This window comes from Lissotriton vulgaris, chromosome 10, assembly GCF_964263255.1.
Source record: "Lissotriton vulgaris chromosome 10, aLisVul1.2, whole genome shotgun sequence".
NCBI classification, from domain to species: Eukaryota; Metazoa; Chordata; class Amphibia; order Caudata; family Salamandridae; genus Lissotriton; species Lissotriton vulgaris.
The window spans coordinates 347,640,754-347,712,842 of NC_141698.1; the positions used below are offsets into that span (position 1 = coordinate 347,640,754).

The following is a 72,089-nucleotide window of genomic DNA, read 5'->3' on the forward strand; positions in this document are numbered from 1 at the left end:
GGACAGTTAATAGTTTTCGTTCAGCTATTTCTGCTGGCCACGTCCAGATTGATGGTAAACCTGTTGGTGAACATCATTTACTTTCCAAACTGCTTAAAGGGATTCGTCTTGCGAAACCTCCCACTCCTAAATATGTTTCTTTATGGGATGTTTCTGTTGTCCTGAGGTTTTTGGAGGCTTGGCCTTCTAATCTTTTATTGTCTCGTAAACAGTTGTCTGCAAAATTGACCATGTTACTGTGTCTAGTATCTTGCAAACGCGTTTCTGATATCCGCGCTTTAGACCTTGCGGGTCGCAGTTTCACCCCTGAGGGAGTTATGTTCACTCTCTCTAGGAGGACTAAATCCAACACTTCCTCCATTACATATCCTTCTTTTCCTGATCACCCCAATCTTTGTGTTGTCCAGTGTTTGAAGGATTATGAGGTGAGTACCGCTTCTTTGCGTACGGACATGCAAGGTCAATTGTTGATTGCCTTGCAGAAGCCCTTTCACCCTGTTGCACCGGCTACTCTGGCTCGCTGGGTGCGCTGGCTCATGTCTGAGGCGGGCATTGATGTTTCTGTGTTTGGGGCACATTCTGCAAGAGGGGCAATGGCCTCTAAGGCTTTTTCCATGGGTGTCACTCTATTTGATATTATGAAAGCTGCAGATTGGTCTTCAGACTCTGTTTTCAAAAAGTTTTATTATAAACCTATTGTTAGTGTTGCTTCTGTTGTGGTGGATCAGCTTTAAACAAGCATAATCGGAGCCTCCTGTCCTGACATAGAATTCAAAATTTGCAAACATTCGTGACAAGAATTTTCAATTCTATTAAGGACTAGGAGGCGAGGATTATCCCACCCTTTATTTTGACTCTGTTGCATTGTTATGTACTGTATAATGATTGCATACTGTTGCAGGTCTATATCTCCTTGTTCTTTCCCCCCCCTGACTTGCTTTGATTTTGTCTCCATTATTTGGATGTTACGGCTCTGTATCTTTTTTCAGGTTCAGACCAGAAGTGATGTTTTTGATCTTCTTCGGTAGTCTCCGATGTTTCCTAGTTCTCGGACCCAGGATTCCTCCATCCTCTGCCATAAGATCCTTTGGATTTCGGCAGTGTGCTTGGAACTGTTTTTGTTACTTTACCTGGGATTGTTTTTCGATGTTGAACTGTTTCCACAAAGAAAGAGGAAGAAGGACTAATGTTTGGACCTTTTATAGCATAATCTCTATGGTCATTCCCTAGTGTTCATGGGAAATGTAGTTTTGTTTTTTATTGGCTGCTGAGCATTTCATTAAAGAAATGAGAAAGCATAATCCTCGCCTCCTAGTCCTTAATAGAATTGAAAATTCTTGTCACGAATGTTTGCAAATTTTGAATTCTCACCCACTAAGGGCTGTGAAGGGGTAATTACCTGTACTCGAACTAATGAAGATTACGGTAAGTAACTGATCCATCAAGCAGGACAATAGACAGATCTGTAAGCTGGCCGCCAGTATTTACATGCTTTGGGAAATTAGCCAAATTAAAGGGCAATAAGTCTCATTGTGTAAGTGAATAGGAGCTAAATAAGTCTCTTTTATTGACCTGTAACAATAAACCCAGCTTTCCTGAGGCTAGGTACCTCCAGTAACAGCTGCTCTTCAACATATTTCCCTTAGCCCAGGGGGCCCTGTTCATGAGTTCTTGCTTCTCTCTCCTTATCAGTAGTCTTTATATGAACTCTCTTGCCTGGGGATCACCAGAAAGACCTAAAGGCCTCATTTATCAAGCACTGAAGTTCCTTATAAGACTTGTGGCCCATCACAGTAATTGTCTTCTTCATGGTGATGTTGTCAGGGATTTTTCTATTGGAATATTAAGATTTAAATATCGACCTGACAACATATTGATTTTTATAATATTGTAATTATTGGGATATTATTATATAGGTAAATATTAATGTACTCTCTTTATCTCCACATGTATGTACATTGATGCTTTATGTATCTTCAGATTAGTAAATCTGCAGCAGCCACTCCGTGGTTATTATTTGGATTCCCAGAAATAGGAACTCCTTGGATTTTTGATCGCTAATAACTTTGCTGCCATATGATAAATTGCCACAAACCTTTGCAGACCTATCAATTTTTCTACATTGGCGGCTGATGCTAAATTTTGTGGCGATTCATTAAGGGGGTGCAAAGAAAAAAGGGGGGACCCAAAACGTACTTTTCCCCCAATGCATTTTGAAAGGACTTTTTTGGGACTTTTTTGACAGTGGTAGCACCAATACACCTGAACTTATTTTCATGAAATTAGGCAGGAATATATATTATGTTGTAGCAAGGATCCTTTTTGGTGCTTCATGAAAATACAATAAGCCCTTTTGGATTTAAAAAGGCTCTAAAACATAGTGCTATCTCAAGCAGCTGTATATAGCTGTAGTTTAGCGAAGTTCCACAATACTATTGTGGTACATGGCGGCGACAAGGTATTATGTGATTAGCTAAAGACTGACTTCACAGAAGTTAAAGGCAGCTATGTTGTTTTAAGGACACCTTGGCTGTGTTCTGGGTTAGGAACTTAGGGGCCTATTAGGATGGCGTGCGGACCTCGGACCGCCTGCCATCCCTGCGGGTTGGGATCGGCCTCCAGACATGCGCCAGTCCGGCACAGCGAATTAGAATGCGACGGCCACCCTGGCGGTCGCAATCCACATTTTAAAATTGCGGCGGATGCTGCTTACCACAGCACCCTCCGCGATGTTAGAAATCGCATGCCTGGCATGTCACTGCACCACATGCCGGGCACCACACGGTGCCTGCCACTTTGTGCAGCGACATGCAGAGGGGTACCATAGGTACCCTCCAAGTGCACCCCCCACCCCCACGGGGGCCCGAAACAGGCCCCTAAAGCCAATCCCAGCCAGCCTTTCCATGGCCTTTGACAATCTATATCCTATTATGGCTGTCAGTGCCTGCTAAGCACGGCCACCATATTGGAGCCCCTACTCTGCCCGGCTGGAGGCAGAAAAGGAGCAGACCGCGATACCCACCACCATCGTAATATGGCGTGGGGTATTGCACGTATGATGGCGTAACGGGCGATCGTTACGCCATCGTAATAAGCCCCTTAGGTCTACTTAAATAGAATATTTTATAATTTTTCCTACATATTACCATTTTATTACAGTGGTAATAGATGGGGAATAATAATTATATTTTTCTATTTATTTATTTTTTAAATTATGGAGTATTACAGTACTCCCTCGGAATTACCCCAGTACTTAAAAACATTAAACAAAATATGAAATTTTAAAAACAGTGTACTACACCACATTTTACAAATATAGCATACTACAGTTTATTATGGATTTTTAACCTTTTAGAATCTTTAAAAAAAATTAAAATAAAATTACGTTTGTTAAAAAAGTTACAAATATGTGGTGCTACACTATATTTCACTGTAGTGTTGGACAGTGTATTTTTTTTAGACTTTTTAGGTCGAGTTTACTCGAACCTAATGTTGTCAACCCAAAAAATTCCTTTCTAGAGGATTTTGGACAGTGCACGAGAGTCACGTGACTCCTTGTGGACGAGCATGCCCAGCCCTCCCACTGCCAGCAGCATTTCTCCACGGCCGCCAGGCCACATCAAAGGCTTCCCCAGCACTGCCCCGCCCATCAATCACCCTCCCACTGCCAGCAGCATTTCTCCACGGCCGCCAGGCCACATCAAAGGCTTCCCCAGCGTGCGCTCGGCCGGCCTCTGGTATTTCTCCTCCCCTAATTATTCACTTCACTTTGGCCGCCAGGCCGTGACTTACTCGCATTTCTCCTCCCACCAGCCCATCGCAGCCTGCCCAGCCGTCTCTCCCTACCACTTAACCCTGCCCCCACCACCTCTCGATATTGCTGCTTGAGCTTTTGCTATTTAAACTTGTTTGACATCTAATGATGGCGCAGAGTGTAACCTGACGTTACAAAGTGTCACCGGAAACAATAGCACTCGATAATTTGGCTTCAGAAAACTTGATATCTGACAGTATTACATTTGAAAATTATATTTACATTTACTGTCCCATCGGACGAGCTCATTGACATCTGATGAGTTAAACGACATCGGATCATCTGATAGTACCCAGGCCCGCAGACACACATCCAGTTCTGCGCATTCTTGTTGACAATATTCGTGTTCTTATGGATTTCAAGGGTGCTCAATTCGAAGATGGACGGACGGAACTCTGCGTCTGCCTGACACAGATTTTTAGTGGCATAAGGTGTGCGCGGGGTTGGAGTGATGCTTGCTGATGGGACATGTATTTTAATGTAAAACTCAGATAGTTAGTGCCTCCATCCGATATTCAAGTGCTGTAATTTTACAAGTCTGCCACCTAAGGAACGGTCTACATTTTACCCAGGGTGAAGGATAAACAGCAGACCGAGCAACGTTGGGATTCGATCGCGTGCAGTTCACGCGCACTTATCTCCGCCGCGTACACTGCAATTCTGCGACTGTTTTTAAAGCCAATGACGCAGAAAGTGTAGAGAAACAATATGCGTATTTATTAGGTGGGATTGGAGGAACTGGAGCCACGTGAATATCAATACATAAGCAGAGTTGAGGATACACCGTGCATAATGCACGTGCCCGTGAAGCAGCTAAGGAAGGTGTAGGCATTGTATTAGCAGGGTCTGAACCACAAACGTAGGAGCAGTAGCAGATATTTCACACTATAAGGCTACTTGTTATTCAAAAGCACCTCGTAAGAGCGCGGCTAAAATGCATGTCCTTAAAAGGGCATTTTCACCCGGGAGCAGGTCTCACTGCTCTCTGCCTCTTCCCCGTGCGCCGAAACCTTCGCTCTAAAGATGGCAATGACAGCCCACTATGGCCCCGCGAGTTTAGCGTGTGCACCTTGACAGCCCTCTACGAATTGTTCCAACTCGAAAGCATTTTGAGAAATCCTGCGCAATTTCACCATAGTCTGTAATTGCTCAGAATGTTATAGTTTTATAGATTGCAATCTGTATATTTAGTTATATATTGTGTTTTATACTGGTTTTTGTTTTGAGTCAAGTTCTGCGGTTTTATGTTTTGGCTTTGATGTTGTGTTTGTGTTTTAGGTTCTGCTGTCTTTCTTGTCCTTCATGCCACTACTCGCGCGTTGTGTAGGTATATCGTATGTGATATTTTGTGTACTGTGATTGTGACTTAAAAAGCTGCGTGGTTAATGTTTACAAAGCAGGGAATGTTATCAGTTATTTAAAGAAAACAATTCAATTATCGGGCACGCTACTGGGTTTAAATGGTCTTTATGTATATTCTTACTGCCTAATCTGTAATTCTCTGCTGAGGAGCGCTGACATCCCTGAAGTAAAATTGTAGTCCTCCTTCTATTTCCTTGAAATGTCCCGTTTTTTTTTGCTTTAAAATTCTGTCCACCCTATCTATGGGGACTCTCAGTGTGAATGATCACAGAGGTGGGAATGACCCCTGCATTGCAAGGTCCTATGGGGACTCTCGGTGTGTATGATCACAGAGGTGAGAGTGGCTCCTGCAGGGACTTCAGTGTTTAGGCTTACAGATGGCGAGGTCAATCTTGTATTGCTAGAACCTGCAGGTAATCCCAGCACGCAGAATTACAGAGAGGGGGGTCCAACCTCACACAGAAATGGCTCAAGGAGTCCCCTAGTACCCAGGACGTACCATGTTAACTAAGTTGCAAGACATTGTACTCCAGCGATGCTCTTGCACAGGGCACTCAGCTTGAAAACACTCGACTTGCTAGCTGCAATGCTACATCCACTATGCTTTGCCTCTAGACACTCACTCACCCTCACACCCTCACCTTCCCCCCTCACCCTCACAACCCTCTCACTCTCACTCACCCTCACCCCCTCACACACCCTCACCCTCACACCCCCTCAACCTCATCCCCTCACCCTCACACACCTCCCCAACCTCACACCCTCACCCTCACACTTCACCCTCAGAATGCTCTCACCCGTACCCCCTACACCTCTCACCCTCAAACCCCCTCACCCTCATACCCCCTCACCCTCATACCCCCCCACCCTCCCCCTCACCCTCACACACCCTCACCCTCACACACCCCTTCACCCTCACACACCCCCTCACACACACCCTCACCCTCACACACACCCTCATCCTCACACACAACCTTATCCTCACACACACCCTCATCCTCTCACCCCCTCTCACCCTCACACAACCTCTCACCCTCACACACACCCTCATCCTCACACACAACCTTATCCTCACACACACCCTCATCCTCTCACCCCTCTCACCCTCACACAACCTCTCACCCTCACAACCCCTCTCACCCTCACACAACCTCTCACCCCTCACACAACCTCTCACCCTCACACAACCTCTCACCCCTCACACACCCTCTCACCCTCACTTACCCTCTCACCCTCACGCACCCTCTCACCCTCATACACCCTCTTACCCTCTCACCCTCACTCACTCTCTCACCCTCGTACACTCACTCACCCTCACACCCCTCTCACCCACTCACCCTCACCCACCCTCTCACCCTCATTTACCATATCACCCTCACACACCCTCTTACCCTCACACACCCTCACACACCCTCTCACCCTCATAACCCCTCACCCTCACATCCCCTTACCCTTCCTCACACCCCCTCACCCACACCCCCACACTCCCCCACCCCCTCACACCCCCACACCCCTCACCCTCACACACCCCCTCACCCTCCCTCACACCGTCTCACATCCCCTCACACCCCTCACACCCCTCACCCTCACTCACCCTCACAACCCTCACTCACCCTCACCCCTCACACCCCACTCACCCTCACCCTCATCACTCAGTACCACCCCAGTATCACTCAGCACCACCCCAGTATCACTCAGCACCACCACATTATCACTAAGCACCACCACAGCACCACTCAGCACCACCACAGCACCACTCAGCACCACCACAGCACCACTCAGCACCACCACAACACCACTCAGCACCTCCACAGCATCACTCACAGCCTCCACAGCATCACTCAGGGCCACCACAGCATCCCTCAGGGGCACCACAACATCACTATGCGCTACCACAGCATCACTGAACACCACAGCATCACTCGTCGCCACCACAACATCACTCTGCACCATCACAGTATCAATCTGTGCAACAATTCAACAACAACTGGGTCAAATATGTTCTCTCAATGTTTCAAGCTTTATTACAAATGTCACAAAAGATGTTAATATTTCACTTCTGTTCTTGGATTTTCGTCACAATAAAATACACTAAACATAATCTTCACTAAAGTTATTTACAGAAGTTTAAGCTATTGCCATTATAAGTTACAATCACTTTAATTTAAGTATTAATTATTTAAAAAAATTAAAAGCTGTGGTTATTTGTAATATCAATACATCTAAGTCACGAAAATACAAAACATGGTGCATTACAAATGCTATAGGTGTCACATTTGCGAAGGTTATAACTATTGGCATTGTAAATGACAAAGCTATTAATTTAGCTTCTTTCAAAACCAACACATAATTAAAAAAATTGGCATTTACAAGACCAACAGCTCAAACTTTCATAATGCAAGACCCATTGCATTGCAAATGCTTTTTCTTTTTTTTCTGTAACTACAGCCATACTCTCTAGGTACTACAGCGTTATATAAATACATTTCCCTGCAAATTAACACTTTGGTCCTAACTACGATGCCGGTAGGACCATAACCGACGGCTTGTCGGTTGCAGTCCAACCTCTAACTGCTACTGCAGTCCGACTGATGCATAATCATGCATTTGGTCAGAGGAAGCAGTCAGAGGGAAGGACTGACGGTGTCCAACGGGCTCCATGCGCCTGTCGGAAAGCGCTGGTCATCCCTCATAATCCCTTATTCCCTTAAGGACTACGTTTCCGGCATTTGGATTATGATGTACATTTCCGACAGCCATTACATGTCGGCCTTTTCAACATGGAATGGCTGTCAGAAAGGAACATTGGGGGTCCCTAGCAGGGCCTCCGCATTTGGACCTGTACGGTGCCTGCAACACGATGAAAAATGTTTACAAACTTCCATTTTTCAATGGGAGCTTGTACTGCGGGCGGTTTACCCAACCGCACAAGCTCCCATTGTAAAATTGAAGTTTACGACCGCACCATGTGTGGTCACATCTAAATTCGGAGGTCGGAACTGCCAACCTATGGTCGAGCAGTTCCTTCTCCGATATGGTGTCGGTTTGAGGCAAATCAGATTGACATAATAATCAGGCCCTTTGTGATAATAGGTATGAGCAACAATAAAACCTACTACTTACCTATATCTAAGGCTGTAAACCAGAACACACATAACTATGGGAAAAACAACATGGCAGCCTTTTAGTTTTGTAAAGGCAGACACACCCCTGCCACTCCAACCTACTGAACAACCCACTACTCCACTGTACACCACTACAGTTTATGCCACTTTACTTTAAACTATTCCACTGTACACCACTCCACTCTACACCACTCCACTGTATGCCTCTTCTCTCTGCGCCATTCCACTCTACAGTATTCCATTGTACGCCACTCCAATCTATGCCCCACCACTCTACATGACTCCACTCTATACCACTCCACTCTACACCACTTTACTCCACGCCACTCCACTCTACGCTACTCCACTGTTCACAACTCCACTTTCTGCCACTCCAATCTATGCTATTCCGCTGTTTGCCGCTCCACTCTTACCATTCCACTGTATGCCAATCCACTGTACGCTATTCCACTGTATGCCACTCCACTGTATGCCACTCCACTCCATTACATGCCACTTCAATCCTTGCCACTCCATTTTACTCTACGCCATTGCACTCTACACAACTCCTCTGTACGCTATACCACTCTACGCCACACCACTCTATGCTGCTCCACTTTATGCACTCTACTCTACACCAGTAGATTATGCTTTTCCACTGTATGCAAGTCCACTGAACTCCACTCTATGTGACTCCAAGCCATTCCACTCTACGCCACTTCACTCTGCACCAGAGGCGTAATGAAACTTGAGGGGGGCCCTTGCAAGATACATTTGAGGGACCCCCCGAATCAAGAGCACTCAGGCCAGAGAACTGTGCTGAGCGGGCGCCCAACAGCTTGGGGCCCCCCCAATCGGCAGGGGCTGCCGGGGCCTGTGTTATGCCACTGTGGTAGAGGAGGAGACAGAATGTGGTATTAGGCCAGAGCTTCTGACTGGGGAACCAGGTTTGAGTCTCAGCATCGGCTCAACATCAACAGGGTTCCTGAGCAAATCACTTACTCTCTCATGAATGTGTCCTTGTGTAATGTAGCCAATGCTCTTGTAAAGCACTCCAATATCTTCAGGCCAAGTTTGTGCTGTATAAAACTGCAAAAATAATTGGTTTCAATCGCTCACTCAAGCCAGTTTGCATCTCAAACGCTGAAGGTGCTTCTGAACCTGCAAGGTGCACGACCCCACCTGTGCGGCAACGCCTCCCTCCCTGCCTGCCACAGACAAGCTGACCCTTTCCCAGTTCATAAAGGGCTGAAAGAAAGCTGATTGTCCATTGAAACAGCTGGGGTGCCAAAATGCAGGACAATTGGCATCATGCTGTGCCTTTGAGTGGGCAGTCTGGATAAGATTGCCAATTGCAGACCAAACTGCTAAATGTGTACTGGGCTTGAAGCTATGGTGTGGGGCTGCAAAGCCCAGGGAAGAAGGGGGCACCTTGTTCTACTCTTCCCAGCACTAACCATGCCTGCAAGGCCCAGGAGAGAGGCGCCCCTCCCCTGGAGGCCTCGTGGAAGAGGTGTGGCGCAGCGACCTGTTGCCTGACTCCTGACTACAGGGTTCACAGTTTGATCCCTGGCTCCTGCGGCAGGTTAGCCCAGCACCATGTGACTCTGGGCAATAGCTTGCTTAATCTTCCTGATGGCCCCCAGCTCCGGGACACCTCCGCTGGAGGTAGCTGTGCACTTTACAAATGCTGGCATAGAGCTGCAGCACAGGTGTGAGACCCCATGCTGGTGTGCTAAGCACGGGTCCCTGAGCAACGCCCACGCTGCTCATGCCTAGCCCGTCTTGCAATCCAGACCCTTGGCTCGGCACTCCCTGTTAATTTGTTGGCTCGCCCACCTCTACTGCGCCAATAGGGTGATCACTCTCATGGGCTCCTCCCATGCAGGGGGAGGAGCCACGCCATATTAAATAATCCATGGTAGAGGTTTTCTTATTTATTTATTTAATGCAGTTTTATATAGTGCAAACTTTTCCAAAAGGTGTCCGAGGGTTCTCGTCCTCAAACCAATCCGTGTTTCTAGTCTATGAGATGGTCTTTTTCTTTATCTTTTGAAGAAAAGAACAGGAGTGTTTCTTGCTTTCAATTTGTCTAAAACTGTTTTTAAATTGATGCATAAACTGTTTGAAATTCCGCTCCTCGTGATGCCTTTCTTCATGAATGCCGCTCACGACCCCCTCCTTTCTGCCCCCTCACTCCCCCTTTCACCCTTCTCCCTACAGTGTATAGGTTTCCGCTATGTTTCTTTTCAGTACCGAGCTGTGTGGCTGGGGTAAAATAGCACGTGCAGCAATACTTCAACATACCCTGACAAGTGTTTCGACCCTGCGTCATGCTGTTGCCTGGCAACTGTGTGGTGCACTTTGCGTGCTGTGGTAGGAAGCCGAGAAAGAGCCATCTACACAACAAGGATAGAACGGCTAGCGCAGTTCGAAGATGGAGAAAGGGGACGCCCGCTGCTGCCAGTGGAATACCACACCCAGAACCTAGTCACCCACCCTGAAGACCGCGCAGATGCAGAGTCAACTTTGCGCCACCTCACACCGTTTAATTATGAGGAGCCCGGGCATGCACACCAACCATTTAATTAATGAAGAGGCCAGCAGGGCGTGCGCATGGCACCATTTAATTAATAATGAAGAGGCCATGGCGTGCGTGCACCATTTAATTTATGGGGAGGCCCTGAGCACCATTTAATTCATGAAGACTTGAAGAGGCTTGCTTGCTGGCTCTGCTGAGTGAGGGGGACCCAGGAGCGCGGGGCCACCCGCACCGCAAGGGCTTTGGGGGCCTGTGTTACGCCCTTGATTGTATTGTAAGTAAGGTAGCCAGTTCACATAGGTTACAAAATATAGATTTATTGAAGAAGATGTCTCTTAGGTTACAGGATAAAAATAAATGCCCCATCAGGAGCAGCATCTTCACTGCTCAGCCCATCCTCTCCAACTGGATCTCTTTCAGGCACAGGCACTCATCAACATTCCATTACATTCACACATTGCCAGGCTGAGCAGCAGGAAACTGATAAACTATGTAGAGGATGCATTATAACATCCTCAGGTTACAACACAGCTCTACCCCTTAGAAAAATAAATGAAAATACAAAAGGACGTAAGATGGAAAGTAAAACAATCAATAACTTCTATGAATATCCAAACTCAGAAATGATGCAGGCCGGTAAATACAATGGTAAATACAATTATCATACCTCCCACTGCACACATTCACAGGTAATACAAATACCTTTATAACAAAACCTTCAAACCCACAAATATGTGACTACGGAGTATATGATAGCCACACATAAACTTAAATGGAAGGATTGATCCTCAACCCATGAAGGAGGAAACACAAATGGACCGTGATACAACATGGATGATTCCTCAACCACTGAAGGAGGAATCGAAGTTGGATTATAATACATCAGGGAATCTTGCATATCCTTAACCTCATCCGTGCTGCCCAGATTTACCGCCGGTGCTGGGGCCCAATGTTAATGGGTGTGGTCATGACGGAACGGTTCCGTCATGAGCACAGCTCGACTGATGCTCATGACGGAACCGTTCCGTCATAAGCATCGAAAGGGTTAACTACTAAGGAAGGACGTAGCAAGCTCAGGGTGCAACACAACAGAACCCCAACGATCTTTAACCACTGAGGAAGGACGTAGCAAGCTCAGTAGAGTACCAGCTCAGCTCTTATCAACGCTTTTCTCCGTGCTCATACCATACACGCACCTCCCCTTACAAAGCGCTTCAAATGCCAATGCTGATGAACCCAGATTTCCTCAATAATAGTACAGTCTTGTGCATCTGAATGCTGGTGCTCCCAGCTGTTTAGCATAGCTGCCAAGGTCTCAGATTGCTTATGTGTGAAATTTTCATAATTTCTGTGGAATTATGAGTGACATATAACGCTTATGAGTGACACTTTCTCACGAGTAAAATCGAGCAATAAAGACGTAACAATGGCTAGTGCTTTCAGTCGCTCATGGGACATTGGAGCAGTAGAATACACCACTGCGCCAACTATCCACCACTTGCACCTCTCAACCATACACTCTGTGTCAGACCTTTCAAGGCTTCAATTTTTACCTGCTTTAGACTTTTAATGTGCCTAATCTAGTGCTTTCAGTCGCGCATGGGACATTGGAGCAGTAGAATACACCACTGTGCCAACTATCCACCACTGTGTCAACTAGGGCAACATTTTGTGATTGTATTAATCAATCGAATATTTCATGAGATTATTGTAAAATAATTCTTTTCTTTTTTATTTTGCTTAATTTGCCAGGTCAGCTCTTCACCACTTGAGCTATGTGATCTTTTTCCAGGCTGGGACGGAGGGTCACGGGCCAAAGAAGATGTATGTACCTCCTGCTGCAACCAGTGTGACTCCGTGCTGGTGATGTCACTGGCTACAGCACTCTCACTCTGTCGGTTCCTGCTCGGAAATAATTATTCACCAGCACTCATAATTATTTTGCCCCACAACAAGGGTGGCGCGATTGTGCAGCAGGGACGATCAATAGTGTTGCGTGGCAGCCAAGCACCATGATTCCGGCGCCACCCACAAACCAATGGGGCAGCCGGTCAATACCTCCAAGTTCATAGCTACAAGTGAGTGTGTGGTGTGTGTTGTGGTCCTGAGGCGGAAGCCGGGACACTGCGTGATACTTTACTAAAAACTCGACCTAGAAAAGCTTTTGTTGTTTTAAATCTCGCACTTAGACAATTGATTTTAAAAATTGCATTTTGCTTAAAAAAAACGAAATTCGGTATTTTAACTTACCTGTCAGGTCGCCGCTGAGTTAGAGCGGACCCTGCTCCCCAGACCACTGAACAGTATAATAATATTTACATGCTCCCCCTGGCAGAAATTATTCGCCCTTTTGGCGTTCAAGTCGTGTCTTACGCCGACGACACGCAATTGATAGTTACCCTTACCCATCCCTCCTCCTATTCCAGTGATCTTAGAGGCTGTATGGAAGCAGTCTGTTCCTGTATGAGCCAGTCTTACCTAAAGCTCAACGGCGACAAAACTGAGCTAATGGTGCTGGGCAGCTCCCCTCAAAAATCTATTGACTCACTGTGGCCGCCAGCACTAGGCCCTGCTCCCGTAGCCAGTGATACCATCAAAAGCTTGGGCATTTGGCTAGATAACGCACTAACCTTCGGCCACCAGGCAATTAAATTAGCAGCCACCTGCATGAGTATAATTAGACTCATACGAAAGATCCTGCCACTCCTCCCTTTCAAGGCCAGACAAATCATGGTCCAGGGTCTAATCCTCTCCCGGCTGGACTTCGGAAACGCCCTATATTTAGGAGCCCCCGAATCCACCCTGAAAAAACTGCAGGTTATTCAAAACTGCGCTGCTCGGACTCTTCTGCGCATCCCCCGTCGGCAATCAGTGAAAACCGAACTCAGAACCCTGCACTGGCTACCTGTAAAAGACAGAGTCAGCTTCAAAAGCATGTGTATCACCCACCGTGCTTACTGGAGAAAGGGAGCAATCCTCAATCATACTCTTATCACCCCCTACCACCCCTACAGACAGTTAAGGTCGACTCTCGCCTTTCAAGTCACCACCCCCAGGTTTAAAAGAGAAAGAAGTGGAGGAAGAATGTTCTCAACAAATGCAGCAAGGCTCTGGATCGAATATATGATTATAGCACGCAAACAAGTTCAACGCATGCCAATACTACGTGAATTTTACAACGCAAGAGTTTTTAACACGCAGAAAATGAAAACGAAGTATTTTACCACGCATATAACGTAATGATGCTCCAAACGTTTTTTAAGCAGAAACGACGCAAAAATAAACATAATGAAAGTACTAGGTTACAAAAAAATATGTGGCGTAGTGACAGCGTTTGTCTTTTGTCACTTTCACTGACCCTTCAAAGACGTGTCCCCAACCAAGATGGATGAAAAATACAACGATGAAGGTCAATTGTTCAAAATAAATGTACATTTTAAAATACACTTTCAGTCACGATTGCAACCCGTTTTTTAATCTGATTTACACACATATTTTACTTTAAATTACAGTTATGAATCAATTTACCTATATATAGAGCTGTCCACCATTTTCTTATCAGTGGTTCGCCGTTAACTCGAGAGTAAACACTGTTAAGAGCAACTGGAGAAAGAAGGCTCAATTTAAGTCCGTTACTGCCATCTACTGAGCAAAGTAAGTACACGTTTTAACACACATTAAATATTATGATGGAATAGTTAATCCGGTTTAAGATTTTACAAAATGTATTTTAATTTTATTATAGGAAAACTTTTCTGAGGAGAGTGTTAATTGCTTCCAACTATAAAAAATATCGCAAAGGTAATGTAAATATATTTTGCCTTGTTTTTAATTTGATTTTGTTAAAATGTCACATAAACCATGTTTGAAAAAAAACAGTTTTAACAAACAAAATGTCTATGTAAGTTAATATATGATTAGAATTAACTGAAATTGAAGATTAAATAATAAATTATTATTAATATGAATATTTGAGACTAAATTTCATAAATAAAGTACCTAGTTAATATTTTGATATTATAATGCTTGTGTTTGTTAAATTTCTACTGAATATAAAAATGTATAGGTTAAGAAATTTAAAGTATATTATTATTTTAGTTTATACTGAAACGGATAGTGAAGCAATTTATTTTTAAAGTAAGGTTTGAACTACTTTTCTGTTGAAAAGATGTTTGGCCATTGTCTAATTGCAAAATATATCAGTATTAATATAGAAAATATGATGGTCATTATTTTGTAGACATATTTACTAATCTTATACCGCTGTGTACTTACCCCAGGGTATGTGCTGTAAAATTTTTGGGAGCCAGATTTAGAGACCCAATAGGAATGCCACCCATGAGTAGAAGGAAACCATTGCAAAGTTTGCGGAGTACCCTCTAGTGAAATTAGAATGTGTCCCCCATCCTAACGGACACATTCTCTATTTTTACCATTGCAGGGGATGCAGTTTTATGCTACACCCGCCACAATGGTAAAAATGCATACATTGCATTTGTATGCAGAAAGTGGCAAGCACTGTGCGGTGCCTACTAATTTCTGCATACAAATACAGGGGGGTACCATAGGTACCCCCCATGTGAACCTCCCACCCTGGAGTTCTGGACTTTTTGGTTCCGTCCAGAGGTGTCAGGGAACAACACCCAAAGACCCCGGAGTTCCACCTGCCTTGGTGCACAAATGAACAGAAACACGGGCTTCTCGATGGTGGCGTCAAAGACCAAAGGTTTATTACTGCAGGGACACAGAAGTCACAGAAACTACGCATGGGCAGCAACCAGGAGCCTGTTCGATTTGTACAAAGTGGGTTGCTCCTTATATACTAAATTTTGGCCTTCAGGCGAATTCTTTACATGCTAGTACATTCCCAAACCTTTGTGTCATAAACAATAAATATTTGGCATACACAGGAATCGTCGACAATATCTGATGTCAAAACATTACGAACGAGGGGTTCCCACTTTTCCATCATCATCTTATGTCAACTTTTCATTCAGGACCCGAACCGCCTCATCGTAAATTTCGTTACCTCCCCCTAATAAAGGCCCAGAAGGAAAGGAGCAGAGCCAGGTGTAGAAGATAGAAAAGCAGGATAAGGGATGTTTGTGGGTTGTAAATGGGCAAGGCTACCGGCTTCAGCCGCCTAATTGTGATCAGGACAATGGACACGAAGACCAGTTTGGCAGGACTGGCCTCGGGCAGAGGAGGCAGTCTTTGTCGAGTCATGCAGCTACAGCGTGATCTGGTTAAAGGTGCACGTGTCATGAAAGAGGTGAATCTCCGGCTAAGGCTACGTGTCCTTAATCGAAATGAAGTGATCAGAGGCTATTGCATATGTGAGGGCAAGAAACACAAAATGGCGGCCATGATCTAAGATGGATGCCGTGGGTAGATCAGAAATGTGTTTATAAAAGGAGTACTCTTGTTCGTAGCGTGGCGAAAACACCAGGATATGCTAAATGGATCATTTGCGGTTCGCTGATACCAATATTATGTATTTCCGACAATATTGAAAACACGGGTTCAAATCGTCACGGAACCTCAGACCCTCCTTTTGCCCTTACATAGGCAATTACTCAGTCTACGTCAGAATCTAGTTCTATGCTCATCAGGTCAGTGACATGCTGTTGTATCATCATCCTTTCTCGTGCCTTTTCTCCAAACGCAGGTGGTTTCCTAAAACAAGTTGCAGCACAAAGACTACACAGAGCAGGACCACACTGGATAATCAGGCACATGAGAATAGGAATACTAAGATGACACCAATGGCCATTAGAACCTTCCATCCCCACGCTGAGATCAGAGTCCAAAACAGCTCCATGAAGGACCAGTTTCCCTTGTCTATGTGAATAGAATCGGAAATCTTGTGTAGCTTAGAGATCGCCTCATAGACTGTTGGAGCATTATTAGGAATAAAGACACAGCAGCTCGATTGGATCATTCTACATACCCCACCTCGATCTGCAAGGATAACGTCTAGAACCATACGGTTTTGCAACGTCATGAGTCTATCCGCCTGAAGCTCAGCTGTCAGATTGCTAAGGGCACCAGCAGTTTCGGTAATAGTAGATTCAACTACCCGTGTTAGCTGACGTATGTTTCTACTATTGGCCATAGGCCCCCAGAACGGAAGGAAGCCTTTGAAGAAGTCACCAGCTTCCTGACCAGCAGTATCTTCCTTGCTGAAGACACCTCTCGCTACTCTGGTTCTATGATAATCAGATGAAGCAGTGTATGTCGGAGGCAACAATCGAGCAATATAGCATGATCCTGAAAAGTCGGCAGGCAACCATGTATAAGCTCTATCTCTACAGATGAAGTAGGTACCCCTAGCAGTAAGAAAAGCAGGGGAAGAGTTAGCCGGAAACACATAAGTCTCTACGCACTCACTCCTCCCTAGCTGAGCTCTCGGATTTCTCCCATTCCCTTGCAAACAGACCTGACCTCGGTGAGGTACGACCCAGATTGGAGTTGAGCTTTTACGCTTGCTTTCTCCTAGACTAAGGCGATACTCTGAAGTATTCCAACTTAAATATACTCGCAATTCGTCTCTAGGGTAAGATGGAGTATTATTGACGTCCTTGATCATATCAATAATTCCCTGGACTAAAGCTTTGTTGGCAGAGTTATATTTAGTGGAACGTGGTGGACGTGGAGGATAGGTTTCAAGGGCATAAGCAAAGATGGTTTGAAGGGCCTGAAATGATCCATTGTAGCTGAAAGGCAAAACCAGATAAGGAATACCTTTATCCATAGTGTGGGGTATCAAGCCACACACCCAGCAGTCTGTAGTGTTAACTACCAGTTGGTGTTGATGCAAGAGCTGTACAAAAGTGTTGTTAATGAACTCTGAGCGTCGGGCTTGCTCATGTTCAGGAAACGAATGAAAAGAGTGTATAGATGAAACAGTGGAAGTAACAGGATCAAGGGGAGGTACTGTAGTAACTGGCACAGAAATTAAATTTATGCTGAAGACGATTCCTCCCACCAACGTTATCAAAATAATCAAGAATGTAATGGCACATTGCATCAACAAGCATTTGCTATGAAGAAGTCTATAAAGTCTGTTTCTGCGAACATAAATCACATTTTCTCGTTGCAGCGCAGGAAGCTCCATCTTCTACAATCCGCTCGCGACCACTGATGATGTGTACGTAGATGAAAATGCCTCTATCAGCCCTGGGAGTTCCCAGAACCAACAGAAAGATCGACCTTGTGTCTGACCCCTGCAAATTCAACTAGGCACACAGCCACGACCCTACGGCTACCCAGACGGCAAGGCAATTTTGAATACAATAAAACAATAGCAAACTTCCTGGCTGAAGGCAAAAGTTCAAAATTTCAAAATATCACAATAGGCAGTTGCCTGCTTTATTTGTCCATTTTACGGTTTCGTAAGTTATATCTTTGCTTCGCAGGTACTGTCTGATCAGCAAATAGCGTTTCACTGGTAGCTGTTGCAGTGTTCAAGTTCGCAGATGACAGAGTTCTTTCCGATGCAGGGGACAAATGTTCAGTGTTCAAAGGAGTCTTTTCAGGAGGAGAGTCAGAGCTTGGAGTGTCAGTGATCAATTCGGCATCGCTGAAAGGGATGAATTTTGGCGTGCTTTCAAATTCGGAGGAAGCAATTCCCTTCTTCACCCAGTCGTCGTAAGGAAGTGGCAGAGGTACACGCTTTACATGGGACGCATGCACCCAGTGCTTGCGTCCAGCCACACGAACCGCTGTTCTCGTTGCAAGTAGGATTTGGAAGGGGCCGACGTATCTGGGCTGAAGGTTCTTCGTCCTCGCGAAGTTTCTGATAACCACAAATTCGCCTGGTTTCAGCTGATGCCCTGGACTCTCCGGAGGCTTTGGCAAAGCATCAAAAACCTGTTGGTGAATAAGACTCAATTTAGCAGTCAAGTCGTAAAGGTAGTCTATCAACATAGGATATTCTAGAGAACAAAACTTTTTAGGCCTCGGCACACCCCAAATATTTGCCGGGCGGCCAAAAACTATTTCGTAGGGGCTAAGCCCCACTCTAGAATGTACAGTTGCTCTCGTTGATAACAAAGCCAAAGGAAGTGCGTCTGGCCAGGCTAAACCTGTGGATGCTTGTATTTTAGCTAGTTTCAACTTGAGGGTGCCATTGTAACCCTCCACTAAACCAGCAGACTGGGGATGGTTCGCACTGTGGAATTTTTGTTTCAGACCTAGGCCGGCACACACACTCTGCATAACTTTCCCTATAAACTCACTTCCGTTATCTGACCATACAATCCGTGGCATTCCATACCTAGGGAAATATTCTTTGAGAAGAATCTTGGCAGTTGATAGGGCAGTATTGTCCTTTAGTGGATATGCTTCGATCCACCTGGAAAAAGCACAGACTACCACCAGGACATATTTTAAATTATTACAGCGATCCATGTGAATGAAGTCTAACTGAATCACTTCAAAGGGGCAGGAAGGAGGAGCGAAATGACCAGCTGGAGTTGGAGTTCCCTTGCCAGGATTATGCATCAGGCATACCATACAATTTTTCACCACTCTCTCTGCACACTTACTGATCCCATCATTCTTCTAGACCGGAGCCAACATCTTACAGATTCCTTTAGAACTTATATGCGCTACTCCATGCGCCATTGTCACCACTGCAAGCACATACGCATCAGGCAGCATCCAACGTTGCTGTTCTGTCAAATCAATCCAACATCCATTTGAATCCAACTTGCCCATACTTTCTCTCCATACACGTTTTTCTTCCTCAGTTGCTTCTTTCTGAATCTCTTTCACACTTTCCATTGTATCCTCACACATTCCAGAGTCAGCAATCCATCTTGCAGACGTAGCAACATACATTCTACTCATTGTGTCTCTAGCTGTCTGTTTAGCAATTTCATCAGCAAAAGCATTCCCACGACCAACATCATCCGTGATTGCTTTATGAGCACTGCACTTTACAATCGCAACTTCAGTCGGTAAGGTTAGAGATTCCAACAAGTCGTTAACTAGCTGACCATGTTGGATCTTAGTCCCATGGGACGTAATGAAACCTCTTTCTCTCCACAAACGGCCAAAACTATGGGCCACGCCAAATGCGTACTGACTATCTGTAAAGACATTCACTCTCTTTCCCTTAGCTAAAACACACGCTCTTGTTAGAGCTATTAGTTCTGCAGCTTGGGCAGAATTCGTGACTCACTCTTGCAGTCTCCACAATCGTCCTCAAAGTCGTTACCGCGTAAGCAGCAGTCACATCACCATTCTCCAACTTAAAACATGACCCGTCCACATACAGCGTGCCATCTGGATCGGATAACGGAGTATCCTTTAAGTCAATGCGTCCTTTTGTCTCTTCCTCCGTTTTAAAACAACAATCATGTGGCTCACAATCACTCGACTCTTGATCAGTCGGCAACAGCGTTGCTGGATTCAATACATTACATCTTTTGATCTGAATATGACTTGCTAGTAATGTCAGCTCGTAACCAGATAGTCTCGCACTGGTAAGGTGTTGTGTCTTCGTTCGATTCATGAGTGTATCCACCGCATGAGGAACCATGACCACTAGCATGTTGTTCATCACCAAACCAGCAGATTGTCGAATGGAAGCCGCAGCTGCCGCTGTAGCTCTCAAACAACTAGGCAACGCTCTAGCTACCGGATCTAATGTTGATGAAAAATACGCACAAGGGCGTTGTTTATCACCAAACTTCTGTGTCAGAACACTCAACGCGCAACCTTCTCTCTCGTGAACATAGAGTGTGAATGGTTTACTGTAATCAGGTGTACCCAATACAGGAGCTGAACACAATGCTTTTCGTAATTCAGTAAAACTCTCTTGACATTCATCAGACCATGGCACTGGACTCGGAACATTTTTCCCAGTCAAAGCTACCAATGGTTTTGCTAAAAGAGAAAAATTTGGGATCCACTGCCTACAGTAAGAGGTAATACCTAGAAAGGCACGCACTTCTCTCTGCGTGCGAGGAACACTCATCTGCATAATTGCTTTTATTCTTTCTGGGGTCAACTTCCTTCCCTCCTTTGACAAGAGATGACCTAGGTAGGTCACTTCTTGGCAGCAGTATTGCATTTTCGAAGGTGACACCTTGTGATTCAAATTAGACAAATGATGCAATAACGAAATCGTAGCTGCTTTGCAAGTTTCCTTGTCATCGGCAGCCACTAGAAGATCGTCTACATACTGTACTAGAGCAGAACCTGGAGGAAGGACAAAAGAATCTAACTGGCTTTTTAATGCTTGACTGTAAATAGATGGGCTCCCACAATAGCCTTGTGGAGCGCGTTTAAATCTGAAACTTCGACCTCCTAGACAGAAGCCAAAAATATCTCTGCTTTCCTCGGCTATTGGAATGCTGAAAAAGGCATTTTTCAAATCAATGACTGAGAACCAAGTGGCTGTAGCAGGAATCAGTGTTAACAAGGCAGTAATGTCTGGAACTACAGGGAACTGCGGAATTACAATCTTATTAACTTCTCTAAGGTCGATAACAAACCTATAAACTGGAGGCTTTGTAGGATCAGTTCGTTTCAAAATCGGTAGTACAGGACTGTTACAGACATTTCCTCTCGTTTCTTCAACCACACCTTTCTTAATCAAATCTTGCACAATCAATAAAAGTGCACGCTCACCTTCACTAGATATTTTGTATTGAGGAATTCTTGGAAATTTTACATTTGCTTTCAAAGTTACTACATATGGTGGTATTTCCAAAAGGCCTACGTCATTAGGACCATTTGCCCAAAGAGAATCAGGGAGTGAACGAAGTTCTGGCGGGAGTGCATCCATTGACAAGTACATCGGAGAGGTGATATTTTTACCCAAGGTAAGCTGTACTCCTTCCGGAGAACAGTACAATGTCGCATATAGTCGTTTTAACAAATCTAAACCAAGCAGATTTTCATTACAACCTGTTGTCAAAATCAGAGGTGCTTTCAAGTGACACGGTCCAACAGAAATAGACAAAGGACCAGATATCGGGTTATAAACAGGGGCGCCTGAAAAACCTACAGAAACATTTGTTGAGCCAGACAAAGGTGCGCCAGGGAGTTTCGCATGAATGATAGAACTTCTTGCGGCACCAGTATCCAACAGAAACGGTTCGACTACACCTGATGTTGCTACTGCGACATAAGGCCCACTCTGATCCACTGGAACTGATACTACTCCCTCTCTCTGTCCATGGCTGTCCTAGTACCCATTTTGCTGAAATCCCTCATCCACTTCACAATAGTCTTCAACAAGATATTGTTGAGATCTATTTTGCTGAGTAGATTGTCCATTTCGTTGATCAAAGTGATTTGGAGGACGATCATTCGTTTGTGGAGGCATAGCACCTCGCCCTCGACCTCTAGAATTTTGCACAAAACCACCACGACCTCTCTGAGCTGCTGCTGCATTATTTTGCGCTAAGATTGGACATTCATTTTTGTAGTGACCCTCTTTCTTACAGTATGCACATTGGTTCCACTGATATTGAGGTCTCGATGTACTATAATCTGTCCTTTGATACGAACCCTGTTGCATATTAGTCTGATTCGTGCGAGGCGGATACGCCTGCTGCAAAAGAACTTTAGTCTTTAAATCTTTCGTTTTCTTTTCTGATTTCTCCTTTTCCTCTTTATCCCTGTTTTCGTAGTACTGTGCAGTCGCAAGTATTTGCGCAGTTGTGGATACAGCCCACGCACTCTCTGAATCTTTTAATTTATTGCATAATTCAGGTAACAAATTATGCACAAATTTATCGACAAACAGTCTTTGCCCTCCTTCTGTGCTCATGTCCTGACCACTATGATCTACAAAAGTCTCTTCAAACCTCGTGAAGAAGTCGGAGACACTTTCGTCTTTCTTCTGCCTGCATGCTGATAACTTGTCCCAATTAACACGCAATGCGGGCATCAGAGTCTTCATTAGATCAATTATTCTACCTGGAAGGTTAGCAATTAGGGGTTCGGGTTTTGCACCACCTACTTGCTGACCATCCGCTGCAGTGATAGCTGCCCAGTCACCACCTAAGGCAACTTGATGATCCTCTCTACGAATTTTAGCCCACACTGGTTGCGGAACCACGTTGCCAAATAACATATCGATGTCTGCTAAGTTCATTATACAAGCCTCTACTGTCTGTGTTAATTCCTTATAGTATCCAGCAGGATTCTTACGTGGATCTGGCAAGGCCTGCTTCACTGCTAACACTTCAGCTCGCTTCCACGGAATGTGTATCCATACTCTTTGGAATTGGGCCGGAGCGGCTGCAATATTATTCGGTGCGTCAGCTTGCACAGCTTCGCGCCAAATTGGAGGAACCTCCCTCATTGGATATTGGCGACTTAACTTTGTCTTGCTTTTCTCTAAATCTCTCGGTGAACGAAGTGATGGATCATTCCTAAAACTTAAAATCAGTTTCATCGCTTCTTTTATATTATCACCCACTATCATTCCTGCAGCAAACTCTTTCTGAACCTTAATTAAGTCTTCTAGATTTGATTCAACATCGTCTTCTTCTATCTCCTCACGTAACAACGAGCACATCTCGTCAAAGACATACCGTTGCGTTGGTTCTTTCCACTGCATAAACGTGTCTAGCACATCTCTCGTACTATATCTCCTACTCTTCGAAATCCATCTGAGAGCCGTGGAATCTAAAATTCCCCGTTCCTCAGTACTCGGAAGCTGACTACGTCTCTGAACAGAGTCGGAAGTAGGAGTCTTAATTAAGGTTTTATAGAAAGGAGACAGTATATTAGACACAGAATCAGTGATTCTCCGACGAACAGAAAGTGGAGTCAACACACTCGCAGATGCAGAGAACACAGTAGAGGTAGGAACAGATAACGGAACAGTAGAAGTATCAAGGAAGATAGTTTGTGGAACAGTAGGCGTGAGCGAGACGGAGACAGGTATAGAAGTCGGCAATCCAGGAGGAGGAGGAGGAGCCGTAGGAACATTTACATTGACCACAGGAGGTACAGGAACCTGATTCTGAGGGACAGGAGCAGGAACACCAGGTTGTCCAGCAACCGGCAATTGTACATTTGGTAAAGGTGGAGCCGTAGCACCTTGTGCATACGGTGGAGGTGACTGTAACAAATAAGATAGCAGAGGATCGTTTTCAGAATCCTCCAGTATCTTAGCTGTTTTCGATGGCAAGGCAGGATAGCACTTGTCAATCGCTAAATTGTGCTCTCTAATGGCCACCTCTATGGCTTTCTCACACTCGTTAACTTGCAGCTGCTTAGTTGCTTGTTCTAGAGTCAACTCTTCTTGCTCTTTTTGTTCTTTCTTTAACCTTTTCATTTCTCTCTGTTTGGATTCTTTTCGCCAGTAACGGAAAGAATCAAACATTGCCGGCCGGGCTTTCTTCCTAAACAATTTCGCTTCTAGATTGTCGAGAATTTCGGGTTCAAAACTACCATGCAGTGGCCAACTAAGGACACCATCCTTCTTAGTGTATCGGACCCACACCTCATTATAAGATATAGGACCCACACCATATTTACAATACAAGTCATATAAGGGAGTCCCAATCGGAGGAACCAGACATGAGTCCTCCAATCGTGAGTCACTGTTGCAACTAAAACAGGACAACATACAGTTTTTCCGACTTACCATTTTCAGTCCGGAACACAAAACAAACAAAACACAAACCAGATATGTGCACTCGAACCAAGAACTTAGGCCTACCAAAACGAACTAATGTATCGATACCCAAACTAAACCAAATAGATTATCGTAATCAGAACAACCAGTGATAATCTTACAAGACCAAACCAAACCAAGAACAAAAAGGATTTTTACAACCCTCACGAAGTAACCAGCTAGCTATCACTAAATACTTAACTGAGGCACTGAAGACGTCACCAAGGAGAAACCCGTCACGTTTCGCTGTACTAAGGACTGCACCTCGGGTCCAAGACAGGGCGACGGTCAAGGCAACGGCCCACTGCAGCCGTCCTGAACGGGAACCCTCGTGGAAGAGAACGTCGGGCCACTTTTGCGATATGCCGGGATCGATGAAGTGGGGCGCCTCCCTCAGGAATCTTCACACGAAGCTTCTCGAACTCTTCAGGCTTTTGGACCGGTACCGAATGACGTCGCCCAACGTTGGGCGCCAATTGGAGTTCTGGACTTTTTGGTTCCGTCCAGAGGTGTCAGGGAACAACACCCAAAGACCCCGGAGTTCCACCTGCCTTGGTGCACAAATGAACAGAAACACGGGCTTCTCGATGGTGGCGTCAAAGACCAAAGGTTTATTACTGCAGGGACACAGAAGTCACAGAAACTACGCATGGGCAGTAACCAGGAGCCTGTTCGATTTGTACAAAGTGGGTTGCTCCTTATATACTAAATTTTGGCCTTCAGGCGAATTCTTTACATGCTAGTACATTCCCAAACCTTTGTGTCATAAACAATAAATATTTGGCATACACAGGAATCGTCGACAATATCTGATGTCAAAACATTACGAACGAGGGGTTCCCACTTTTCCATCATCATCTTATGTCAACTTTTCATTCAGGACCCGAACCGCCTCATCGTAAATTTCGTTACCTCCCCCTAATAAAGGCCCAGAAGGAAAGGAGCAGAGCCAGGTGTAGAAGATAGAAAAGCAGGATAAGGGATGTTTGTGGGTTGTAAATGGGCAAGGCTACCGGCTTCAGCCGCCTAATTGTGATCAGGACAATGGACACGAAGACCAGTTTGGCAGGACTGGCCTCGGGCAGAGGAGGCAGTCTTTGTCGAGTCATGCAGCTACAGCGTGATCTGGTTTAAGGTGCACGTGTCATGAAAGAGGTGAATCTCCGGCTAAGGCTACGTGTCCTTAATCGAAATGAAGTGATCAGAGGCTATTGCATATGTGAGGGCAAGAAACACAAAATGGTGGCCATGATCTAAGATGGATGCCGTGGGTAGATCAGAAATGTGTTTATAAAAGGAGTACTCTTGTTCGTAGCGTGGCGAAAACACCAGGATATGCTAAATGGATCATTTGCGGTTCGCTGATACCAATATTATGTATTTCCGACAATATTGAAAACACGGGTTCAAATCGTCACGGAACCTCAACCCTCCCCCTCTTCACCGAGGAGGCCCACAACGGGTCTTCTCAGTGAAGTTCCACATGCATTTTCACGGCGGAAAAGCTGCCACAGCAAAGCATTTTTAAAAACACATTTTAATGTTATGTTCATGGTATATTATGTCATATTAGAGCTTTTCTGCCGCAGTTGTAAGCCAACAGCTGCAGTAAAGCAGCGGAGTGAAACCAGGACCCACCAGCCATCGTAATGTGGCGGTGAGTCTTTAATAGGTCAGAAGAGGATTTTCCGCATGCACTGGAAAAGGTGGAAACAACCTCGACTTTTACCATTACGGCGGGTGCGGTTTCTAGCTGCACCTGCCGCAATGGTAAAAAATGCATACATTGTATTTGTATGCAGAAAGCGGCAAGCACTGTGTGGTGCCTGCCAATTTTTGCATACAAATACAGGGGGATACTATAGGTATTCACCATGTGCTCCTCCTCACTTCACCCAGGAGGCATGCAACAGGTCCTCTCAGTGAAGTTTTACATGCTTTTCCACGAATTGCAACCCCTGAGTTGGAGGAAAACTCTGCATGGCTGGCGGAGTTTCCTCCTGTGAAATTAGGATATGACCGCCACCATCACGGACACATCCTCTATTTTTACAATTACAGCGATTGTAAAAATGCATATATTGTATTTATATGCAGAAAGCGGCAAGCACCGTGCAGTGCCTGCCAATTTTTGCATACAAATACAGGTGGGTAACATAGGTAAATTTGCAATCCTAATAACTACCCTTACTATTCATACTCCGCCAGGAACTTACCAGAGGGCAGGTTTTGATCAGAGTCTGTATTCATCAATTATAAATCTTCCTTCATGAGGAACTTACTTCAGAATAGGTGTGTTGGTCAGTGTCTTGGTGCCAGATTTTCAATTGTTAGTGCTATTCTTAGTTGGAACTTACAACAAAGAAATGTAATATTTTGAATTTACAATATTAAAATATGCAATGTCTTTATTTTTCTAACAAGAAATCAGATAAAGAATCATTAGCGACAATCAAAAATCTGGTAAAAGGAAGAACATCTTAAGTGATCATTTGCATGAAAGAAAAATACAACCAATCTACAGGTACAAATTAATTAACCTATAATTTTGCCTTATCTAATTTTAAAATTTAAACTGGTGTAATGAAGAAACTCTGTTTTCTATGAGTATTTTTACAAATTCTTACTCTGCATCAAACATGCGTCAGGGAAGATATTGGGTATTAACTGGGGAGAAGTTTTACTGTTTTTAGACAGCTGGGTGCTTTCATTTGGGTAGATGTTGGACAGAGTATGTGGACCAGATTAAGTAGTCTTAAAGCACCATGAACTTACCTCAGTAAAGGTGATAGACAAGGTATGTGAGCCAGATTATCTATTCGTATTAAGCAGAATAATTATTTTATTGAATGTGTTTGTAAAAAAATATTAAATTTACAAAATATGTTACAACAAATAAATATAATATTTCTAAATTGTAAAATATACTATTTCTTTGTTTATTTAAACAGAAATCTCCATTACCGTCAATACATAAACTGGAAATAGGAAGATCAACTTATAATATCAGTTGTATTAATATAATCAAATTTCAGGTATAAATGAAAAAATCTTTTAATTTGTCATTTGAATTTTTAAAACCAATACAGGTTTAACAATGTAATTCTGTTTTCTGAATGCACGTTTTAAAATTTTAACTATATTGAAAACATACACCAGTGAAAATGTTAAGCTGAGTCAAGGGGTCAAGTATTAGTAAACTTACTCCGCAAGATACTTAAATTAAAGAAAAAACTGGTTAGTGTTGGAGAGTCAGATTAACAATCCATACACCACTGGTTACATACCGCAGGAGAGGTGTTGATCACTGTTTTTGGGCCTGATTTACTATTCTTTCTCCTCTGGGTACTTACCTCATAGTAGTTATAATGATGTTTGTTAGCATGTTTGCGCCAGATTTACTATTCTTTCTCCGACGGTTACTTCCCACTGGAAAGAAGTAGGTAGGTAAATGGAAAAGATTTACTATTTATAGTCTACCGGGTACTTACCTAAGGTTAGATGTTGAACGGTGTGCTTGAGCAAGATTTAGTATTTTTACTCATCTAGGGCCCGAGGTAGGTAATTCTAATTAGAGGGGGGGAAATGTAGTTAATTCAGAATCGGTAAATACCGAATCGGTAAGATTCGGTATTTTCCAATTCTGTAAATACCGAATCGGTATCCCCCATTGATTCCTATGGGCCTTGAAGCCCATAGGAATCAATGTGGAATACCGAATCGGTATTTACCGATTCGGTAAATTCCGATTGTTGCAAGGGTGCAGGGGGTGTCACTTTGATACCCTCTAGCACCCTAATTCTGGACTTGTGTGCCATGTGGCACACAAACATGCCCTAAGGGCATGTCTGTGTGTCACATAGCACAGGTGTGCATGCACAGATGTGCACGCACACCTGTATTCGGTATTTTACCACCCAATAAGGTTGGGTGGTAAAATACTGCTTCTTAAAGCCCTGTGGCACTCTGACATGTGCCAGCTACATCTGCATTTACAGAATCGGTATTTTACCGAGTCTGTATTTACGATTCGGTAATTTTACCGAATCTGTAAATACAGAATCGGTAAAATACTGATTCTGTAAATGCATGCCCTACATATTAAAAACGTAATACCGGTCGGAAACGGCCGAATTCGGCCGTTTCCGACCGGTATTAGGGCACCTACATCGGGCACCAAGGAACTTACCTCAGAGAAGATCGTTATCAATATCTAATAAATTTAGTAAAAAAGATACAACAGAGAAGTGTAAAATGTATAAATAATAATTGTTTAAAAATACTATAATTATGTTTTTCTAACCAGAAATCGCAAAAAGAACCATTTTCATCAAACCATAAACTAGAAAAAGGAAAAACAGCTTTCCACATCTTTTGCAGAAAGAACAAAACTTTCAATATTCAGGTACAAATAAAACAACCTTTAAATTTTCCTTATCTTTTTAAATAAACCTCTACTAATACAACCATCTTACTCTTTTTTTAAATCAAGGATTTGAATAGAAATATTAGAAAATAATGAAACAGATAAACAAACTTTTAAAAATTAATTTCAAATTTGCAGATTAACCAATAACGTTTTGTAAACTAATCTAATCTTATTATTGATACCTGTAATTGCAGCTACGTCTTCAACATTGACCTGGAAAACCAAACAGACTAGAAAAGAGAATACAAAAGAAAGCAATACATACAGCTATACTATTGCAAACGAATCTTCACCAGAGAAGAACAAAGAAATGCAAGCCTCAGGTACAGTCAAAAACATTTTTTTTAAAAACAAATCTATAAATTAACCATTTAAATCAGATATTAAAACTGAGAATAATCTAACACATTATAATTTGATGTATGATGTTACTAAGGGCCCCATTAGGATGACGGGCGGATATTTGTCCGCCCACCACCCTATCGGAGAACGGGACTGCCCGCCATAAGGGCGGGGGTCCCGTGGGGGGAATTAGGATATGCCCGCCACAGTGGCGGGCACATCCTGTAGTTTTAACATTGTGGCGGGCAGTGCACTCTGCACCGCCCGCCACAATGCTAAAAATGCTTTTTTGCATTTGCATATGCAAAGCGGCAGGCACTGCGCGGTGCCTGCCGCTTTACATATGCACCCCCCATGTGCCACCCGACAATCTCCACCCGCCTCTACTTTGTGCCATCGTAATATGGCAGACGGTGTCCATTGAACACCGCCACCATATTAATCTATTACTATCCTAATCTGGCGGAGGGGAAAATGAGAATGCTTATCGGGCGGATTGCCTCCACCAGGGTTGGGGGTGGCCACTGCCACTCTGGCGGGGGTAATCTGCCCTCCATCCTAATGGGCCCCTATGCATCTTGTCTCAACTCATGCCTTTTATATGGGGGGGAAACCCCCCCATTCCCCCCCTTTCTGATTTGCAAGCTTTTTTTTGGGGGGGGGAACCCCCCCAAACCCCCTATTTAAATTTTTCAACGCATAAGTTACAAAGCATATTCCATTTCCTTGCATTACTGTTATTACTATTACTGTTATCAGCTTTTTCTTCGGCTCCTGAGGTTAGTTTTGTTTTTTTGGGGGGGGAGACCCCCCCAGACCCCCTTTTTAACCAAGACCTTTAATTTTTTTTATGGGGGAGACCCCCCAAACCCCCCTTCTTTTTTCTTTTTATTTACCACACATGCCTTTACTACGTATTTCGTAGTAAAGGTATGCATGGTAAACCCTTTCGTTGTAACCACACATGCGTTGTAGTGCATTTGTGGTAAATGATTTCGTGGAAACGGCTTCGTTGTAGAGGCCGTTTTCCCCACAAAAATACCTTTAATACCAAATCTTTACAATAATTTTCATTGAAAACCCATGCATGATAAAGGCATATTTTGGATAAGGGATAATTCTGATCTCTGCCACTGTAGGGTTGGAGAAAACAGGTAATACATTTTTGTGTAGTTCAACAGTAAACACCCCACATCAGGGGCTGACCTATGTCCTCAAAGATAATGTTCCAAAAACCTGTGGCTCCTCCTCACCAGTTCTCTGTTTTTTAATAAATATCCAATTCCCCCATTACACATCATAAAGAGGAAGTGGAAGTGTCTTTTCTTTTCCTCTTTCCGTGCTGTTTGCTTTCACATTACAACAAAGAGGCTTTTTTTTAAGGGGGGGGGGAACCCCCCCCAACCCCCCTTTTTAAATTAAAATTAACACACATGCCTTTACTACATATCTTGTAGTAAATGTATGCGTGATAAAGACTATTAGTGGTAACCACCCATGCGTTATAATACATGTGTGGTTAAGGATATGGGTGGAAACAGTTGTATTAAAGTTTCTGAATCCAGTTTTTAATAATTTGTTTAAACTAAATCTTGCATCTATTCTGAAACAGAAAAAATTATAATGTTTGTAATTCTATTTAGATTCCATTAATCTTCTGTACAGAAAAACACAAAAAGTTTTTAAAAAATGAATACTTATTTTTCATCCTCTTCTATTTACAGGATCTTCAACAGATAATTCAAGTCGCCGAGCAAATTACATTCAATCTAAGAGGGGTAACAGGTTGTTAAAATTTGGAGGCTACATTTACTGTAAGGATCGTTTAACTGAGCCCAGGAGTCATTGGAGGTGCGTAGAATATTTCTCATCACATTGCAAAGGCAGAGCGGTTACTCTGGGAGACATAGTGGAGAGGTCCACAGAGCATAACCACTCTGCCTCTGCAATGGAGATTGAGGTAAGAGAAAATCTACAGCAGATAACATTTTTGGCATCCACCTCCAATGAACCCTGTGGCTCAGTTTTACGGGAAGTAGCACAAAACATCCCCATGCATGTTGCCAGTAATATGCCCACAATCCCCAATTTAAGGCGTATGATTCAAAGAACAAAACAGGCAATCAATCCACATGCTATTAGACCACAAACTTTCTCAGACATTAACATCCCCCAAGAACTAACTGTGACTTTTAGTAATGAATCTTTCCTTTTATATGATAATGTTAATCCTGAAAAGCGTCTTCTAATCTTTTCTACAACACGTAATTTGGCCACTCTTGAAAATACAGAAATTTGGATGATGGATGGCACATTTAAATCTACTCCCCATCCATTTACCCAAATTTATTCTATTCATGGCAATATTAACCACACAACTATACCCTTAGTATGCGGTTTGCTGCCTGACAGACAATCTTCCACTTACTCTGAGTTTTTATCAGTTATAAAAACCAAAACTCTCAACAAAAGTCCTCGGAAAGTAATAATTGATTTTGAGATACAAATGATTAATACCATTTGTAAACTGTATCCAGACACCCAAATTCAAGGTTGTTTTTTTCACTTTTCGCAGGCGTATTGGAGAAATATACAGAAAACATCCTTAGCCGAAGATTATGTGTCAGACAGCAAATTGCAATATGAGCTTAAAAAACTAACAGCATTGTGTTTTGTTCCTCCAGATTTTTTAGATGATTTCTACACTGCAATTGTACAATCAGAATATTATATAGCAAATGAAGAGAAATTGGCACCTCTTTTAAATTATTTTGAGGGAACCTGGATTGGCAATCTAAACAGGTCAGGTAGCAGGAGGAAGCCAAGGTTCCCCATTGAGTGGTGGAACTGCTACTTAACTTGCTTAGAGGGAGGAGCAAAAACCAATAATTCTATCGAAGGATGGCATAATTCATTTAATAAATCCATAGGTAGAAGTCATCCAAACTTTTATCATTTCTTGGAAATTTTAAAAAAAGAACAAAGTTTTCAGGAAATGAGGATGGCTCAGTCACTATCAGGTATACTAAATCCTCGAGTGACAAGACGTAGCCGAGAGATGACTGAAAGACTTCAATCAAAACTCCAACAATTTCCTTTAATGGGCACGTCTGACTACCTTGAAAGTCTTGCATATATTCTTCATTTCTAACACGTGAAATGATTGCCTGTTTTACACATCACCCAAAAATTTAAATTGACATTTTTCAAAATTGACCCAAATTTTAATTAAAAATTACTTTACCTACCTTACCAACTAGCACATATTTTTTGAAACTGACGGCAGAACATTTTTGGATCATTATATTTAATTTGAAATAATTTAATTTATTTTTCAAAATTTTATTATTAACAAAGTTAGGTAAGGTCTGAATAAAAGAATGTTTCAAAGTTCAATAGTCTGATAATATTAGTCCCAAAGTGAGTATATTATGGCAACCGGCATGGGGATCAAAGTGTAGTTCATAAAATTTGAAAATGATACTCACCACAGAATTTGAAATTACCGTACAGAACTTTCCTTACAGTAAATGTACCTTTCAAATATTTTCATTTATTGGTTAAAAAATGAACAAAACCTAACCTGACCCCGTCTTCAAGCCTTTGCATGCTGAGAGGAACGACTGACTACAGAATCAAATATGATATATTTATTGACTATGAAGTATCTTTCAAATTAAAATGTATGTTTATAACGATTAAACTGAACTCTGAAAGGAATAAAATATCCTGTTAATAAAATAATTACTAATGTTTTTGATTTAAAATAAAAAGTTGTTGTTCATTATTATTAAATTTATGATGCATTTTTGTCTTTTTAAAATTTTCTCAATAAATACATTTTTTAACTGCAAAATGTTTTTTTACTAAATTCAATATTTAAACAGTGATTCTATTTCAAATTTGATTTGAAAAGATATAAAATGAGCATGATGTAATTAATAATTGCATTGATCCATTGCTTATAATGTAAATTAATTGTATATCATTTTTGAGTCATTTGAATTTAATACCTGGGTATTAAAACACTACCCCACCTAATACCACTATACCCCAAGCATCCCGCTGCTAAATGTTATCGTAGAAATTTCATGTAAAATAACTTCTTGTTTTTCACATTATTATAGAGTATCCACTTATAAAATAATACTCAGGTATTTTTATCCAACTTGGAAAAAAAATACCTGGGTATTAAAACACTACCCCACCCAATACCCCTATACCCCAAGCATCCCGCTGCTAAAAGTTATCGTAGAAATTTCATGTAAAATAACTTCTTGTTTTTCACATTATTATAGAGTATCCACTTATAAAATAATACTCAGGTATTTTTATCCAACTTGGAAAAAAAATACCTGGGTATTAAAACACTACCCCACCCAATACCCCTTTTATCCCCAGCATCCCGCTGCTAAAAGTTATCGTAGAAATTTCATGTAAAGTAACTTCTTGTTTTTCACATTATTATAGAGTATCCACTTATGAAATAATACTCAGGTATTTTTATCCAACTTGGAAAAAAATACCTGGGTATTAAAACACTACCCCACCCAATACCCCTATATCCCAAACATCCCGCACCTAAAAGTAAACGTAATAATTTGATGAAAAGTAAACTTCAAATTTTTCAAATAAATATGGAGTAGCCACTTAGAAATTAATACTCAGGTATTTTTTCAAAATATGAAAAAAATACCTGGGTATTAAAACACTACCCCACCCAATACCCCTATACCCCAAGCATCCCGCTGCTAAACGTTATCGTAGAAATTTCATGTAAAGTAACTTCTTATTTTTCACATTATTATAGAGTATCCACTTATAAAATAATACTCAGGTATTTTTATCCAACTTGGAAAAAAATACCTGGGTATTAAAACACTACCCCACCCAATATCCCTATACCCCAAGCATCCCGTACCTAAAAGTAAACGTAGTAATTTGATGAAAAGTAAACTTCTAATTTTTGAAATAAATATGGAGTAGCCACTTAGAAATTAATACTCAGGTATTTTTTCAAAATATGAAAAAACACCTAGGTATTAAAACACTACCCCACCCAATACCCCTATATCCCAAGCATCCCGCTGCTAAAAGTTATCGTAGAAATTTCATGTCAAATAACTTCTTATTTTTCACCAAATTATAGAGTAGCCACTTACAAAATAATACTCAGGGATTTTTTTCAAAATATGGAAAAAAATACCTGGGTATTAAAACACTACCCCACCCAATACCCCTATACCCCAAGCATCCCGCACCTAAAAGTAAACGTAGTAATTTCATGTTAAAAATATCGCATTTTTCAAAAAAATAAGAAGTACCCACTTATAAAATAATACTCAGTATTTTTTTCCAAGTTGGAAAAAAATACCTGAGTATTAAAACACTACCCCACCCAATACCCCTATACCCCAAGCATCCCGCTCCTATAAGTAAGAAAAGTAAATTCACCAGAAGGAACACACAACAAGGAAACAAAAGGCAAGCAGGGACCAGCACACCATACTGTAGAAATGAAATAGATTATCAAAAAAGCAAATTCGGATCTGCTTTTCTAGCCCATGAAGTCTAAACTAAAAATGATGCAAATACAAAGAAACCTGTATGTCCTCCTAAAAACCACAATGGCACCACTAGTAGGAATCCTACACTATACAGCATTTCTCACCCAGAAAACCACATTAGTATATTTACAGATAATACAACCTAAAAAAATGCAGCAGCTCTGACTTTAAGCCGTATAATAAACGCAGATAAAAGCTGCTATTAATATGCTTAACTAGCACATAGAATTAAAGTTAAGGCATACTCTAGAGAGAAACAAGGATAACTCAACGTTTCTAGCCTAGCTGTCTACAGCTACCACAAGTGCAGAACAAAGCAATAAAGTCGCATACATCAATTACTTTAAAATTTAATATGAATTTAAATGTAAGAGCACTAAAAAATTACGTATTAACGAAAATAAAAATAAAAAGCAGATTAGTTACCTATCAGCCGCACGCCTTACATCGGCAGCAATTACTTCGAACACCAAAGAAACAAGCGTGAAAACACCAAACAAAATAAAAGAAGGACTTCACGCATAACGTAGGATGACCGGAATGAAAACACACAGAACGTAAGATGAGCGGAGTATTCGTGGTAAAGGCTGTCGTTGAAGGCACACGCGTGGACAAGACGTTTGCGAGGTAAGTGCCTCGTAGAAAAGGTCACGAGTAGAAAAGCCTTCGTGGAAAATTATGTTTCCCCTCTGGATCTCCCTCCCTCTTCCCATCCGGTCGGATCATAACATCCTGTCCTTCCGAAAAAAATTAAAAACCTTCCTCTTCAACAGATAACCTCGACCTGCCTGACCCTCCTGTACTTCAGTTTGAGCACTAGGACGCCTGCGGGTAACTATCGCGCTATATAAAAACCTATTCCATTCCATTCCATAGCTGCCAAGGTTTTAGATTGCTGTGTGTGACATTTTCATAATTTCAGTGTAATTATGAGTGACATTCAGCAACTATGAGTGACACTTTCTCATGAGCATAATCAAGCGATAAAAAGCAAGGGAAACATAAATATCAGAACATACACCAACACCCTCCTGTAAAATTAAATTAAATGAGTGACACAGCTGTGTAGACAGACTAGTGACCGTTGAGTTTGGTGTGCCCTTGATCTCTGCCTGACCCGGAGCACTGCAGGCATCAGGTCTCGGCCCTGTGTGAAGAGGGCCTCAAACTGTCCAGCACTTACTTCACTGCCTTTTTGGCAGCAGGCCTTACTGTCTGTGAATGATAGACTGCAGGTTCGTTCTGTGTGTGGCAGCGGGCACCACGGTCTCTGCCACCACAGACTCTGCAGCCGTGTGGTGCTGTGTGTATGCAGGAGGCTTGGGTCTGTGTGCATGATATAGCTCTGCGCAGCAGACCTTCTTAAATAGTATGCCTCAGGTGTCATCTCTCAGACTCGGCCAACATGCGGCTGGACGTCTGTCTGTAGCAAGCTTCAGTCTGCATATTGTGCGCCCAGGCCTCAAACTCTGTGTGCAGCCCTCCTCAAATTTGGTATCAACCCCAGAGCTCAGACTCTGCGTGCACAAGACGCCTGCCTGACTGTTAGCTCGAGTTTTAGGCTTTCTATGCTCAGCAGGCCTCCGGCTATCTAGTGCAGCAGGCCTCGTGGATTTTAAGTTTAGCATTCTTCTGAAGTGGTCTAGAAGTTACACATTAATCTTTGCCGCTTTTTATAAAGCGCACTGTCACAAGACCCTATGGGTGTCAGTGCGCTTTATATAATCCCAGACACACACTTACTTTAAATAATATGCAGCTGTATTTCATAGTACTTTTCAAACTACACAAACAGCACCTGGATGACAATGTAATCCCTTCCCCGCTTCAGTATTTCCCGAATAAAATATCTTTAAATATTCACGGAACGCATTTTGTTCCAACTTAATTCAGGAAAGCATGCCTCTAAAAACCATATCTTCAACAGTGAGGGGAAGAGGTCTGCAGTGGACGCCGATCACACTTTTCATCTTTCTACGAATATTTTTTTTTATGGATGCAGCTCAGTAAGGACACTGCAGCTTCTGTGTTTACGACGAGCAAAGCCCATATTAGCACTTTTCGTGTAAGGGAAGTGTAAACCACCTCCTATTACTCTTAACACATTGAATATAAGGCACCTTATTGACGACTACTCTAGCGTCGTTCCTCAGGACACATTTCATTGTCACTGGAACAGATATGGCATGCCCAACTTGTGCAGGTGATTAAGTGAAGAAAGATTACCGGCACGGCTCGCCTCTCGACTGTTCCCCTCTGAAAGTTTTGCCGCGGCGTGCAAGGGGGGAGGGGGACATCATTTCAGCAGATAGCTGAGCGAGGCAGGCCACGGAGGCCTGTGAAGGGTGAAGGGGGGGGGGGGGGGGTGGAGGTGATTTTAATTCGAACTGGTTATTTTAAATGTAACTCCTTGCGCGCGGTTTAGCATGAGATGGGGGCTCAATTCAGGCCTATGATGTTGATCACAGTGGCCTAAAACCGCGCAGACGCAGAGTCATCTGCACACCATTTAAGCGCCTCAGAGACCCGATCGGGGCCCGGGCGTGCGCACAGCACCATTTAATCCCTGAATTCTTGAAGAGGCTTGCTTGCTGGCTCCGCACAGTGATTGGGCCCCCTGGAGCACGGGGCCCCCTGGAGCACGGGGCCCCCAGGAGCACGGCCTCCCCCCCGCACCGCGGGGGCTGCGTGGGCCTGTGTTACGCCCCTGCTCTCCACCACTCCACTCTACACCACACCAGTGTACAATATTCAACTCTAAGCCTCTCTACTTTATCCCATTCAACTGTACATTACTCCACTCACTGTACGTTATTCTACTCTACGCCACTTGGCAGTACGCCACCATCCTTTATGCCTCTCCACACCTACGCCACTCCACACCACTCTGCTGTACGCCACTCCAGACTAACAACACCGCTCCATACTATTGCAAAGTACAATACTGAATGCTAATACAGTCAATGCCAATCCACTCTATGCTATTCTCTTCTACACCACTCCACTCAATGCCACTCCACTCTACGCTGCTAGACTCTACACTGTTCTACTCAACACCACTTCTCTCTTTGCCACTCAGCTCTATGCCACTCAACCTTATGTCACTCCTGTCTATGCCACTCCATGCAATTCCACTCCACTCTATGCTATTCCACTCTACGCTACTCCACTCAACGCCACTTCATGCTACACTTCTGCTGCCTACGCTGCTCGACTCTATGAAACTCGATTCACGGCTATTCTACACTGTGCCACTCCACTCTATGCCACTCCAATGTATGACACTACATTCTATGACACTCTACTCCACTATACTCTATGATCCTCCCCTTAATGACGCTCTGCTCAACTATAGCCCACTCGACGATTTGAAACACTTTTTTATTAAAAAATAAAAACCATTAACACACACCACCTTCAAATTATTATAACTCACACACCTTCATACACAGTGTAGGGAACTCAGTAGCCACAGTACATTAACTATAACCTGCGGCTTCTTCATGCACTGCTTATACCCTTTCATATTATATAACTTAAGCCATCTGAAATCATAGTATTCATAATGACACTTATGATATCACAAATCACACAAATTGTGAGAGCAAAGTGCATGGTAGAGTGGTGAATCTGAACACATGCTACCACACTCATGGCAAAGACCTCTCTGCCTTGTTCTTGATGAAAATATCCCAGTGAAGGAGCTGTGGAAAGGGGAGATGAGGACTAGGTATTGACAAGGCTCCTGTTGATGAATATTTTTTTTACAGAGCCCATTGCTTCCCAATGAGCATCTTGGTGCTATCTGTGAAGCAGACCATTATGGAAATGCTGGCCCTCCATAGGTAGGGTCATAAAGGTCATCCAGCTCCTAGTGCACTACCTGCTGTCTCCAGGCTGATCAGCAGTAATCCTGAGGAGGATGACCTGCAAGGGAGTGGTTTAACAAACTGTGAGGGTTTACCCCTGCAAGATACCCTACAGGGCCCCCTACACCATGTTCTGCCCCTTCCTGTCTCCAGAAAAACCCTTAATAATGAGTTTTCTTTTACAGCGAAATGCAGTGCTACATACAAATCTAATTATTATTACGAGCTTGATTTACAAAGTAGGTTGCTGATTTCATATCTGTCATCTCACAGAAACGTGAAGGCCAAAAACTGGCTTTGGCATTTTTAATCAGTAGAGAGCATATATATACAGCTATATCTATCTATCTATCTATCTATCTATCTATCTATCTATCTATCTATCTATCTATCTATCTATCTATCTATCTATCTATACAATTTTGCCGGTATCCACAGATCCTTTCTGGCTTCCCTACAAAATCTATCTATCTACCTGGTATTTGGAAAAAATATCAAGTATTAAATATTGAGATCAAGAAATATTGTAAAAAAGAAACTGTGATGCAGAAATATCGTTAGCAAGAATATCGATTTTCTTAGGTAAGTAATATCGTTCTCTGGAGAATCTGTGTTGTTAATATTGTTTTCAATAATATAGTTGTTCAAAATATAAAATTTAATTATCTTTGTGTTTTAGTTCATTTATTATTTTATATGTTAAATATTGTATGTCAAAGTGTTGAAAATATTTTTAAATATACTTTGTCATTTTAAATGATTTATACATTTAATTGCTAATAGTAATTTATAGTGTTGTAGCGGGTTGTGAGGTTTGTAGGTGTACTGATTGGGAAGTTAATTATGTATCATTAATTGACAAATAATCATGTTATTAATTATTTGAATATTAATTATATAAATTGTGTAGGTATATATGTTAGTCATATATTTGGCTTGGGTTGCTGGGTTCTGTAAGTTGTATAGTTATTATATTTTTGGGACCAGAGTGGGAATAGTAAAGTTAACCCCTTCAGATTCTAATGCTTTCCTTTACTTCTGCATACACTGGAGTGGGAATAGTAAATATAACCCATCCGAAGTCCATTGCTTTTCACAGACTGGAGTGGGAATAGTAAACTTAACCCCTCCAAAGTCCGGCACTTTCCCTACCATAGAACAGACTGGAGTAGGAATAGTAAATTAATCATCTCCTAAGTCTAGCGATTTTCCTACTGTTGCACAATCTGTGGTGGGGATATTGTTATTTTTTATTTAAATACTTTTTTATAATGTGGACCCACACATAGATATATTTTTTTAATGTGTTTAATTGTATAATATTTATTTATAGATTTATATATATATATATATATATATATATATATATATACTTTTTTACTTTTTGCATTGAATATTTTTCTTATTTATAGATCTTTATATTTAATTAGGTAATTAATTGTAATGTTTTGTGTTTGTGTTCTCATATTTTTTATTTGACAGTCACACACACAAACATATATATATATATATATATATATATATATATATATATATATATATATATATATATATATAGTCTCAAACCACACAAGTCGCTTTGGAACCCTGCCACAGTCGGAGGCGGGCCTCGGATGGGATAGCGAATCCCAATCTATCCAACCAAACACTTTCCCAGTGAAGAAAAGGAATCCGGGCCACTTTGAGGTGCAAAAACGTGTTTATTTTCAACGGCTCTCTCGGCGCGTTTCGCAGGATTAACCTGCTTTCTCGTGAGAAAGCAGGTTAATCCTGCGAAACGCGTCGAGAGAGCCGTTGAAAATAAACACGTTTTTGCACCTCAAAGTGGCCCGGATTCCTTTTCTTCACTGGGAAAGTGTTTGGTTGGATATATATATATAGATATATATTTATGCTTTTTTAGTAGTAAATTAAAAAAACTAACAAAATTATATAGTTACAGTATATATATATATATATATATATATATATCAGACCCCCCAGGATATAGCGGCATGGATTAGCAAATTTAGCGGCACAAAAATGGAAATTTAGCGGCACAAATATGGAAATTTAGCGGCAATTTTGCGGCATTTTATGTGGCCATTTTTCCTACAACAAACACAGATATCTTAGTTTTTTTAGTTATTTAACAACATGAAGCTATGTATATTTGGTTTCTTTACAATGTAGACACTTTGGGGTAGATTTACAAGCCCCTTGTGCTGCTTTTACGCCGCCGTTGCGTCACTTTTGTGACGCAGCGGCGGCGCAAATGATGCACCATGGTGCGGGGTATTTACAACGTGACGCATCTCCCAGATGCGTCACGTTGCAAAGCCCTGCGCCAGAATAGGCGTACCATTGCAGGTCAGTTTGTGTCTTGCAATAGCCTTAGAGCTTGGTGCCACTGTACCTGCTGCACTAATGATGGCTATACCTATCGCCCCTTTACAGTGTATTTTGAACACGACCTGATATCCCACCGGATGCCCGTTCGACAGATCTAAACACTAGAGAAAGAGCAGTCAAAACCGCCAAGTGGTCACTTGTTAAACAGTAGCGAACTGCATGTTGGTACTTGTAGTTTCGTTGCAAAATGTCAGCCTGCAAATCGTCTCCGATTTAAAAGCGGGGACTGGTTGAAGTTGATACCCATGACATGGGGCCACTTGACGCCCGTGTTAAATTTCTCGCCTCTAGGATTTTTCCCATGGCTCACTCCCAGGGGGAAATGGTCTGCAATAGGTGTGCTCAACCCTCTGACTACATCCCTTGTCCAGCGCGCCTCTGCAGATACCCCGTCCCGTGTGCGCCTCAGCTCTCTCGGCTGAGTGGTTCTGTCTGTTTATCTTGAGGGACAGACATCTCTGCACGGCGCTCCGTCTCCAAGCCCGCGAATAGGGTGACCAACTGGCATTGGTGCAAATTCAGGACGGTGAGTGTACAAATTCAGGACAAAGGGTCAAAATTCAGGACACAAATTCAGGACAGGAGGTCAAAATTCAGGCCAAAACTTCAGGACAATAGGTACGTTTTAACACATCAGAGGTCGCGCAATAGTATATAAGTAAGCCCAGCCATTTCCAAACATATTCAACCGTTTGCAAACCTATCCATCATGTATCCTTCCATCTATCATTTCACTCATCCATCCCTTCATCCATCCCCTCATCCATCCTTTCACTCATCTCCATTCTCCATCCACCCTTTTACCCTATCCATCTGTACACTTATCCATCCACTCCTCATCCCATCCATCCATTCACTCATCCATTCAGCCATTTACCCTTTCACCAATCCAGCCATCCTTTCACTTACTAATCCTTCCACCCATCCACTATTTTAGTCATCCATCCATCCTCCCTTTCTCTCTCCATCGACCCTTTCACTTAGCCATCCTTCCTTCCATCCATCCTTTCACCCACCCATCATCCATCCATCCATCTGTCCTTCCCCTCATCATCCATCCTTCCCCTTATCACCCATCCATCCTTTTCCCTCATCATCCATCCATCCTTTTCCCTCATCATCCATCCATCCTTCTACCCACCCACTCTTCATCCATCCATCCTTCCCCTCATCATCCATCCATCCTTCCCCTCATCATTCATCGATCCATCCATCCTTTCACCCACCCCCTCATCATCCATCCATTCCCTCATCATCCATCCATCCATCCATCCTTTCACCCACCCCCTCATCATCCATCCATATACCCTTCCCCTCTTCATCCATCCATCCACCCTTCCCCTCATCATCCATCCTTTCACCCACCCCCTCATCAACCATCCATCCATCCATCCATCCCCTCATCATCCATCCATCCTTCCCCTCATCCATCCATCCTTCCCCTCATCCATCCTTCCCCTCCATCCATCCATCCTTCTCCTCATCCATCATCCTTCCCCTCATCCATCTTTCCCCTCATCCATCTTTCCCCTCATCCATCATCCAGCTACCCTTCCACCCATACATCCAGCTATTTACATTTTCTCTCCATCCGTCCCCTCTCATCAATCCATCCATCCTCTCTCATTATCCATTTATTCAATCTTTCATTCATCCATTCACCCTTTCACTAATTCATCCAGCCATTCACCCATCCCTTCACTTACTTACTCACCGACCTTTCCATATTAATCTTGAGCTGAGCCCTTTTGAGAAGAGGCCCATCAAGAACTTCACCCTCGCTGCAGGGGCCGTTCCAGGACTGGGACAGAAGCCACCCAGGGCGGAGACAGGATCCACCACAGGGGGGGACAAGAGCCATCACAGGTGTAGGTGGACTGGAGCCACAACATGGGGGGACAGGAGCCATCACAGTCGGGGGATGGACTGGAGCCACCACATGGGGGGACAGGAGCCATCACTGAGGGGAGGGCAGGAGCCATCACAGGAGTGGGAACAGGATCCACCAGGGTGGGCACAGGGGTGGGCATGCAGTATTCTAGTATCATCTTGGGCTCCTCGCCCCCTCCTGCACAAGACAACGAGAAGACAGGCTCTCTGTCCAAAATGCCATCCCCCACTGTGATGTACAGTACTTACAGGAGATACTCTAAGAGAACTGATTGAACTGATTGTCCACCATACTTTGTTAATCAGTGTGGGTGCGATTGTGCCATTTCTTTATTTTCTTACATTATAGACTGCATGTTGAAGAACCGAGGTTTGCTTACAATTTAGTGACAGTAATTACGCTCTGTGAAGAGAACCACGTGCTGCCTCGGTGTAATCAGGGGTGTAATCTGGCCGTGTCTCGGATGTTTGGGGCCCTGGGTAGAAATGGAATGTGCGAGCCCCCTCCAAAAAGCAGAGACAGGATGCATTCAGGGCTGTTTACATGTGAATAGATGGCGCTGCTCCTGAGCCTGCAGCCCCTCCCTCTCAGTCAACTTTGCAGGGCCTCTTAACAGGTCAGCAAGGGCTGGAGGTGTCAGGGCTGCCCCCTCCTCTCAGTCACCTTCGAAGCACCTCTTAACAGGTCATCAAGGGCTGGAGGTGTGAGGGTTGCCACCCCGCTGTGCCTCTCCAATGCTGCTGAGTATCTTGGCTGCTAGCCCAATTGACAGGCGATAGCCACATAAAGCAGACCCCCCAGGATATAGCGAAAAATGCAGCGATTTCTACAAAAAATGCCGATTTCGCAGGCATTTTTGTAAAAATCGCGGCATTTTTTAAAAAGTGCCGATTTCGCGGCAAATCGCGAAATCGCGAAATCGCGATATCCTGGAGGGTCTGATATATGTGTGATCATATAGGGAATCAGACACCAATATAAGACCTAGGTTAAATATAACTATTACATTTACTTTACTGCCAACTTCCTCAAACTAAAGACCAACTATGGGTTTTTAACCACAGCACTTCCGCACTTTTAGGAGCACATAGGCAATTTATTTCTTAGTAAACTCGTAATAGGCTATATCAATTATGGGCTAATAATTGCTTGGCATCTCATCTTGGTAGGCGGTATTGGCTATAACATTGTATGTTCTCCCCTAATCTCAACTGCAATTTCTCTTTCTTCTCCTCCTTACTTCTCTTCTGCTTTTCTTATGCTATACCCACAGGACCATGGGGCCTCATGGTCACTAGGCACTGCAGCTAATGGAACAGTCATACCATGCCATTGATTACAATAACTACATGTAAGATTGTATCTTTAGTTAACGCACATCACATGCTTGCAACAGTCTGGTAGAATGCTTACATGCTAAGACTGAATTCCAAGTCTATTTCCTAGCACTTATCTATTGCTATGTCTAGCTCTTTCAGGAGGAAAGGAAGGGACTCGGATTTGGATCCATTGCAACCTGTGGGTCCCCTACTCTTTTCTTCAAGACATCCATCAGGTGTATTGTACCAGACCAATAAGACATTCTCACGCCTTTTTATTATTATTGTTTTCTCATAGTATGTTTTTGCTCTATTTTGTGGGTCCTTAGGGATTGGAATCACAATTGCATTGTTTACACATTTTGCAGTCCATGTACAAGTTCTCATTTGTAGCCTCTCTCTGTGTTTGTTGCAGGAAAGTCATTATGTTAATTGATGTTAAAATTTCAGAAAACGGGGGGGAGGTAGAGGGATATGCTAGGTTCACCCTCCTGTTACAGTAGTACATACAACAAAATACAGAATACGGATAAAGAACCTAGCTGTATAAATGGATTTGCATCAAAAAAGTGTTTGATGTGATCCAGAAAGGAAAAATGTCCTTTCTTGAGTCCCCTCACTAACCAGGGGTTCCCCACGGTGACATACTTCATCATAGGGGCCATCCCAACCCGCTCCAGGTTGAGGCGTGCTGCAACTTGCGAGATACGTAGGAGCACTTTTGTGAAGATCTATGTGTGGTGCAGTGCTGTGTATGGAGTAGAGTGATTTAAAAATACCTGACTAGTAGGCGTAAATACTTTATTCTTGCTCCTAGCCAATATGTTAAAAATGGAGCTATTAATCTGATATACATCCTGACTAAATCACTAATATTATTTTTATTTCATAGGTTACGGCTTCCTAACCTTCTTTGTGTCAGCCTATCCTTTACTACAAATCTCTTCATTTTCCACCTTGGGACTTTGGGTGGTTCACTGCTCAATGATTTGGAGTTCACAGATAGGTTCCACTCCTAGGGACCGATTATGATGTCGTTTGGAATGCATTCTGACCGACTCGGTTTCAGACTGACTCGCCCACGAGCTTTCCGAACAACATATTACAATTCATTGCATGTAAAAGTCAAACAGAGTAATTCGGAAAGCAATCCACATGACCGAATCGTCCAGAAACAAGCCTGATTCGACCGACTCATCCCGAAATGCCAATGAATAGGCATTCCGGTTACAAATCAGACTCGGTTTATGCAACGATCAGATTGCGATGCATCCGGTGCGGTTTCAGAACCGTGTCAGTTAGTGTTACAAATGGTAAGTGGAAACTGATAAATACAGTCACAACAAACATTGGCAGCACCAAATAAAAATAAATCAAATATTAGCCACGCCCACCAATCCACCTATACAGTGCCCAAAACATGACCATGATTCTTTGTTCAAACACAACTGCAGCCAGGTCTCAGAGGTCTGTCCACGTTCCCTGCTCTCTGCCTCATACACTCACACTTCACACAACTTGCACAGTTAAAAAAAAATCTTACAAACACACACTCTTTTTATATTCACACTCACACTCGCCCTCGCCCTCACCTGCACACTCAGCCTCACCCTCACCATGCCCCAGAGGAAGCAGCCACATTTCACAGAGAAGGAGTTGGAAGTGCTTGTAGATGAAATAGTCAGAGTAGAGCCACAGCTATTTGGGAAACTAGTCCAACAGACCCTTCTTTCCTAGAGAAAAAAGATGTGGGACAGGATAGTCAACAAGGTGAATGCTGAAACACCTGTCCTGCGCACAATGGACAATATCAGGAGTAAGTATTATGATGTGAGAAGGAGGGTGAAAAACCTGCTAGCAAAAGAACATGCTGAAAGCCAGCGGACTGGCGGTGGCCCTCCTCCACCACCTGTCCACTTCACTTCCTGGGAGGAGAAGGTGCACACCACCCTTCCACCACAGAGCGTCTATGGAATACCTGAAGCACCAGAGTCTGGTAAGTACCTACTCCACATTCCAGGAAAGTTACCAATTGCACCTCTATAGACATCACTGTAAAGTATACAATTATACAAATTAATGTTTTTAAATTAAAAAGAAACCAGAGTCAATAAGCATGTGATGTGTATGTCATGCTGATAAACAACATACCTGCAATGAAAATGAAAATGCATAAAACTCTTACCATGTACACACTTCTTACAAACTCACAGCAAAGCTCTGTGCTCCAAACACCAGTCACCAGCATCAGCCATCTTGCCAGCACATTTTCACTCACTCTCAGGAAAGCTGAGTCACAGGTGGACTGTTTGGGATGGTGGGTGTGGGCACAGGCCTGATAGGAGTTGCAGTGACAGCAAACACTCCTCCTCTCACACAGCCCAACAAGCACACCTGGAACTATGCTTTCCTCATAGTGTTAGACATCTTGAATGTATACTTTTCTCATTGCCAGAACATCACTCTTCCTGGTGGCCTGGTTTGGCTGCCTAGGAGGAGGAGTGTTTGCACTGACTACATCTCCCATCAGGTTCTGTCCTACACACACCTCCCCACCCAGCTCAAACAGCACACCTGGGACTATTCAGTCTCTGATGGTGAGTGGAAATGTACTGGCAAGATGGCTGACACTGGGGACTGGTGTTTGGACCACAAGGCCATGATGGGATTTGTGCTCAACTCCGACACCAGGCACCAGTGTCAAGCATCTTGATTGTACACTACCCCTCATTGTCTGAGCACCACTCTTTTTTGTATGCTGTTTGAGCTGTGTGGGAAGGTGTGTGTGGGCCCAGGCCTGATGGAAGGTGTAGTGGCAGCAAACACTCCTCTTCACACCCATCTCAAATAGCTTATCTGGGTCTACGGTTACCTGACAGTGTGGGGAAATGTACTTGCAAGAGGACTGTCACTGTTTCATGGTATTAAACTTTAACCTAAATCCCGTCATGGCCCTGTGCGACAATCACCATGCATCAGTGTCAGCCATCTTGCCAGTACATTTCCATTGGCTGTCAGGGACTACATAGTTCCATGTGTGCTGTTTGGGCTGGCTGGGAAGGTGTGTGTAGGATCGGGCCTGATAGGAGATGTAATCAGTGCAAACACTCATCCTCCCACCCAGCCCAACATGAACACCTGGAACTGTGTTTCCCTGAAAGTCAATGGGATTGTATTGACAAGATGTCTGATACTGCGGGCTGGTGTTTGGAGATCAATGCACTGTTGGGAGTTGTGGACAAAGCAGACACCAGTCCCCAGTGTTAGCCATCTTACCACCACATTTCCACTCACGGTCTAGAAAGCAGAGTCGCAGATAAGCTAATTGGGATGGGTAGGAAGGTGTGTGGAGGACAGAGCATGATGAGTAGTCAAGGCAAACACTCCTCCCAACCAGCACAAACGCTCATATGGGCCCAAGGCTACCAGACAGTGAATGGAAGTGTACTGACAAGATGGCTGACACTGTTGCACTGTGTATGAAGCACAGGCCCTTGATGGGAGTTGGCTTCAAGTTCTACACCATGCACCAGTGTCAGCCACCTTGCCAGTATACTTCCCCTCACTGTAAGGTAAGAATAGGCACAGAGGAGTTAACAGGGCTGGATAGGAGTATTTGCAAAGGCTACCACTCACATCAGGCCTTGTCCCACACACACCTTCCCACCCAGCACCATAAGCCTACCTGGAATCCTGCTTCCCTGACAGTGAGTGGGAATGAACTGACAAAATGGCTGACACTGGGGACTGGTGTCTGGTCCACAAGGCCCTATTGGGAGAAGGGAAGAAATCAGAAACCAGTCATCAGTGTCAAACATCTTGGAAGTACATTCCCACTCACTGTCAGGGAAGTAGAGTTGTGGTTTGAACAGCAGCCCATAGTACCAGCCTTCTTACTAGTACTTCCCTACCAACTGTGAAGAAAGCATGGTTCCTGCTGGGCATTTGGGCTGGGTGGAAGGAGGAGTGTTTGCACTGACTCCAATTCCCATCAGGCCCTGTCCTCCACACACCTTCCAACTCAGTCCAACCAGTCTACCTGGTACTCTGCTTTCCTGACAGTGAGTAGAAAAGTACTGGCAAGATGTCTGACACTGGTGCCTGTTGTCTTAGTTGACAATAACTCCCACCATGGCCTTGTGTTTTGAACACCAGGCCCCAGTGTGAGCCATCTTGCCAGCACATTTCACCTAAATGTCAGGAAAGCAGAGTCCCAGGCGGTCTGTTTGTGCTTGGTGGGAAGTTGTGTTTAGGACAGAGACTGATGTGAGATAGAGTCAGTGCAAATACTCCTCCTCCCACCCAGCACAACCATTTCATCTGGTCCTATGGCTACTTGACAATGAATGGAAGTGTACTAGCAAGATGTCTGACACTGTTGCATGGTGTTTGGTGCACAAGGCCTTGATGGGATTTGGATTCAAGTTTAACCCCATGAAACAGTGCCAGCCTTCTTGCTAGTACACTTCTCCCCACTGTCAATTAACCATAGGCTCAGAGGAGTTTGCTGGACTGGTTGTGAGGAGGAGTATTTTTAATGGCTACAACTCACACCAGGCCCAGTCCAACATGCATCTGCCCACGCAGCACAAACAGCCCAACGGGAACTAAGCTTAACGACATTGTTTCAAAATGTACTAGCAGGATGCATGGCACTGGGCACTGGTATCTGTCTTTTCCACAACTACCAACAGGGCTGTGTGCTCCAAACACCAGGCACCAGTGTCAGCCATCTTTGTCAGTACATATCCACTCACTCTCAGGAAAGCGTAGTTCCATGTGTGCTGTTTATGCACGGTGGAAAGAGTGTGTGTAGAACAAAGCCTGATGGGAGATTTGGCCATTGTAAACCCTCCTCTTCCCACCCAGCCCTACAAGCCCACTATGAACCATGCTTGCCTGACAGTGAGTGGAAATGTACTACCAAAATGGCTGAGACTCATGCCTGGTGTTTGGAGCACAAGGCCATGCGGGGAGTTGTTGTAAAGTCAAATACCAGTGCTGAGTGTCAGGCATCCTGCAGGTACATTCTGAAACACTGTGAGGTAAGCTTAAGTCCTGTTAGGCTGTTTGGGAGATGGAGTCATTGCAAACACACCTCCTCCCAGCAAAACCAAACAGCTCATCTGTGCTTATAGGTACCTGACAGTGAGGGGATGTGTACTAGCAAGATGGCTCACAGGGATCCCTTGTGTCTGAATTCAGCACAACTACCATCATGGCTTAGTGCTACTAAGACCAGTCTCTAGTGTCTGCCATCTTGCTAGTCTATTCTTCACTCACTGTCCGTTATCCATAGGCCCAGATTAAGTGGATGTGCCATGTGGAAGGAGTAGTGGTTGCCATTAACCCAAATCCCATCAGGCAATGCCATACAAACATTTGTCGCACCAATCCCAAACAGCAACCCTTGGATCCTGTTTGAATGAGAGTGAGTGAAAATTTACCAGAAATATGCCTGACACTGGTGCACGAGGTTTGTCGCACAAGGCCCAGATGGCAGTTGTTTTCAACGTCAACACTATGCAGCAGTGTCAGCTAACATGCTTGGCCACTCCACCTCATTGTGAGGTACTCATAGGCACAGAGGAGTTAGTGGTGCTGTGTGGGAGGAGGAGTATTTGTTGCCAATAAAACTACCACCATATCTGGGCCCACACACACTTTCCCACCCATTCCAAACAGCCCACCTGGGACTCCACTTTCCTGAGAGTGAGTGGAAATTCACTGGCAAGATGGCTGACAATGGGGAGTGGTGTGAGGAGCACAAGGCCCTGATGGGACTCGGTCTCAAGTCAGACCCCGTCCCCAGTGTCAGACTTCTTGCAAGTACATTGCCACTCACTGTGAGGTAGTCATAGGCTCTGAGGAGTTGTTTGGGCTGGGTGGGAGGAGGTATGGGGAGTTTTTTCAATGGTCACAACTCACATCAGGCACTGTCCTAAACACATCTTCCCACCGATCACCACCAAAAGCCTACATGGATCACTACTTTCATGACAGTTATTTGGAAGGTCCAAGTAAGATGTTTGACACTGATGACTGGACTGTGTTTTGTCCACAACTCCCATCATAGCCTTGTGCTCCAAACACCAGGCCCCAGTGTCAGACATCTTGCCACTACATTCCCACTCACTGTTAGTAAAGCATAGTTCAGGTTGGCTGGTTGGGCTTGGTGGGGGGAAGGTGTATGTAGGACCGGGCCTGATGGGAGTCGGAATAATAAACACTCCATACACACAGCACAACCACTTCATTGTGGCCTACGTCTACCTGATAGTCATTTGATGTGTACTAGCAAGATGGCTGACACTGGGGACAGTTGTCTGAACCTATCACAACTACAAAATGTGCCTTTGTGCTACAAACACCAGCCACCAGTGATAACCATCTTGCAAGTACACTTCCCAGCATTATTTGGACAACACTCTTCTTGGTGACCTGGTTGGGCTGGGTTGGCGGAGGAGTGTACATTTCACAAATACAGAATAAACACTGAAACCTCAGCTCATTAAGTTAGTTTGCCACAAAATGGCAGAAAACGTAGTTTTTTTAATCTCATCTGACTGTGGAGTCAATGTACAAAATACATCATTTGTGTAGGTGCAAAGCCAAGCAGTCACATATTTGGCTCTTCACAGCTATTCACTTGTGTGTAATGAGACAAGAAATAAGCACCTCACTGACACCCTTCCCACAAATTTCAGGGTAAATAAACAGGCTGTGAGTGTGTAGCCAGCCACACCTATGTGACTTCTGAAAGCATGTACTAAGCCCAGTAAACAGGCCTGAAAAAACCCAACATTGGGAGGTAAAGAGTACATATGTCACCGTGAAAGTACAGATGTGGACAACAACAATCCATCTGTGTCATTCAAAGGGAGTCAGGAATCAGTCAATGTCTTTAGACATTTAATGTGAAATAAGCACAACATGTCCATTTATGCACATAGCTGGACATGTTCATCAATCCCCATCTTGTCCAAATTACATTGTTCTCCAAAAACATAGGCCATCATCATGGATGAAGGAGGTCAATCTATATATCATCATTAGGTTCATTTACATATGTAATGGTAATGATTTGAGGTGCAGTGGTCATTCACATCAATCATTGTGCCATTTATGTATCCACAGAGCGAGCTGGGAACACCCCCGGAACTATTGAGGACAGCCAGTCCCAGACTCTGGTCGACCAGGAACTCTCCAGCGTTGATGTCTCTCAACCATCGGATGACGAGGAATGACCTAGCCCATCAGGTTTGGATAGGCCCACAGCACCAGTAGCGGCTACAGTAGGACCCTCTGCGACAACTCCTACCTCAGCTGAGAACACTCCACCTTGACGGACACAGCAGCCTGGGACACCACTGACAGCACAGCAACACAGGGCACTCTGGAGTTGGAAGACAACAACAACTCTGTCAACGAGGAAGGATGCTCAGTCTTGACTGGTCTACCACCAACTGGGTCTGCTCGGTGGGTAGGGCTGGTGGGAGAGGCCATGGGTACCTAAGCCGTCATGCAGCTGGTGCTGCCGAGGAAGATCATCCAAACCTCTCCTAGGTTAGCAACGCCTACCAGGCTTACCAGGGAGAGATGGGCCAGGTTATTGGGATCCTCCGTAACCTGGAGCAGCTGCAGGCAGGCCCAAATCAATGGCTGCACAATTTTATGAATAAAATAGATGAAATCAGTGCACTGGGATATTGTTACTTGCCTCCACCAGACTGCACATATTCTGTCCACACCTCCCGGTGTGCCCACTACATCCGGTGCCTCAACATCTGTCCAAGCCACAGGGAGGGACATGGAGCCTGGCAAAGAGTCCACAGCACACCACTTGCGTGACACTGAGGGTCCCCCCTCAAAACGTAGGAAGGGTCATCCGAGGAAGAATCCCTGAGAGACTCATGGCAATGCATCACCCTAAGAAGTGACAATGTGCCTCTTATCTCCTCGATTGTGTGCTAAGCATTCACTTTGTTGACTGTAATCGGACTGTCCCACATTGGATGGAGGGTCAAAGTTGGATTTTGGACTCAAATAACTGTGGCTTTACCTTGTGGAATATCATCTAAAACCACTATCAACTCCTATCTGCACGTTCTGTTTCCATGCTTTCTGAGCACACCACCATTGTGTGGTTTATCCTGTTCACTATATGCACAAAAATAAATAACTTTTCATCAAAGTACTTGCTCGTGTTGTGAATTTGAATAAAAAATGTACAGATTGTAATGACCCACAAAATCACAAAGAAGAAAGTGTCAACAACATTGGTGACAAATCACTTCCAACAAGTGCACTAAGGGCTTGTAAGTAAATGTACCTTGGCACAGCATTATAGAGGTATCACATAACCTGTACTACAAGGTACAGATTCAGTGGAAGTTTATTGTGTAGAAAACTATCTCCATTTGCCAGCACAATCAACACACATTGTTAGCAAACCACCTCATAGTGGTCCAATGTTGTTTCTAAAAATCTTTGGATGTGTGATAACAAACAAGGCACACCTCAATGCGGAACACAGGGTTATTCTCCAGGTACAACCTGGCACCTTAACACAAAGTCAGATCACATCACACAATTTTCAATTTTTATTTATTATGAATTGGAATTCCGCAGAAATCCACATAAAAATACATCTTAAAAACACATTTAATTCCACAAAAATTACCAATGTAAATTCATATTTGTAATTTCAATTAAAAACACAGGTGAACCTTACAGTGGCAGTCGGTCTTGGGGTTTTCCAGTGCAAGAATGGGTGAACCTTGAGTAATCAAATTGTCATACATGAATTCTTACAGATTTATACGAATTTAAGGTCTAATACTTTCCTAAAACATTCACTATTAAAAACTTTTTGTAAAATACAAAGATTTAAAATTTGCTATACAGTACTAGATTATGGACGAAATACCCATGTAATAAAAGATAATTTATCTATTCACTAAACTGTACTGTATAACCAGCAGCATAATAACAGTGCAAAGTAGTTCAATACCACAAACTCGCCTTTTTTAGTATGAAGTACACAATAATGTAGCAGCATAACAAGGATTTAGTAAGATGCTTAAGATGCTAGAGGATAAGTAACTAGGATAGGAAAAAGTTTGTAACGGTGCCCATGCTTAATTCCAAACCTACTAAATTGGGCAAAACTCACTCGTCTAATACATGATATTTTAGCAGCAGAACCAATTTAGTAAAGTGCTTAGGATCCTAAGGATGAGTAACTAGCAGTAGAAAAAGTTTATAAAAGTGCACATGCTTAATTGTAAACATAATAAATGGCCCATAAAGACCAGAAGGTCAAGAAAAAGTGCAAGTGCTCTGTACATACGTATTAAGAAGATCTTTACAACCTTAATATATGTTTAAAAATTGTTTCAAAAAGCTAAAAAATGTAAAATACATCAGTTCAGATGGGGGGGGGGGCAGCAGACAATTTCGGGCCTCTTCTGCTGTAGCGATATTATACTTTAAAAAACAATTCCTTCCAGCTGTCCGTCCTCCTCCAGTGTCTTCCCCATCCACACTCCCAACTACCCTCCCTGCCCCAAGCACACGCAAACATGGGCATGTATCTTCTTCAACAGCCACACGCAGCACACAAACACACAGGGACAAAACCACACACATGCACACTCAGAAGACAAACAGCACACCCACCCCTACAGACACACCACCAGCCAACCATCATGCATCCACAGACACTCCGCAGACCTCAGAACCCTCTGCCTCCACAACCCCTACCCTTGATTCTCCAGTTCCACCCTCGGCTCAGGTACCTCACCTCATTCCCATTGAATTCTTTCCTACAAAATCCTACCCAACCCCTCCCAAGAAGCGTAAAATCACCCCCTGGACCTGACATCTATATCTGTCACCCAGAGAAGAAACAAAGCCCCAAACCAGCCCAACCAGAAAACCCCCCCAGTCTCACAAAAACAAATCCCCTCCACTAACCCATATTTCCCCAGCCCAGCACCTCCGCCCCCCAAAAAACCCTCCTAAGAATCCAAACCCCTCCCTATTCCTGTCCACACCATCAAATAATTTAAAATACCCACATTAATCAAGCCCAGGCCATCCCCCTCCATCTAGCCCTCCCACTACAGCTGCCCCCTTCAATATGAGCCAACCACCACCCCCTCAATGTAACACTACCACTGCATTGGACCCACCACACAGAGTGAGTCCATCCCTCCCAAAATCCAAACCAGACCCCCCTAGTTTAGGGCCTTTGGTACCTGGCCTGCACCCTAGATGCCCCTGGTGTGGGAGGTACCCCTTTGCAGGAGAAGTACAGGCAAGCAGGGAAGGCCATGACATTTTTGGCCTCCAAAGCCAGTGGTTTTTACTGGACTGGCCATTGGCCTTTTTTGCATCACCGGTCACAATCTATTTTCCTGAATATAACATTTTCTAATATTTATTCATATTTCTGTGTCCTCCAAATGGTTTCTGGTTATCTGTCATTCAATGTGTAATATGTGATGTAAGTATATAATCATGTTAGTATGGTGTGGATTGCATATGGTCCATGGAGTAAAAGCACTTGGTCAGTATGTAATCTAATTATTTGTGCCTACTTTGGCGCCAATGTTAACATTGGTTTTGTCTATGAGTGTGATATGAAGTCACAAAGCGTTTTCTTAGGAAAACAGTTCCACATGGATCATGCTTTCAGATGTCAACATAGTGCAAGTGTGGCAAAGTACAACAGTTTAGGAGAAGCATGCTGCATTTGTTTGTAATGTGCAAAAATACACCTGTCTTATCAATACACCTGGATACATATGGAGTTTGACTACATGGTAGTGAGTTTGGACACACCCATGTACACAAAGTCATAGTACAACTCTTTCAGGTGATTTGATAGTGGTAGACCCATTTATGCGTCTTTTATAGATCTGGTAGACTAGTGGCAATGACAACCTTGCCACAGGTGGCATGCCACTGTGGGCCACTTCCCTTCATGGCTGTGTACTCATCTGATATATTTTCTGTACCCATGGAGATTGTACGGTAAGCAGTAATCTCACAGTCTTCTGACCCAGTTGCCTCCAAGGACTCAACTTTCTGCAGATATTCCTGTTAGGCAAGGTGTCTGTGGTCTTAATAGGTCAGTGTGTTCAAATGTAGATGTATTTGCATATAGCCTTGTCTTAACTGGGGTGGCAGAGTGGGCTAAAGAACGGTTATGGATTAAACCCAGATCTTTTGACTGGGTGTGAGTGTTTGATTGATTCAGATGCTCCGTCCATCACCAGCCCCTTTTGTACCGCTTTTGGCCGCCATAAGTGTGGCAGGGTATGCTCAGACGTGAGTCCCTTGCTCACTTTGCCACTGGATTCAAGCAAGCCGGGCTGAAGACGGCTGGAATGCCAGAAACCGGTCCTCGGAAGCTTGTTTCCGGTCCAGGGAAAACATGGCTTGGCAGTTCGGGCTGGACTGTTCCCATGAGGCACAGGGTCAGACTGATTTGCATATAGCCATGTCTGAACTGGGGTGGCAGAGTGGGGTAAAGAACGGTGATGGATTAAACACAGATCTTTTGACTGGGTTTGAGTGTTTGATTGATTTAGATGCTCCGTCCATCACCACCCCCTTTTGTACCGCAAATTTAGATGTAAGTCATTGCATCCTGCTTTTGTTTGGGTATATCATGTGGATGGTGTGTTTGTCCAGGACAGGTCTCAGTAAGTTACAGTGTTTTACTGTATTTACAGGGACACAGTTGTGGGATGTGTTAGTTGAATGTGTACAAAGCCTACACGGTTCATGAGTGTTTGTCACACAATTGGAATTATGGTGATGACATGTTGTGATTGCAAAGTTGCACAGTAGCTGGTATTATAATGTGCAGCTAATTCTGGCCTTATGCCACAGTTATGGTGTGAGAGTCTGGGCATTTGCCATTTCTGTTAAGTGGACATGGGCAACATCATGCTTATGTGATATTCAATTTAACTCTGTATTGGTGTACACATGCTCATGCTTTTGCGTATACAACCAGTTTATGATGCAGATAACCAGACTATGGTAAGCAGCAGGATGGGGATGTATTGCTTATCCCTGGCTTATGTTATTTGCAATATGGTGGGCAAGCTTTACAAAGAGTATTTGTGTGATAAGTGATTCTGAGAGTGTATCCATGGCCAGAGAGGATGTGTAACAAGATAACAATAAGCAAGACACAATGCGTGGTACATCAGGCATGCAGTTTTGTCATTTGTTCAAATGTTTTTTTGGCATTGTGATAAGCTTTGTGTTGTTGATTTAATGAGACCTACTGTGTATCCCCCTGGTTTGTCAAGGATTGGTTTGTGTGTCATCATAGGGATATCTGTAATGAGTATGTGTCTCCCTTTTCATTCCAACTGAGCAGCTTGTCTGTGCATTGCACATATGTGCACACGCTCTAAAAGTTGTTGTTTCAAGCATTTGATTCAGAGATGGGATATGACACACATAACATTGTCACTGAGATGGCAGACAGTTTGTATGTGCCAAATGCTGTGATACTTATCTCAGTTATGTGACACACCTGTGACCTAGCTACAAATGAATCAGGAGTTGTCACGATACCGTCTTGAGTGGAATGTGCTTGTTGCGTCCAAGAGATCTTCTAAAGTTGCTCAGGGACAATGCTGGGTGCTTCCTGTTCTTAGTGTGTCATTTATGTTTCAGACATTTGGCAAACTCTGTTCATTTTTGAAGTTTTAATTTTTGTAACATCAAACTGATAGGCAATATCAAGTCTTATTAGTACATTCTGCATGTACAACATTTGTCTGTGCTTGGTAATCCAAAGCCCCTTCTAGTCCCCTCATGTAACACAGCTGAAGGTATACCTATTAAACATGACAATGCACAGCAACAATCACCTTCTTGGCTCAGTTCATGCAAGCAGTCTAAGCCCCAGTTGCTGGTACCAGAAGTGGTGTAGAGTGGTTTGGTTCAAGGTGGATGCCGTGTGCCAGTCCGGGCTGACGCTGCCCATGGTCAGCTGGCCAGGGCCTCACAAATGCCAATGACTACGGGGCACAGCAACAGAGCACTGCCTCTAGTGTGCAGTCACTGTTACGAGCTACAGGTGGACAGACCTCTCCTTTGGGTTTGCATCCATAATGCATCAAGGTGATGCAGAATCAACACACAACCCCCCTCACCTGGGACGCTTAGGAATGTGCTGAGGTATCAATGTGTTTGGCATAAACACACATTTTGTTCATGGACTGGAATGTTGTATTTTTGATACTGCCTTGACTTTCATGCCACACCTGCCTTGTAATCACTCCACATACAGCGTACACAATGCATTGTCATCCTTACGGCATGTGGCCACATCACTTGTGAGAGCTATGGATGTGACTGCAACCTACCCCTGCCCCCGCCTGGATGATCTTTGGTAAATCCTTTATTATACCCCCATAGCGGAAGTCTGACATGCATGATGTAATCGCAGAAATCTGGGCACTGTTTAACAGGGGTGAGTGCAAATTGTGATTATTTGTGAGTGAGGTATTTTGCACAAACTTCAACGTGCAATTGTTTTGTCTGTCCAAGCTTGGATTTTATAGTTTCTAACACACATCATTCGTAGTTGAGCATATGATTTGTGTGTAGGTTGCCATTTGTGCATGACTGACAATGTAGTCCTTTTGAGCTGTGCTTGATGCTGTTCCAGATCACACAGAGCTGAACTAGGAGTGCTGCTATGTCTGTGGGATCGCCCTGTGCTAAATGTGGTAAGCCGAGTGAACTGTGAGTGCACATAAGTGTTGTGGGACCGTCTGCTGTGCAGATGCTACAGGAGCCAGTGTCACACCCATGCTCTTAGTTGCCAAACAGGGGAGGAGGTGGTTTTTGGAATGTGAGGCCTAGCTGTTGATGTGTTTCGCAATGCATATGTTGCATGTGCAAAGCTAGCTTAAACAAGGGTAGAGTTGAGAGAGACTTGTGTTCCTTTTTTGGAAATGGAGTGGATACTCATACACAATGGAGGCAGGACAAAGATTGAGCTTTTCAGAGAGTGTAAGGTAGGAGTGTAGTTCAGAGGTAGTTCTTGTGTAGGAGACGTGAAGTTTCCTCATTGTTCCAAAGTGAGTGGTTTGAAATGCTGGGGTGTGAGTCAGACTGTGCGAGCTTGTAAGACTTGTTAAAACCTGTGCAAGGTATTCTAGGATTAGGTAACCTATCTAGATAACCTTATTGTCGAGGTACCCATACCACTGCCCTGGACCGATCATTTTTTAATACCCTTTACATGGTCCACAAGCATTCCCCCCATTCTACAAAATCATAACAAACACTGGGGAAGGAAATGGGTCTCGCTCCCGCTCCCCAAGTGGACACAGGCTCTCACCGAACATCTACCTCCGAAGGTGACTAATCCCAACACAGCCACTGTCAACTTTGACAACTGGATTTCTAGTACCCTTGACCAAGTCCTCCCGAAGGAATCCCTGCACTTGATAAAAAGATCCAAAGTTGCCCCCTGGTACTCCCCTGCCCTCAGAACTATGAAGCAATCTTGCCGCAAACTAGAGAGAGCATGGAGACATGATCACTCACCACCTAAGAAAGTAGAGTATAGAGCCGCAATAAAGCTCTACAAAAATGAGATAAAATCGGCACAAGCCCAATTTTATGATTCCAAAATTAATCTAGCTGCAAATTCCCCTAAAGAAATTTTTAAAATAGCCAAATCTCTAATTTCTCACCCCCCTGAGCGTCTGTCATCGGATGGCGCATAAACCTGTTGTATTAACCTGGCCACCTACTTCTCCCAGAAGATTCAGACCATTTATTCTCATTCACCACTGGTAGTGACGACATGGAATCCACCATCACAATAGAGCCTGACCTTCCTGTTCCCTGTTCGCTGGACAAATTCCCCCACCTAGATCCCATCACATTAGACAAAATGATCCCCAAAGTTACCTCAGGATCTCCTAATGACCCAGCACCTCCGCAGACTCTTATCAAGATCATTGATGCCATTCGCCCGGTCATCCTGGATGTCCTTAACGCCTCCATCAACTCCAACTCCATCCCAGCCCCATGGAAGTGTGCGATGGTTAAGGCCCTACTAAAAAAGCCTATCTTGGACCAGAACAACTTGGCCAACTTTCGCCCAATTTCCTTACTTCCTTGGATGAGCAAAATGCTTGAGAGGCACGTCAACAACATCTCAGTAGATTACTTAGAATCTAATAATCTGCTATGTGCCTCTCAGACGGGGTTCCGCCCTCAGCACGGAACCGAAACTGCCCTCTTAGCAGTGACGGAAGAAACTAGATCTGTGCTGGACCGGGGAGGAAAAGCAGCCATCATACTACTCTATCTCAGCGCCGCGTTCGACACGGTTAACCCTGCCACTTTATTACATCGTCTAAAAGGCATGGGCGTGTTGGGCGCGGCCCTGGAATGGCTGACCTCCTTCCTGGATGAGCGATTCTTCCAGGTGTTTGAGGACAAGGTAGTCTCCCCCAAGCATCCTCTTAGCTGTGGGGTTCCTCAGGGCTCCTCCCTAAGCCCCACACTTTTTAATGCCTACATGCAACCTCTAGCAGAGATAGTTCATCCCTTCGGTGTGCGTATTGTCACCTACGCAGACGATACCCAATTGGTGGTCTCTCTTGACCACACGGAGGGATCGTCCAACACCCTGGGCCCCTGTCTAGAGGCTGTTGCTAAGTGGATGCAACTCTCCTGTCTCAAATTTAACAGAGAGAAGACGGAGATCATGTTACTGGGTAACCCTCCTCCGACTACTCTGGCTTCCATCTGGCCCACATGTCTCGGCGTCCCCCCCCCACCAAACATCAGATAAAGAGCCTTGGTATTTGGCTTGATAAAGCGCTAGACTTTTCAGTCCAAGACACCAAAACAGCCTCCATGTGTGTTGGGCTAATGAAAATGCTCCGCAAAGTGCTCCCTCTGCTTCCTTTCCAGGCGAGGAGAGTCATGGTTCAGGCCCTGATACTCTCCCGCCTGGATTATGGAAATGTTTTATATCTAGGAGCCCCGACAGCAGTGACCTACAGGCTTCAAGTCACGCAAAACTGTGCCGCCCGATTACTGTTTAACATTCCCCGTTGGCAGTCAGCCAAGAAAGCCCTAAAAGACCTTCATTGGCTTCCAGTGGCTGCTAGAGCACAGTTCAAGGCCATGTGCATTGTGCACAAATCCTTCTACTGAACTGGCCCTGCCATCCTGTTTCCCTTAGTTGTGCCCTACGCCCCTTCCAGAGCCCTTTGCTCTGGGTCACTGCATCTTGCAACCACAACTAAAATCAACAAAGCCCGGTGGGGCGGCCGCTCTTTCTCCCACACCGCCGTGAGGCTTTGGAACTCTCTCCCCTTGGCTCTTAGAGAGAATAACAACCGGATGGCATTCAGAAAAGCCTTGAAAACTCATCTGTTCCCAAAAGTGTGTTAATCCTCCCGGTAGCTCGCCACAGTAATCAGTCTAAAGCGCTGCGAGGCCTCCGGGTAGTTTACGCGCTATACAAATATAATTTTTTCATTTCATTAGGGGGCCTAAATAAACAATAGAAGTAAGATTCTATTTTTAAAAAGAAGAAACTTTGGGAGGGTAAAATTAGAAAATGCAAGAGAAAGGTTGCGTAGAAGGGAGTCTCGGGAGGATAAAACGCACAAGACCCGCAGAAAGTGACCACAATATCCGGTTAGACTGACCTGAAGCGGCTCGGCTGTCAACGATTAAGTGGGGTCCTGGATAGAGACGAACGCGGGACTCCTTCCCCCTCCGGCGAACGGGTATGTCGGTCAGGGAAAGCAGAGGGGGGCAGTGGGATTATATACAGGTGCCGGTAAAGAAAATGCTGCGCACCTGAACGCTGTACAAAATGGAAAAAGGACAACACCGAATGTTTAAGGGCAAGGAAATAGACGAAAGGCTAAAGGAGAACAACACCACAAAACGAAACAATAAAGACAGACTACCAGAACCAACTACTGAAAAAATAAACAAGTAAATAAACCCAAGACACGATCTAAGACTAGAAAACACCGCAAGTGAGTCAGGCAGCCAAGAGAGAAAAATATGAAATAAGAAATCGACTAAAAATGAAACAGCAGGGATATGGCAGGAACAAGGTAACCAAGTGAATAACAAAATTCAAACTTGAAAAGGAACTCTCTCAATAGTAAGTCTTGAACCGAAAAATAAATAAACAGAATTGAAAGGACAATAAAGTCCACACAGGAGTAATCCTTCTCCAGGCTATTCACAGAATGGCATTCTCCCAGGGAATAGACTTGTTTAATCCTGAGACAGCCGTCTCAAGATAAAAAATCCAGAAGACTTCTCTTTTGGCTCTAATGGCATCAATGTTGCCATCCTTAGGGTGTTTTATTTTCTCCAAAATAAGCCATTTTAGGTCTTCCAAAGTGTGGTTGAGGGCTTTCCAATGAGCAACAAGAGGGGCTCCAGGGTGTAGGTTTCTGATGCATGATTTATGCTCCGAAAACCTAGTCATGAATTCCCTGCCCGTTTCTCCTACATAGCCCTTGGAGCACGGACATGTAATGAAATATATGACGTTGCTAGTTCTACAGTTTGTCATATCTTGCAGCGTGATTCTTTTTTTATTCCAGTTGAATTCAGGGACAGTCATAATATTATCACAAGCGTGACATCCGCCACATTTATGACTCCCAGTAATGGGATGGGTCCCTTTGATGCTGCGTTGGCTGACCATAGGTGCGTCAGGGAGAGAAGCTCTAACCAGGACATTTCTGAGATTCCTATTGCGGCGGAACGCAATAATAGGTTTCTCAAATTTCTCCATATTTTTGTTTAGGTTAAGAAGATGCCATTGTGAATTAATGATATATCGAAGTTTCTCATTAAAGCTAGAATGGGTAGTAACTAACACTAACTTGTCATCAGGTTTTTGGGTTTTTGATTCTAAAAGAGCCTCTCGGTTGTAATATTTGGCTCTTTTGTAAGAATCCCTAATAAGCCTATTAGGGTATCCCCTGTCGAGAAATTTCTTTTTCATAACAGTGGCATGAGTTTCAAAGTCCCTAGGGTCAGTACAATTCCGACGAAGCCGAAGGAACTGGCTAAACGGTATGCTATTTCTTTGTGTACGAGGATGAAAACTATCGTACATCAAGAGGGTGTTCCGTGCTGTGGGCTTGGTGTAAAGGGAAAACTCTGTGTCCATTAATAGCCTGAATCCAGATGTCTAGATATTCAATTTTCGAAGAGCTGATGTTAGCTGTGAATTTGAGATGGGAGTCACAGAGATGTATCCATAGGATAAATTCATCAAGTTGGTCTCGTGTCCCCCGCCAAATAAAGAAAATGTCGTCTATGAACCGGTTATAGTTTGTGACGTTTTCAAAAAACGGGGCCATCTCATTGTAGATGTGTGTCTCTTCAAAAATCCCCATGTAGGAGTTGGCCACATTTGGAGCACATGCCGCCCCCAAGCTGATGCCAAGGACTTGTTTATAGATGGATTTGTCGAATTCAAAATAGTTCTCCTTAAGTACAATACTTAAGCATTCGAGAACAAACAATTTTTCAGAAGGACAATCAGAGTCTCTAAGAATTTTCTTGACAGCTAGAAGGGCACCCTCTTGGGGGATGTTTGAGTATAGTGCCTCAATATCCATAGACACAAGTAAGTCGGAGTCAGTATTGAATTCTAGTCCCTCAATTTTAGTGATAAGATGTCCGGTGTCACGGACAAATGCAGGGAGACCACTTACAATGGGAGAAAGACAAGAATCTACAAATTTAGAAAGGGGCTCGGTAAGGGACCCAATGGTCGAAACAATAGGCCTAAAAGGTGGACATGTAAGGCTTTTATGCATCTTAGGAAGTCCATATAGGACTGGTATTTTGAAGGAGGTTTTATTCAAAAAATCAAATTCCTGTTGGCAAATAGACCCACGTTGTAAGGCACAAGACGTGACATTAGAAATCTCAGTCATTATTCTTTTGGACGGATAGTTAGCCACTCTAAGGTAGTGTTCTTGATTACTAAGCATGAGCAGGATCTGTTCCTTGTAGTAATCACTATCCAAGACAGTGATACCACCCCCTTTGTCGCTTGGTTTCACAATAAGGGTGTGATCCGTCGACAGTTGCTTGAGGGCATGATACTCATCGTAGTTGAGATTGTAAGGTGGTTTAGGGACGAACTTGGTAAGTTTGGAAATTTTAGAGCAGACGCTTTTCTCAAAAATTTCCACCTCAGGCCCAACTTGCTCAATAGTGGGCATAAAGACTGAAGGAGGTCGAAAACCAGAGATATTATTCTCTCCTTCAAATTCTCTTCCCATGAAAAACTTCTTCAAGCAAATTTTTCGAAAAAAGGCTTGTATATCCCCGTTAAGTTCGAATGCATTGAACGGGGCACTAGGGACAAAAGATAATCCGGGAGATAGAACTACTACGGTACTGTCATTTAGAGGTTTCTTTGACAGGTTAAAAATGGGAATCAGAGACTGGTTGGTAGGTGTCTCTAATTTCTCCAATACCGATTTTGTCTTGTCTCCAGAAAACGTGGCTGGTTCTCCGTCTGATGGAAACCAGAGTTCTGGAAGCGTCCCCTTTCCGATGGTCTGAATCGAACACGATTCGTCCCTCGGCGATTCCCTAAAAAATGATGGGATCTTTGAGGACCATCAAAGTTGTTCCTTCTATCCGGGGGGTTTTCATTAGAGGTGGACCCACCTTCGTCAGATTCAGAGGTGTTTGAAAAAGTCCGAACTTGCCTATTTGACCAGTATTGTTGGTCATTTTGTTGGTATGAGTCCCGAGTGGTATAATATTGGGCATGTAAGTAGGGGTATACTCTTTCTTCCGAAAATAATCTGATGTCTTTTTTAAGTTTCTCTGCCTTTCTTTTGACTATATATATTCATTGAAGGAGTCGAGTTCTAGATTAACTTCTTCCAGTTTGCGTTTAGCGTCGCCAACTGCATCATTTTTAAGAAGTGACTCCTCCATTGCTGTAATTTCTTTGAGCAGCTCAGCTACTACCTCTCTAGCTGTCTCAATAATGAGTAGCATCAGGTCTCTAGAACAACGATTGGCAATAAGAGACCATCTTTCTAGAAACAGGCGCAATTCAACGAATAGGCCTGGTATATTTCTAATACGCAACCCATTGGGTATGACTCCAGCTTTAAGATATTTAATCATGAAGTCTGCGTGGGACTCTGTCCTTTTTGATTTCTTTTTCAAGTTGAGGAGCTTAAGCCCTTCATCGTTAGTACCTTTGTTAAGTGAGAAGGGTTGTTCTGAAGAGGTGGTAGGTCCAAGCAACCTGGTGAAGTCTTCCTCACTAAATCCGAAGGTTTTGATGGCGTCCATGGCCTTATGTCTGCCCAAAGGAGTGAGAGAAGAAGAGAAATATCACAGAAGTAGATGAAACAATTTAAATATGTGCACCAACAAAAAAGTTCTTCCCCACCAAGGGAAAAAAAAGGAATAAAATAAAACCTAAAAGGCACAGTGATCCAAATATACTAGGACCTAGAAAAGGTCCCACATACAAACTAGTCTTGCTGAGCTCAAGGCCAAAGAGGAGGGACCTATCTAACCCTCACGGCAAAAGAGCCGGGAATCAATTGTAAAACAGAAGAGGGACCCTGAATCTAAGACAAAGCTACAATTGGGGAACAACCCGCCACGGCGAGAACAAGGGAAAAGAACATGAAGGGGTGTTCCCTTAGGAAACAAAATTCAACTCACATAAACAGTTTAACCCACTCACCACAACGAGAATAAATTTATTCAAAAAGGTTTTTAATTGTTATTTTTTGCATATAAATATAAATATTGACATGATTTTTAGATAGATAATTCCATTTAAGCAGTAAAAAACATTTAGGAAGAATTTACATAATCAAAAACGTGCTAGAAGCTTCGACCAATGTTTCCATTTGTATTAAAAGGGGGAGCCTCCAATGGTCTGGTGGAGGTGGAAGTTTGAGAGTTTGGATTCTTGATTCCGAGTGAGAGCAGACGTGTCTATCTCAGATTGAACCCTGATTGCTGAGCTCTGATCCCCAGCTGTATGAAGACTTCCCCCGGCCAGAAGTGGGCAGTGTATGCATCAGGTAATGTATTCAGTTTTGTGATTATTGCCATTGTGATGTGAGCCAGTGGTTGTGATCATTTGAGGTGTTTTCTTTGTGGTGTGGGAGGTGCACATCCAGAGTGATTCTCTACTCTGTATATATATCTTTCTGATCTCTTGCAGGACGTCCAGTGTATCGTATCTTATATCAGTTATTGCTTGTTTATTAATAATTATAATTATTGATTCATGCCATTTAGTTTATAAGTTTGCTCAGTTATTGATTCATGCCTGTAGATTGTAGGTTTGCTACATATATTTGAATCTAATGCATTTGGTATCTGAGACAGCCTATTATGTATTAAACCCCAAGCCTTATTCTAAAAGTGATAGTCTTTGCATTTTGTTAAATAAAACTCCTTTTCAAAAGGTGCTGTTTGTTTTATGTTGCAGTCTTGCTGTGCCAGGGGTGGTAAGGCATGCTTAAAAGTGTACATTGTTCAAAGGTGTAATTATATATTTGCCTCCCAGGGGGGAGTACAGTGATTGGATGTGGCTTATTGGTGAGAAGCCACATTCAAAACACTATTGTCCTCACAGGACAATTTGCCTCCACCTAACCTTGCCTTGTCTGAGTTGTGCTGGGCATGAGTGGCGAGTTCCCCTTTACCCTTTATAGTTAGATGTTGTCACTGATTGACCATTATTCCCCTTGGATACTGCCCCTGGGATGGCTTATATTGAAATGCTATGATGCAGAAACTTTGGATGGCAGTCCATTGCTTAGAGGGCTACAGTTTCCCCAATTGAAAAGTCAAGGATGTGTGTTGTTGGGTCACCTGGGGTCATTTTACAATAGAAACACATCCCTATACTTCCCAGTAGACTAGACACACATGGGTAATAATGGCATTCTAATTTTGAATGTCAGAGGTATGGGGAGTACAAGGGAGATGGATTCATGGGCATGATATGTCTGGTTGTACTGATGAAAAAATAGCGCACTGTCACAAAACACACATGTGATACAGGAACATTATACCCAGTTCCATGAGTGTTTGCATTGTCAACATATTTTTCTGCCTCTAATCTGGTTTGGCAAGGGTAACCTTGTGTGGGTCCATACGAGCTCCCATTTACCACATTGAAAAGTGCCACAGAGATTGAGGGCAATGTGGCTTTGTATTGGGTCTCCTTGATGTTTTAAAATATTAACCCCTTCCGTGCTTGTAACGGAACCACTCCGTCACGAGCCACGGATGCGCTGTGCTGGTGACGGAGTGGTTCCATCACGGCATGGCCGCCCCGCCCACGCAGATGGAATTCTGCACCTGTGCAGCAGTTTTAGTGAGCGGACCGGGCCGTGACGGAACCACTCCGTCCCAAGCACAGCGCGCTCGTGATGGAGTGGTTCCGTCATGAGCATGGCGGTGCCGCACGCCCCCCCTCCCCTCCCAGCACCGCAGCAGAATTACCGCCTCGGCCACGGGGTTAAGGAGCAGTATTTCATTACCAAATGTGGACCAAGCAAGCTTCATTCCACACATATCCCTCATCCTCACAAGGTGTATCCATACCGCCTGGCTTGAGGATGGCTATGTCAAGTGTGTATGAGAACCACAGGCTAAACCCTCACCCCACCAAGCTCACTGGCATCCTCTCCAGTGGTGGAAGCTCATCTTACACAATGAGCTGTGCACTGGTCACTTCATCACTGTCAGTGGATCCTACGTCCTGTGACTCATGAATACTCCTACTACTCTGCGGTACATAATCTGCACATTCAAAATGGAATTATTTATTAGCAGCACATACTACAGCCTGAGGAGCTGGATGCTGAATTGGTGTGAATGACATTCTCAAAAGATGACCCTAGACACATACACATTGGGTGTCATGTGCAGTGCCCCCAGTCCACACATGGTGATTGTATCCTACATTGTTGTTGGCCAATGCATTGTTCCCATTCCTGATGGATCTAGTCTCCAAATATTTCACTGAGGATTGGGACACAACAACTTCTAGGTTGTTGGAGTGGGAATCACTGAAATCATTACTGAGAGGCATCACTATGTTTTCAATAGACTGCAGTTCAGTTGCAGGCTGTGATGCTAGCCATGTTGACAGATGTTTAAACACACCAACCCCAACTGGTTGTGCAACTGGGTTGATTTTACTTCACAGAATGATAAGCTGTGATGAACACAGAGTGGGATGAGTCAGGGCAACTCATGTCCTACCACCTCTGTTGCTTAACAACAACTCAGCAGATGTTACTTATTATCGATCACCTTCCACAGATGCACACTAGTCAGGCAACCATCCATGTATCCTTCACAGTGTATTGTTGTGGCCTATACATTCACCCCTACTCTGAACGCATGGTAGACGTTACCTGATTCCTAACTGGATTGAATCTACCTGAACTTGATCTGGCAGCATATGCAGTGATCAACACCCCGTTGGCTGGTACAAGAGATACACGGTGTGATTCTTTGCCCTACCAAAATGACCTGCATGCATTGGACAGCCTCCTGCCCAGTCTCGATGATGACTATGAGCTTGTACTTGAACACAGGTGACTGTATCTCTCTTGGGCCACCTTGAGTGATTGGAGAGACCAACAAGCCATGTGGGAATTTCATCACTGTATCCAGTTAAAACACAACAGTGACCTAGCTGAGCCAATTGTATCACACTCCTTTGACGATGCTTGCCAGAAATTGTTAATCCTTAGTATAGTAGTGGCGACTCACCTGCTGGTACACCAACTTCATATAGTGCATGGTGTCTGTAATGAAAGAGCCACTCTTGGGGTTGGGCACCCTATGATGACCTTCGACTACTACCATTTTAACAGACTTTAGTGTGTTATTTTACCCTAGCCTTGATGTAGGATGGTCCTGAGAAATCCTTCTCCTCTTCAGTCTTGTAATCTCGCTGTCAAGGAGAAGAACAGTACATTTATATTATGAGTTCTAACTATTGGCTTTGACATGGCCTAATATCATCTTGTTTTCTGACTTTGTCTTGCTTCAAGCTTTTCTGTGTGCCCAGCAGTGCTTGCAAGTTGTTTGGGTTATGAGAATTTGAAGTGGGAACAAATGACATACCTCGTTCAAGCATGGTCATTTGGGAGTTGGTTAAAGTGGCTTTAGAAATATTAATAACTAAGGTTTTTTGCTCCTGGTTGCCTGGGCTATGGATGTGGTTGATTCTTTTGTGACTTCTGCTCCTCCGGGTTCGACGGTGATGACGGGGCCTTTCTCTAAAAAAGAGACACTAGATGTTGAGGCGATGGTTTGAGAAATAATTTTCAGTAATTTTGGAAGGTGAAACAATTCTGGGGAACCTTCCGTGGGATGTGCACCCTCTTTGTGATGATGATCCATTGGTTGAACTACCCTCATCTGATGAGGGGTTGTTGTAAGGTCTTTGTTGTCTACGTTGGGCATAGACATCTGCCCAACTGTAGACCTCCCCCAGTTTATAGTCCATCGTATCACATTTATATTTTCTGATCTTTCTGTCATTAATTTCCTTCGTATATTTGTCCAATTGGATGTTAAGATCATCCAAAGCTTTTCCCAGTTCTTCTTTGGACATGTTCTTGTCCAAGTTTTGTTGAATTTGAGCAATTTCTTTCTCCAAGTCATCGATGACTTTCGAAAGTTCCTCTACTATTAGTAGGATTAAGTCGAGTGAACAACGATTCAAGATGGTGTACCATCGTTCCGTGAATTTCGGATTGTTCCTACAGAGAGTAGGCCTCAAGGCGATGCGCAGACCTCTCCGGATGCGTTGGTCTTTATGGTATCTTATGAGAGTACCGGCGTGTAGGCGTTGGTTAATGATTCTTTTAGATGTGAAAAGTAGCTGTCTTAACATGCTGGGGTTAGAAAATGTGCTCGTGGAGGACGGATCTACTTCCTGAATCAGAGAGTATATGCGACTGGTTTCTTCAGGGGTGAATCAGAATGTTTCAGCGCGATTCGTGATTCCAGGATGGGAGAAGGTCCCATACCGTGCGCTTGCCCATGAGTGGGTTAATTGTGCTGGGTTAAGTGAGAATTGGAGTGTGTGTGTTTAGCTAACGCTGAGCCAGCAAAAGCGGTTGCTTGTTGGCAAAAAGTGCCTGCGAAGAAAGGAGAGGAGTTTAGGACATTAGGAAGAAGGGGATGGATCTGTTTAAATGCTTATCATATAATGCATTAAAAATATGTTCAGTTACAGGGTGAATGTAAAAAATTTGAGAAATAGTTTGTTGAAGCCAAAAATACCTCTACGATGTTAACCTGTCAGAATTAGTTATTGCAAGATAAGTTGGAAACCTACCAGACTGTGGCAGAAAAGGCTGCAGTTCGTATCGCGCAATACAAGTAAAGGAAAAAGAGAGGAAGGGTTAACAAGAGAAAAGTACATTTAGCTATTGCAAAAGTAGGAATTGGCCGGGACCCTGAAACGTGGGATGGAATTATTTGGAATTCCTCTGAGTTCTCAGACTCTGGAGGAGTGTGTGATAAAGCTGGCGAGCGTGACCAGGCTGACAGGCAGAGTGAATCAATGGAACACAAAGTGATTCAGGCGCAACCCATATAGCGTCGAAAAATACAGGGTGGTCCAAATTACCCACAGGGTGTTTCGGTGGACAGTATGGAGGATTTCACTCAGAAGGAGATTAATGACATTCCAGACAGATTTCAACAAAGGACTGGAGAATCTCTGCTTACATGGTTCGGTTGTTTGATCTGGGTGCTGCTGGTGTGATGTTAGATCATGGAGATGCAGTGAAATTTTGTACACCCAGTTCTGATTCTACAGTGCAGTAGCAGTTTAGGAATTACAGTGACAATAATCAAATCAGCTTGTTGCAGTTGGCTGCGATTGGATGTAGTCATAAATACCAGACAGAGTCAGACTGGCCATTGAATGATAAACCTTGGTATACATTAAGACATGCTATACAGAGGCTTAAGGAGGAGATGATGAAAACTGCTATTTTTCTGGACAACGCACATAGGTTGATGGATGGGCTGTTGAAAGCGTCTGTGCAAAATAGGATAATTCGTACACCTCCCCTGCATACAAACAAGCGAAGATGACTTTGCTAATCAATCAGACTGGTAATACTTTGGCGCAGGTGGTTGAGGCAGTTCGTGAGTTAGGAGAGTTGGGGGAATAGTTAAAGAATGGAAGAGCTACCAGGTTTGAGACTCGTACAGACAATAACAGGCTATCTAGAAGTGATATGTTTATGGCTTTGTTAAAAGCTGGTGTGGAGAAAGAAAAGATAGATGGAATAACTGCTACAAGTCTATGGGAAATGTCCGGAGAAGAGTTTTGGATAAGAAGGAAGGAAGCAGGAGAGTGAATAAACAAAATATAACGCAAAGACAGTCAGATGAGGGCAAGAGCGAGGAGCAGAAAAGGAGGGGGAGAGACCTGCTCGCTCAAGCAGGAAGGAAGGGAGAGACTCAGAAAGCGAATGGCTCACTGAGGACCGCAGGGAGGAGGAATTACTCCCTTCGAGGATATGAAAGATTGTACCCAGATTTGACCTGGGCAAAGGCTAACAGATACAAGGCAGAATAGGAAATAGGCCAAGCTCCAGTGCTGGGATGGACTTGCAAAGACAATAGACCTTATGTTGACGTAGAAATTTATTGGAAACATTGTAATGTTCAGAGGGCCTGAGCCTTAATAGATACCGCAGCGGAGGCCACTTTGAAATATGGAAATCCCAGAAAGTTTAAAGGACAGTATTTTACAATTACAGGCTTGGGTGGTAAAGAGACACCAGCAGTGCAGACAAAGGTCCAAATGAAAATATGGAAAATACCAAAAAGAGAATACACTGTATTAATTGTGCCCCTCTGAATATATTATTGGAATTGATAGTTTGAAAGGAATGATTCTTTATTTGGAAGATGGGTACTATCAATTTGGATCAAAGAGGTACATTTCAGTTGGCGCTGTAAGGGTGGGTCACTTGAAGATTCCCCCAGTGAAGATGCCCCAGGCTACAAAGGTAATTCATTTGAAACAGCATAGAATCCCGGGAGGGCATGAAGAGATCAGTGCAACCATACAGAACATGATAGAGGCAGTGGTGGTGACCCCAATCACTACTGCTTGGAATAATCCTCTATGGCCTGTGCGCAAAAGTGATATTGCTTGGTGCATGACAGTTGATAATTGTGAATTGAGCAAGCATACACCTCCTTTGACTGCTGATGTCCCAGATGCTGCCACTTTAATTGAGAAAATAAAGAAGCACCCTGGGACTTGGTATGCGAATGTTGATATTGCCAATGCTTTCTTTTCAATACCAATAGCCCTTGAATGTCATGAGCAATTCAGTTTCTCATGGGTCGGTAGACAAATTACATTTAAGAATTTGCCACACTTGCATTGTCCCACCATCTGTCACTGGCTGGTGGCAGAGCATTTATATGAGGTGTCAGTTATTCCTGGAGTACAGCTTTGTCATTATATTGATGACGCGATGATACAGGGAGAGACACGAGAACAAATGCAAACTCAGTTAGACATGATTGTGGAGCATTTGCAGAGCAAGGAATGGGAAATAAATCCCGCCAAATTATAATGACCCTCTCAAAGTGTGAAGTTTTAGGGTATTCAGTGGCATCAGGGACACCGAGAGGTGGTGCCCCAAGTGAAACAAAAGATTAGAGAATTTGCAGTGCAATGAAACAGAAAGGA

General features: G+C 43.6%; 1 protein-coding gene and 1 pseudogene across 1 annotated transcript; both read left to right on the forward strand.

Annotated features, from left to right (window-relative positions):
- Window positions 1-29,099: 29,099 nt before the first annotated feature.
- On the forward strand, window positions 29,100-32,392 carry LOC147685224 (uncharacterized). The gene is made up of 2 exons (XM_086939602.1): window positions 29,100-29,222; window positions 30,966-32,392. The coding sequence occupies exons 1-2, from the start codon at window positions 29,210-29,212 to the stop codon at window positions 32,390-32,392; spliced, it is 1,440 nt and encodes a 479-aa protein (XP_086795728.1). The 5' UTR covers window positions 29,100-29,209.
- Window positions 32,393-71,274: 38,882 nt separating this feature from the next.
- Window positions 71,275-72,089, forward strand: part of LOC147685225 (uncharacterized) — a 3,187-nt pseudogene continuing 2,372 nt past the window's right edge.